The following is a 72089-nucleotide window of genomic DNA, read 5'->3' on the forward strand; positions in this document are numbered from 1 at the left end:
TGCTTAAAGAAATGGCTTGGAAAGGTTGTTACTTACCGTTTTGGCAATGACTCTCTCGACCAGGTGGTACATCAAAACTTCAGCAGAAGAAAGTCAATGGACGCAGGGAACTGGCTAACCAGATGCAGCTGATGACAGACAGTAGCGAGACAGCCAGGTCCTGAGGAGCTTAAAGGATGCGGGAGACGAGGGCAAGGTGTATGGGGGGGGCGATGGCGGTTACATGGAACTGGCTAAGGGAAAATCTTCCTTCATTGGCACCGCCGAAAATACAAGGGATCTAAATCTAGCTCAGAACGATCTCCCATGGCTCCGGACCCTGGTTTTAAAGACCTAGAAACCCGGCCCACCTCTTGCATCGCCCAATCCACAGCAAACTAACCCATCATTGGTTTACAAACTTCATGGCACGCCCTCCAATTTCGGCAAGGTTCAAACCCTCTCCCTGAAATACACAGCACATCTAAATTGCTATAAGAAAATGAAATTCCGGGAATGAACCCTCGAAATGCTTGGGCCAACAGGTTTACGTGCCACGCCCCATTCTTCCACAGTAATACTCAAACTCTCTCCCTTAAAAAGTAAAAAGAGAAACATGAAAATACATCAAAACATTCCCATGCGGCTCCCAGCTTTACGCCAATTACCGATATTCAACCGATCGCTACCGCTGCGAGTAGTAGACTACTCGTCTTCGGGACGACTGTTGACAGGCGTCCCCGCAAAATCTGGAAAGAGGCGCCAGCCTGTCGTTGCTGCCTCTGAACACGCTTCAGCGTTTCGTTAAGCAGGCCCGCTTCTCGGGACCCGTTGGTATGCCCCATCCTCTGACTTCGACGCCGTCGCGGCTTAGACGCGGCGTCTGCTTGCCGCGTCCGCGCTGACCATGCGCTATGCTACGCTATCACTGCGGTGGTTTCCTTAGACGGGCGAAGGGGGGCGGGCGGTTTCGGGAAAACGTCTTGGCTCCTTTCCTCTGGCTCGGTCTTTGCCTTCGCCGGTCTACGCCCGCTTGCCTCGCCATGCACGCTTCCTGCTGACGGGGATTAACAGGGAAATCGCCGCATCTCGGCGCCGGGCTGTCGACAAACCCTCGGATGGTTCGAACCTCGGCTTTTTAAGCCCTCGTGTTGAAGACATCCGGGTCAGTGGCTGCAAACCATGGATGTAAGAAGCGGGAAGTGTCCCCAGGGAGCGATTAATATTCTTCCCTGTCTGTTGGATGTGCCACGACTCAAGTAGAAGCCTCCTGTGCGGGTTAGCTTCGGTTTCCAGTACATTAGTGCCGTCAACGTCCATTCGGTGGTCGCATGCCTCGCAGTGTTCGGCCGCAGCGCTGCGGTCACGGTTCATTTGTCGGACGTCCGCTTTGTGTTGCCTCATTATTTCGGCGAAGTTCTTCGTTTCCCCTATGTACGATTCCGGGAAGACCGAGCAGGACATTTGGTATACAACCTCTTGGGCCCTTTCTTTTGGGTGACGGCCGTTTGGGGGGGGGGGGGGGCGACTATGTCGTGCAGCTCGTGCTTCGCACCATAGGGAACAGAAACATAGCGCATCCAAAAAGCAACCATGGACTGCGCTCCACGATTCGAGGAAAAGTAAAAGGAGAAAAAACAAGAAAGGCAGGCAAAGGCACAGCAGGAGACCCCTCCCCACTGTCCTTTTCTTCCTCCCTCTTACCACCCTGCTACCGGCTGCCCGTGTAGCTCTTGAAAAAGAATTTCTCCGTACCTATGCACCTGCTCAAATCATCCTTGGCCCTTTCCGTTACCGCCTATCCACGTTCTTCATCCGTTTGATGCTGCGTGTTGTGCGTCTTGTTCCCGTAGCCTTTTTGGGAGGAACAGTGCTGAAAATTGTGCCCTAAGGGTAGGGTGGAATTCAAGCAAGTTTTGGTTAAGACGATTCCCAATTCTTGCATATTTGTTTTAAAATCAGCGACAACACCAATGACACATCGCTTTGAGCATGCGGCTCGAGGACGGTGTGTGATTCGTTCCGCAGTGTCGCCGTGTACCCACTGATTTCCAATATGTAGAAGTTTTCTCAAAGCCTGGCGCTTGGTTTCTTTGAGTTGAAGTGCTCGGAAAATGGTCTTCCACCTAACATTGTGTTGAAGAAAACACTTCAACCCATTGCGCTTGGTGCGAGGTTGCCAGTGCGCCATTAAAACTCATCATCACCAAAAGAAAACATTTCTAGGCAATGGATACCCAAGATTCTTCACTCGATGTATCATCTAAAACTGAAAAGGATGCAACGAAAACAACTCGATATGCTTATGCTAAGGACACGCTGGTGGCAAAAACGCGTATGCAGTTAGTACGTAAAGGGTGTCTGCGAAACCTTGGCCAGTGTTCTCAGAAAGGAAGGGATGCAAACTAAACACAAGCCGGACATCATTATCGGAGGCCTCCTGTGCCACTTCAAAGACAGTCATCCCACCCCAAAAAAGGCCTAGAGGCGCCAACTCGAATGGCCCTTCCTGGGTGTACGCGCTCAGCGTCCGCGCTCTTAGCGTAAGCCGAAACCGGTCTGCGCATGCGCACTGCAGGAGACGCCAGCAAGCCTAGGTGAGGCGTCCGTGCTAGATGTCGGCATCAGCGCGTGGGCGCTCGTGTACGCGTTGGAAGGGGGGTCCGGTTTATAACAATGGAAGGATCGCCGGGCTCTCGGTGGCTCTTTTCTTCATGGCTTGAAGCTATTTCAGGTTCCCCGAACTTTTCTTCGCGGTTTAAGTTGTTCTTTCATCGCCCCCCAACCCCTTCTCTCCACGGCTTGAAATTCTCTCCGTCAGCTCGACAGGGGAAGGGAGCCAGCACCAGGAACATGGAGATGCATGGCACATTTAAAAGTCGCTGGATCGTTCCGTGGAAACGGCTCCCTCTTCTTAATCCCGCGGTTTGTGCGCTTAAAAAGCCGCGTTAACTCCCCGGGAGTCACACATCCAAGAAGTAGTAGTTTGCCAACAGCTTCAGAGGCAACAACAACTGACGAGAATACAAAAAGGAAGCTAAAAATGTTGCCGGCCCAGCGATTGCTATCTAATCACTCAAGCACTGGAACTGCAACCGGTGGAATTAAAAGCAAAGAGAGAGGATAGCGAAAAGTAGATAGGAGAGCGGCAGAAAAAAAAAACGAGGGTAGGTTGGAACTTACGCAAAAAGAAAAAATATGTTCGCGCCACTCGTGCGAAAGTGCATATGGGTATTGTTGCACATATTCGCAACACGGTAAATTCACTGCATATTCAGGGCCGCGAGCATGTAGCGTCCTGTTGCTAATGAATCGCGCTAGCGGCGCATTGCACAAACGGGTTGGGTGGAGCGCCGAGTCACCGTACTGGAGAAAACCAGTAATCTTTTAAACATCGTGTTATCCGACAATAACTTCTGTTCATTTCTTAGCAGATTTAAATTATAATCAAGAACATTTAACTAGAGTTTGACTCTTGATTGCTGCTCTGGGTAACGGCGTAGTTACTGGCTTGCCGAACTGATGGCACGCTCTCCAGAATAGTTCCCAGCATGTCACTCTATGAAGTCTTCGTTAGCGGTTCATCCTTCACGTACATCTTTGACAGAATTGCCGAAACTAGCATCGATTACAGCAATGGTAAACCCCTTCTCGACGGCGAACGATTGAATCGTGAGAAGCACTTTACCAACCTAGACAAAAATGTGAACTACCACACTACTAATTGTTACATTGGACAAATAACCTACTGGCATAAAACGCAGCATCAGGTTTGCCGCCTCTTATGTGCAACACATGCAACATTCACTTCAACGCATCCTTGCTGCACTTGCACCACATCGACAAAAGATTGGAAGAGCTTTCTGCTATTGAGGGTAATAACATGAGTGTTGAAATGTAGACATTAAGACACGATTTTACAATTTTGAATGCACAGTGCAAGAACCATATACAAGTATCGGTGAGTGAGCTCTAAGTATGAGCGTCCGGGAATTACAAATTTCACTGCTTGAACGAAAGTACCTAGAAGCTTCATTGCTTTGCACTGTTGTTGCGTACGCAATTCCACTATCACCTATGCCGGTGTGGTCACTGTACGCGCTTAATGAAAAATTTACCTGTCAAGCAAAAGAGTCTTCTTATAATTTCCTCTATATACCTCATAGAATGCACACGCTTTCTTGTAGCATTTTATGTAGCAGCCCATGGCCATAGCCTCCCTCCGATGGGGGCACTTTTGATAAAACTGCGCATTCGTACGGCAGGCTCAACCTCCCAAAGCAACCTACCAAAGCAGGGACACTGTAGCAGGGCACGGCCGGAATCGAGCCGCCTCCGCTACTCGAGCCCGGCCGCGAGCAGGGACGTGTGCCTTTCCAACGCACCGAGAGAGGGCGCCACACGTTTCATGAAAAGGCTGATGATGCATGATCAATAGTGAAATAGCGCAGGAAGACTTTTACGCCATTGAAATGTAAAATACCTTATACTTCCTTAAAGGTAGGACATTACCCTACGTGAACCTGCTAGAGCTTGTCGATATATTTTAAAATAGGGCTGTAGTGAGCGATAAATTGAAGTCAAGTGGGGTATTTTTCAGGACCTCGCCATAGGCTCCATGCTGTCATAGATCATTGCTCATGGCAAACGCAATATATAAGCTACATCGATGAAACTCGACTAAATGAAACTTTAAGATGCATTTAACATCTAGGCGGGAGAGCTAATTTCTAACTGTTATGCGCGACGAAATATCAATTTTTATTTTTCGTCACCATTGAGTTACGCGCCGCCGCGCCGCCGGCTGTCGCGAGATGGCGCGACCGGTTTTTCGAGGCGCATGGTCCAGAATCCTGGGTATGTTGTAAGAAACGTTTTCATGTAACTATGCATGCATAAGTACTGATCATATAGAAAAAAGAACCAATCGCGTCATCATACAGAACAGGGCTTTATGCACATGCTGGCATAAAAAAACTGCGCACTATCTACTCAATTATTTGAGACCTAGCTTGGGGGGGACTTGACGACGGTGTTAATTATAATTACCCAGAACTCCACCAGGTATAGCTATAAATAAAAGGAATGACTGAAACTAGCGTAGGAATTTCATATTTGCACCAAGTTTAGTTACATATCGCATGCATGAATAACGAAAACACTTTTCATGCCGCGTCCCCTCTCAATCTCGCCACGTGTCAGTAGCACGCCTGCGGCTGCTTCTTTCCAAACAAGCTTCGCGATCATGTATTACCTCATGAAACATGACACATGCATGATGCAATGAAAAAGCATATGGCGTTTAGCACACTTAAGGTACGCTATTCTAAGCACACCAACGCGACCGCGCAAGATTGACACAACTTACCAGACTACTTTCTACTCGAATGAAATAATTACGTCGTAATATCAAGAAACAGTTTCAAGTAAATATTGAATGTCACAAAACGCGCCATTTAAACATGATGTGCTATTAACAAAAAAACGCATTCCTTGGGGGCGAGTGAACCTGTCGGCGCCCCGTGCACTCCGGCTCAAGGTGATAAGTATATACGTGTGCAGCTACATAGGTCTTTTTTTTTCCTTGAGCAATTATCAGCCTACTATCCTGAAGTGCAGGTGAATGAACGCAGTAACTTGCATGCTATTAAGTGCATTGAGTGGCAGTGCCTATCGACTCCCAGACTTCGCGCTTTACTACCGTGGCCCAGTGCCTGTTAGCCAGATTCCGAATGCGGCATTTATGCGCGAGAAACCTATCGAGGCTAATTTAATATTTTTTATGCTACTACGCGGATCCAGCAGTGACGCAGCTGGTCAATATATGCTGCTTATGCAGTGCACAGGCTTGAAGCCGCCGCCGGTAACTGCGTCAGCTGCGGCAGGCACGGGAAAGCGGAACCTGTTTTGCGTACCATGCGAAAGTCGCTGCTAACATCAGCGCCACCGCATCTTCGTGACGTCGCGGGGTGAAGGAGGTCCATACCCCCGCGAGGCGACACCTCCTCTCTCTCTACCCCAGCGGAGCACATCTGGTAGAGCGAGCGGCGAAGGCAGCGGCGTAGACGGCGGCGCCATCTGTTGGAGCGCGGCTGCGCCGTTGCTAGGCAACGGCGGCTCAAGGTCGTTCGTCGGCCACTGCATACGGGATACGGCTGAAGTGCGCGACGAGCCGAATCGCTCTCTGGCTGGCGTAGTGTTGCTTTCGCAACAAAAAAGATAGAATAATTATAAAGCAAGAAACACGTGCACGAACACTCATTCACACACTTGCCTTCACCTATCTCCCCTTCACAAACCACTTACACACAAAACCCAAGTGTGGAAGCATGCCGAGCGTTTTGGAACATCACATATTTCAGAATTAGTGTAAACTTCTTGACAGTCCAGCGATGTATTCTTTGTGAAGTTAGATTTGATGATGAAGTGTAATTTTTGCGTAATTTCACATTCAGAAAATGGCTTCACTATGTGCCACGGAGTTAGAATCCATGTCATGTAACTCTACAGGCAAGTTTAGGACACTATAACATTGCTAAGCTTCTGCACATTTGTGTAAGGTATTCTCATTGAATCAGGATTTCGGGCAGAATCGTTGTCTGGACTAGATGTTTTATGTGAAATATTAGCTTTATGAAATTGTTGTCGTGAGTTCCTGCAGCGAAGACGCACTGAATAAAACTGAGGGTCATGGTGTAACGGCAAATTAACGTGCGATACTTTTTTTTGGTAACGGTAACGGAAATGCGTTACTTTTTACTGTGGCAAACTTAGGCCGGTAACACCTTCCTTTCTTTAGCGTAAAAAGTAACGTATTTAGTTACTTTTTTCGGTAACGCCCACAGCACTGTCTGCACGGAACACTGCGCCGGACACAAGCCAGCAGCTTGTCCTGCCCTCAACGCCTTGACCAATCTAAAAAAGACAATACGCGCTTGATTTTTTTTCTAAATTTGGGTTCGATAATCAAGTACGCCGCATTAAAATGCGCGTGCGTAAGAGGGGTGTGGTGAACCGGTATACGTCAGCGCTACGCTAAAAATGTCTAGTGTCCTTTTAAGCTCCGCCTGAAGGATTTGTTGCATACCGCATTGGGTTAATTCGGGTATATGCAGAAGGTAATACTCTGCGCTCTTAGATCCCTGGGAGTCTTCATACCCTCCTGGCGCTGCGCTACAGCGTTAATCGATGAGCCACTGACCAGCGAAGGCAGGTGCTACAAGTGGTGGGCCGTGTGCAGCCGAAGTTGCTCTTCCCGAGCGACCAATGATTAACTAACTGCCTCCTGCCACGGTGGGCAGTTTGCTCAATATCGGATGGCCGGGTTGTGAAGACGCTGCAAGCTCCCGCGACCTATGTTGCTCACCAGCCTCCGTGGTTGCTCTCTGGGAACTATCTACGAGAGTCATGATCATGATGTTTCGCTCACAACGCCGACAACACAGACACTGGATTTTCTGGACTACGGCGCCTATAAGGCTATCGCACTAAAATCTGTAAAAATCGTGAGTGGCATATTATACATTTGCGTATAGTTTTCTCCGTCTTCAAGGTGGCGCATCCACTTCTCGACAACAGGAACAGCCTGTAATGAAGAAATTGTGTCAAGAAGTTAAATGCTCAGGAATAGTTTACAAATGAAAATTCTCCGCTACAAAACTGCAGAAATGTTTCTGAAGTTAAATAACGTCGGCGACAATACTGATCCCTGGAGCACGCCGCAGAAAGGAACAAATGATCCGACCGCTTCGCCACTGAGGCGTATTGCAAATCTTCTGCCTTCAAAAAATGATTCGACAAAACTACGCACTCTCGGAGGGAGATGAAGCATGTCATCATCATCATCATCATCATCATCATCATCATCATCATCATTTATTATCCCTTAAGGGTCCTGGGTTGGGCATTACATAAGGGTGCGGATAACAAGTACAGTAATCATGTGGTCAAATAAAAGCAAAATAAAAACCGGAGAGGCAAGTAACGTTACACATTCTTATGAAACTATGGTTATTGAAAAAGAAAAACGGAAAAAAAGACGAAAACAACACCCATGCGATTGATTTTCGCATATCTTTATGGAGTTCAGAATGGCTGCATGACTGATGTTGTCATATGCCTTCTCAACATCCATTGCTAAAACGCTACGCGCATTGCGGCTGCGGGTAGATGAAAAAGCTGCAGATGCCAAGAAAGCCAACCCGTCCTCTGTACCAATATATGGACGAAAGCAGCTTTGTGTGGGGTGATAAAAACGGTGCTGTAAAGAAATAAGGAAACGAAGAAGCAGAAACAGCAGTTCCCCGTAAAGAAGCGCCTAGCTTGAGTAAAGTGCTACAAAGCAGAAACAGACGGCAACAGAAACCTGGGCGCCCTTGGAGACACCCGAACGGCGGCGCACCGAAGAGAGCGGACAAAAGACCACCAACAGCCCGGCGCCTTTAATGGGCAGCGAGATTAGGGAGAGCCGCGCGGTCGGCTGCAGACGGTGCTTCAGCTACACGCCCGCAAGCGGTCGCCTTCCCGAATGAACTCCAGATGTCAAACACGGTGTAAGTGTGGGGGTGTGGACGCGACCACCAAACCATGTGCACGTGCGGATGAGAGAGAAAGAGTGCCTCGTGGACATTGAGGGTGAAAAAGCGTGTGGACGGGGCCAGTGCAAAAAGAAGAGTCGTCGAAAGAAGACGTGTGTAATGCCCCTTGAATATAGCCAATGTTGTGTTATCGTTAACAGTTCTGTCCCTGTGTGATTTTTCCGCTGTTATTCGAACCCCTAAAGTCTTAAAGTTCAGAGTTGTAGCATTATCGCTAGATTTAAAAGAAGCTACTAGATATGCATTACATGGTGCCGAAACCCGGGATGAGAAGACAGCGGTGAAATCCGAACGGACCACGAGGGACTCCAAAGACTGAGCTGAAGAAACGAGAACATGGAAAAGCTTAAGGCCAAGAGAAGTCGACGAGGGCAGAACACCATCATAATCAACGAGGCCACAGCAATGCTGCCGACAGCCGACGTTCATCAACTGACAGCGCTGCTGCACAGATTACAAGTAAGCAACGATGAACTGCGGAAGTTAAACGACGACATGGAGGACCATCTACCGGAGGAAGCTTTTGAGACCGAATTCACCGAGGCCATCGAATACGACGACCGGGCCATGAACACAATCGGTCTACTCAAGGCTCGGATAGCAGCTTCGCAACCGACAACGCCTGCAGTACACAGCGCCGAATCCATGCAAGCGTCGCTGCCGACACCAAGGCACAGTGGCATAAAGCTCCCGAAGCTGCATCTAGAATCCTTCAACGGTGAGCTTGCCAACTGGCAGACCTTTTGGGAATGCTTCCGCGAGACGGTGCATGAAAATCGGAGCTTGTCGAAAGCGGAGAAGTTCCATTACTTAAAGAGCCTCCTCACCGGGCCCGCCTTGTCGGCAGTAAGAGGATTGCAGGCAACAGAGGCCTGCTATGATGACGCAGTACAGATACTGCAGCGCCGTTTCGGCGACAAGAGACGAATAGAGCAGGAACACCTTACCAAGTTACGGATGCTGCCGTCTGTATCGTCTTCAGGAGATGTGAGGGGACTCCGCCGGCTTTACGACCATGTGCAAGCACACATTTGCGGACTCGCGGGACTGGGAGTGACCACGCATGCTTACTCAGCAATGCTTTGCGACATCGTACTAGCAGCGCTGCCGCGAGACATGGTAGTAGAGTTTCATCGACTACTGACAAGCCGAGCTACAAAGACAGATGAGTTGTCGTCAGCCGGTAGCAGCCCCGCCTCGCCAGCGCAGCAGTCCGCCTCTATGCACACAGAAGACAGATCAGACGGCAGGTTAAATGAGATATTAGAGTTTCTGCTAGTGGAGACCGAGGGCCGAGAGCGGTGCAAACAAGATCATGTCACTGTGGCAGAGAAGAAGCCATATCACATAGACCGCTTCGGAAAACGACCGAATCTGCATACTGCCAGTGCCGCTGTGCTTTCTACGCAACCGGCAAAGGCTGAGAAATGTGCCTTCTGTGATTCAAGCAATCACGGCACAGAGTTTTGCACAGCTGCGCTGACAAACAAAGAAAAGACAGAGAAGTTAGCCAAGGCAAAAAGGTGCTTTCGGTGCACGAAGTGGGGGCACAGATCTAAAGATTGCAGGAGAAAAATAAGCTGCGAGCATTGCGGAAGAAGACACGCCACCTCAATGTGCAATCCAAATTGGACAATAGACAAAACCGGCGGGCCAACGGAGGTCACTGCCACGAATGTGCATGAAGCCGCTAACAGAAAAGACTCAAGAGACAGCGCTGCAGACTTTCCGCGCCTTTGCTGTGGGTGACACTAAATACGGCTACATCCGGGGCGTAATGGACGGTGGAAGCCAGAAAACGTTCATTCCAGAAGACATCTCAAAAACACTTGATTTGAAGACGTTGGGAGAGAGCCAATTCCATCTGAACACCTTCGGGAAGCCTGCCGCGCAGTTGCAGAGATGCCGACTCGTCGAACTTCGCATTCGGAGCCAGTATAGCGGCCAGGAAACCACAGTAGAGGCTATTGAGGTGCCCTTTATATGCAAGGATGTCCAGCAAGTGCCCGCAGATCACAGTTTTGTGAAAAATATGGAACTCGGAGGAGCATTAATCGCAGACAAATTTCTCTATCCCAGCATGATATCTGTCCCAGGAATTGGGTTATTAATTGGCGGCGATCACTTCTGGAAATTCCAAACTGGTGAAGTGCAGCGAAGCGACGAAAACGAAGGGTTGGCAGCCGTTAACATCAGGCTTGGTTGGACCATCCAGGGGCCGTTCAGTGTGACCCCCAACCTCATACTAGCAAACAATGTTTGCATATTACGAATAGGTTTGGAGACGGCTGAAAAAGTCCACACTACGCTGCAGAACTTCTGGGAGTTGGACGCCATTGGCATAAAAGATTCCCCAGAGACGCCGAACGCACGACCACTAGACAAAATACAATTGGAAAAGAAAGGTCAGCGTTATGAAGTTGCACTGCCATGGAAAGACTCATCGCAAGAACTCAGTGACAACAGACACATGGCGGTGCAACGGCTAAACAGCTTGACGAGGCGACTTGGGCGGAACAAAGAACTTTTGGAACAGCACGACTCGGCTACTAGAAGTTACATGGAAGCTGGACATGCAGAAAGAGTACCGAAGGGAACCATTGGTCCTGACGCCTTCCCATCTCATCACGGGCGAACGGCTGATCGCTTTGCCCGAAGCAAGGACAGCGTCCATTCATTCGGCCACTGCAACAGACAGGTCGAGATGCAAATACCGGAAAACTATAATGAATTCATTTTAGAAGCGATGATTTAAGGAGTACATCCTTCAGTTACGGTCAGCCCACTTCGCCTCTTCAAGTCCTGCGAGTGTCATAGCCGTGGACGACTTGGTGATCGTGCACAAAGAAAATGCGCCGGGGAATATGTGGCAGACCGTGCTCGCGTTGTGGAGGTGTTTAAAGGGCGAGATGGACATATCCGATCATGCACCGTCAAGATGCCGTCCGGGGTCATCATAAGACGACCGGTACAGCTCCTCTACCCCTTAGAAACAAACATAAAATGAGTATACTCATTTTGGGGGGGGGGATGTAAAGAAATAAGGAAACGAAGAAGCAGAAACAGCAGTTCCCCGTAAAGAAGCGCCTAGCTTGAGTAAAGTGCTACAAAGCAGAAACAGACGGCAACAGAATCCTGGGCGCCCTTGGAGACACCCGAACGGCGGCGCACCGAAGAGAGCGGACAAAAGACCACCAACAGCCCGGCGCCTTTAATGGGCAGCGACATTAGGGAGAGCAGCGTGGTCGGCTACAGACGGCGCTTCAGCTACACGCCCGCAAGCGGTCTCCTTCCCGAATGAACTCCAGATGTCAAACACGGCGCAAGTGTGGGGGTGGGGACGCGACCACCAAACCATGTGCACGTGCGGATGAGAGAGAAAGAGTGCCTCGTGGATTGAGGGTGAAAAAGCGTGTGGACGGGGCCAGTGCAAAAAGAAGAGTCGTCGAAAGAAGACGTGTGTAATGCCCCTTGAATATAGCCAATGTTGTGTTATCGTTAACAGTTCTGTCCCTGTGTGATTTTTCCGCTGTTATTCGAACCCCAAAAGTTTTAAAGTTCAGAGTTGGAGCATTATCGCTAGATTTAAAAGAAGCTACTAGATATAGATTACAGGTGCTGCTCTAGACACCATGACAATCGTGTGGCTAACATTTTCTCCCCTAGCTTGCACAGCGTAGGAGTTAAAGAGATAGGTGGTAAATTTGTAAGGTAAGTCGGAGGCTTTCCTGGTTTCGGTCTCGTACACCTCGTACTGAATATTGTCCGGGCCGGGCGCTATTTTCAGTTTCGTATCTCCTATTGCAGCCAGAAACTCAGCATAGAGAACAGACACGCAATTCCATCTGCGTCGACATCAGACGGCATTTGATATACATGCGCTGGGTCCTGCCATATTAAAACTAGCGACTGAAGAAGGCAGGGCATCATATTTTGGGAAAAAAGTTCGCGCTGCTTCTTTGGCGAAATCTTCTGGCGACAAGTTAGCCGCGAAGTATGCGGCTGCTGCGGCGTCAGTCGAACGGTGACCGCGTTCCATTGTACAGAATGTTCGTCAGAGAGAGGCATTCGAGTATTTTGCAGGGAGTTGTTCACACCACACATGCCACTCCAGTCGAGAGAGGTCGCGTTCATATTTGCGTGCCTTAGCGTTAAGATAGTGCAATCGCGTACGTGCCTGCGACGAAGTAGGATCTCGCGTAGCAGCCAGCTCGGCTTGACGGCATCCCGCCCAAAACTTAGGTAGGCCGAGGTCTTGTGCCGGTCGGCCCACATCAGTCCAGGTGGTAGTTGTAGCACTGTTGAGCGCTCTTTGTATGCGCTCAACAAGTATTGGCGAAGACTCTGAAGAGAGATTTTCCAGACAGGAGCGAAAACTGTCCCAGTTGATCACACAACATTTGTAGCGTAAAGGTCGAAAATGTGAGGTGTGAAGACCAATGATGATAGGGTGATGATCACTTCCCCAGCAGTCTGGCTCCATGTGCCAGGATGGAGTACCCGGACCCGACCACCACGTCACATCTGGAGCTTAGGAAGCACTGTGAGTTTGACGCACTGGCCGATGTCCCAGGATGGCTGAGCAGCACCAATTGGGCATCCGTGAAGGCGTCTCGCACACGCCTCCCACGAAGGCTCGAAGTGGGGTACCCCCAATCCTGTTGAGGAGCGTTAAAGTCACCTCCGACTAAAATCGGACACCCTAGATACTGCCGACGGACACTTATTAACCAGCCAAGATTAATACGGGAGGAAGCGCCACCGGCTTGTCTAACGCAAAATGAGACAACCACAACGATTCCCTTCTTAAATTTCGCTGCCACTGGCACTACCTATTGATATGACGGGCGCCAGTTTTCGAGAGCAAGGCGCACATGCGGAAAACATGAGCCCACATACACCACTGCCTTTCTCAGGGAAGCAGCAGTTTGTGCACGACGGTCTGTCAGGCAGGAAGGCGATGTTGCTGCGCCATTGATAGAAGAGAGATTCCGCTGCCCGTCTACGTCGAGCGAGCAGTTCACGGTGTTGCCGGAGCTTGGTGACCTCCGCTAAAAGACGTGCGATTTGTTCGTCGACTGCGGCCATATCGTCCTGCGGGAGTTCAGGCACACTCCGCTGCTTTGTTGGCTGTTTTTGGAGGCGTTTTTTTCGCACAGTATTGTTAGAAGGCTGCTTAGCTGAAGGATCATGCGGAGTGTGCACAGGAAGCTCTGGCCACTCGACGTCATCCCACTGGAGAGCTGCGAACTGATTGGATGTCTGCAATGAAGCTATACTGTCATGTAATGGATTATGCTTAGTCATTTGACAACGACCCTTCTGCGTTGCCTTTTGTTTTGTCGAACAGCTTGGAGATGTTATCTCGTGGTCGTCGGATTTATAAAGGCCGCATCGATAATCCACTTTTCCTTCCGATGTACCTTCACCGGCAGCAGTGAAGGGGAAGGATTTGCGCATATGCCCAGTACGGAAGCAGTTATACCATTATAACGCACTCGGTTTATATGGACATGGCCGTTATATACAGCCATAATAGTATAGACGGGCTGGTAGTGTCAGAGGGCCCTCAAGGTAACTATGCAGGAGTGCCCCTTTCCCATGCGTCGGGCTTGGATGACACGGTGCGTGGCACAGTACAGCGCACGCCGGAGTGCAGTTTGATCCTCAGTGATATCGACGTTGTAGACAACGCAGCGCTGCAAGTCATAGCCTTCAACTAAATACACTTGTACTGGCACTGAGCTTTCGCTTGGTAGTGAAATAGTGGTGAGCGTTTGCAGCCGTTCTACGGCAGTAAGAGTCGGAAGCCACACTGCAATGGTGTTGGACTTTGTCCTGGCTGTGAATCCCCGAAAACCTTTGGTTCCGAGGCACGCGTCCAAGATAGCTTGCAAAATCTTGTTGGATATATCCGTGAGGCTTTTGTTGGCCAGTGATTTGATGGTCACTTTGTAAGATGACGATCCGGGTGTACGCTCCACCGAGTTCTCGGTCGTAAGACAAGTGCGCTTGCTTTGGAAGCCATCACTTGCCGAAGATGGAATCGGTTGGCTGTCATTTGAGGGACGCTTGCGATTTGCACGAGGGCACTTTTGCACGGGTAGAGGTTCCAATAATTCCATTGGAATGGCAACGAGACATTATCGCGGGCGCGAGTTTTCGAGTGGTACAAGAGGTTCGTTTCGGGGAGAACGTCGGTGGAAGACGACACAAGGCAGGGGCGCCCTTCAACCTGACGGAATGAAAACAACGTGGCTCGGATCAGTGAAATCGTACAGCAAGACCGCACCATTACAGTCCGCATGCTATCAGATCTCGGTGCTATCTCGACATTTGTAAGACAACATGCCACCAAATGTTGCGTGAGAACTTGGGGAAACGAAAGAAGAATGCCAGACTTGTGCCGTAATCTCTCCCACAGGACCAGAAGGACACGAGGGCATCAGTGAGCGCTGATTTGCTCTCAGGGCCAAAGAAGTATGCTATATTCGTCGACAGGATCATGGCTGAAGACAAAACATGGTGTTTTCAATAGGATCCTCAAACAAAGAGGCAGAGATCCGAATGGCGGTCCACAAGCTCTCCGGCGTCGAGAAAGGTGCGGCGACAGAAGACGAAAGCAAAGATGATGCTGATAGTTCTTTTCGATGGCAGAGGTGCCATACACCACGAGTTCGTCCCACAAGGGCAGACGGTGAATCGGGAGTTTTATATCCGCGTGCTCCAACCCATGTGTGATGCACTGGGACGCCATCGCCCTGACTTATGGGCATCTGGACAATGGAGCCTTCTCCGGGGTAACGCAAGACCGCACACTGCTCTCAGCGTGACAAAATTTCTCGCCAAGCACAGCATTACTGTACTTCCTCATCCGCCACACTCGCGTGACCTCTCCCCTGGCGATTTTTTCCCGTTTCCGCGTGTGAAGAGAACCCTAAAAGGTCGCTGGATGGGGAGCGTTGAGGCAATTCAGGACGCCACGACAAAGGAGCTGACAACCCTGCCAAAAGAAGCGTTTTACAACTGTTTCCAAGACGTCAAGAAGTGTTGGAAGCTGTGTATAGACTGCAATGGAGACTATTTCGAATGCGTGCTGCACAAATGATTTCAATGTTAAACGCATATTTTAATGGACTCAGTTTCGGTACTTTACGGATAAAGGCTGTAGTTATTTCACTCAGTGGAGTGGATAAGGAAGAGTCTGACAGAATGCTGAAAGAATTCTCGCCGCTTTTTCAAGGTACCGGCTGGGCAGTCCGCCCATACCGGATGGTCCTGCGTCAAGACGATATACCAGTGATACAGCAGGCCCTACCCGTCCCCTTGGAACTGCAATAACCACTGCGAGAGCAGCTGCAGCGCATGGAAGAGGCCCATATCATTCAAAGGGTGAATAAACCAACAGAATGGATGAGTCCGCTGGTCATTGTCAAGAAAAAAGGATGACAAACTTCGGGTCTGCATGGATCTCAGAAACGTTAGCGAGTGCCTGAGGCGGGAGCACTCTCAGATTTCCCTAAACGTGACGATATTGAGGCAGACCTGGCAGGCGCTAAATGCTTCTCTCGCCTAGATGCAAACTCAGGATTTCATCAGATTCAATTGGATCAGGCAGCATCTACCATTTGCACGTTCGCGACATATTTTTGGCGTTATCGTTTCTTGAGACTGACGTTTGGGATTGCGTCAGCGCCGGAAGTGTTTCAAAAAACGTTGAGCTCGATTTTTATCGAGCGCCAGGCGTGGACGTATATGTCGATGACGTTCTGATATGGGGTGCTACCCGGAAAGAACACTACAAACGCCTTCGTAGTTCATTGGAACTAGCAAAGGAGGCTGGCTTGACGTTCAATGCAGCCAAATGCAAGTTCACGTGCACTGAGGTTGAGTTTTTTCGCGACATCATCAGCCACGATGGGATAAAGCCGAATCTTGCATTCAGTGCATCGATTGCTGACAAGAAGGCGGTTCAGCGAGTGCTCTGTGTGGCCAATTAATTTGGGAAGTATATTCCGCATCTTGCTGAAAAGGCCAAGTTGTTGCGAGGTGTTATCAAAAAAGAAACAATCTTCGAGTGGACAGACAAGCGTTCCGCTGAGTCATAGAGAGACATTCTTATGTAAAGAGCGGACACTTCCGTAGGGCCCGGCGGGTGAGCTCCTACACTGCCGCCCGCGCCCCGGGCGGGTGGTCAGACCACTAATTTCGTCCTCCGAGATTTTAGGACATTGCTTCAGCTCTGTTTCAATTTCGGCTTCGATAGCAATGCTTTCGAATCTGAATTACATTTGGCTGATAAAATATTCAACTACATCGTCTAAGTGGAGCAGAAGCTTGTTTCAATATTTCTTTTCTAAGCATGTCATACATATAGACGTAATTAACGCTCGGATCGCTGACTTTTACTGCAAATGCCACCAAGCTTCTCGAAGAACCTACGCAAGCTGAATTAGTTCATGCGGGTTGGAATAATGCAATCAGAGCTGTTCTTACTTTAATTTTTTTGCCGTCTTTGAGCCGCCTCTTTCAGTTTCAGACATAAAAGGAGTGGCTTCACAACAAGAGTTTATTTTTTCTTGTTTACTATTTGAACTGTACAGGAAAAAATACTGGATCTCACACATTTTGTAAAATTCATCATTATACAAAGAGCAACAAGAAAGAAGTGAAGCAAAAGGCAGTGGCACAGTGTCACGAACAAAAACATATTGCACATATGCTCTGCTGGTTTGTCATGTAAAACATCGCCCGTATGAACAAGACACCAGGAGTTGTGAACAGGTAGACACAAGTGAAGGGTTAAAAAGGCACGTATATAGCACGCTCGATTCCTGCACATCAGCAGCTTTGAGCGATACGTTCATAAGCTGTTCAGAAATACAAGCACAACATATTCAATGCATCATAGTAACACAATAGTAAGCTTGCACTCTTCGTAAAAGGCGATTATTGTGATATTTTGGTCATGGTGTACACCCCACGCAAAAAAATGCACCTTTAGCGAGCTGACAATCCTAGTATCCTGTAGGCTGAACAGTAGGAATAGCCGTCTTCTTCAGCAAAGTCATCCCGGGGTCTATGAAGTTATCTGCGGTGAAATGGTAACCACAGATGCTGTACGTGGCGTACAGCTGCGTCGGCCATTTTTTTTACAGGTCGTCCCTCTTGGCACACTCGATCCAAGCCTTCCACCTGACATAATTATGACGCAGTATAACCTGTGATTATTCGCTTCACTGGCTGACTAAAAAAAAACGCATAGTAGCGGGTTCTAACAAGAGGTTGGCAGCACTGTTTTATATTTTCATTAAAGTACACAGGAAAGGCGTCAATCACCTGCTCTCACGAGGAATTCGGAAGAACTTCGTCCCCGGCTTCCTTTGTCTTCGCCGTTGTCCCCACACCATGAAACGCAGCAGTACCTCCCGTAATTTAATCCGCTCCATGGCATATTAGTGTGGGCTTGTGCACAGATTGTAAAGATTGTTGCAGTCATCAAACGGCAAAGGGAAATATATCGCAGCAAAAAGAGATAGAAAAGAAGGAAAAGATATCGCAGCAAAAAAAGGTAGAAAAGAAAAAAAACTCGCTGATGACAGTTATTTATAACATGTTTGCAGACAAGCGTGTTAAGATATTCATGAAACATTCTGCCTAACTAGCTTCAATCCCTTGCTTAAGCGAGCTGACGTAAACTGATTTTTTTGCCTATAAAGCAGTGACTGTTGTCAATGGTTGTCTCTATGGTTTTCTTCCAGACCCTACCTATATGCGGTACGGACCAGTGATAAACTTTCACTTGACAGTGATTTGCACACTGTCGTAATTATTGCGTAGATAGCAGTATGTGCCACGATTTCCTTATACCCCTTAACGTGGGCACTTTCGATTGTGATCGAGCCCTCGACCGGGATCCGACTTTCAATCACGATGGAAAATGATCGCTGATATCGGTTCAAAATCGGGAATAAGAACAGCGTTAGCGCAATAGATGCCACAAACTAGGTCCGAAACACCCAACAAAATTTTCCAAGATAGCAGAAAAAATTCCTTGTATATTACTTATTCCACAAAAAATTTTTGAATTTGGTATTATTGCGAAAATTATACCCATCAATGCCGATCACCTGACATTCTCTGAAACACATGTCGGCGGTATTGGCACAGATAGAAGAAATTATGTGCGAATAAAACGTATTAGCATTTCTTGGCTGCAGTCTAAAACAACCTTTCTTGTTTATATTTTAGGCTTCTCTCTTTTGCTGTTCATTTCCTAGCACTCTACAACACCTAAAAAGCTCATAGTAGGTTTAGAACGCAATCGGGCAGCTCGATTTCGATGCTCCGATGGCAGTCAACTACTCTTGATCGCGGCGTAAACGCTATCAGGCAGTTTGATTCCAATGCTCCGATGGCAGTCAACTATTTCTAAACGTGGCTAAAACAAGATGGGGGTATATTGAGGCCCGATTAGGATCTGACCGATCACGATCAAAACTGCCCGCTTCCCGTGTGACAAAGGTATTTTCACGCTGTCGATATCAAATGTGCATTACACTGTTCGACCCACGCCATTTAAAAGGTTTGTCTTACGATACGGGTGAGCCATCGATAAATTCTGTGTTTTAAACCGAACGTGTCGCGAGTGACTTTTGTAAAGTTGCGCTTTCGAGAAAGAGAGAGAGAGAGAGAAAGACGGAAAGGCAGGGAGGTTAACTAGGCAGCGCCCGGTATGATACCCTACACGTGGGAATGGGAACGGAGGGAGAGATAGAAAAGGGAGAGAACAAAGGGATATGATCACTTTTGCACGTGTCCATTGGCCGTTACTTTCAGTGTACACAGGGCACACACTGATTGTTCACAATCTTGTACTCAGTCCTGAGTACTTCAAGAACTTTAAAAGTGCCTTCAAAGCTGTCCTCTGCGATGAAGGCTTACTCCAAGGACCCAGAGTCTTGGCTTCAGTAAGGGGCCGAGGATCTAAACGGCGGAATGTTGCAGCCAAGAGCGCACACTCACGCTGAAACCGAGGGCAGTTACAAAGAAGGTGTTCTTTAGTTTCGTCGCACCCACACTTCTCACACGCAGGAGAGTCTGCCGTTGCGATTAAGTGGAAGTAGGCATTTGTGAACGCCACTCCCAGCTACAGGCGACACAACAGCGTAGCATCGCAGCGGGAGAGGCCGGACGAAGGACTGAGTCGGAGTAAGGGGTCTAGGCGGTGCAGACGGCATGTGAAGTTGCTATTAGAGGAGCATGACGCTAAAAGCTCTCTTCGGCCAAGCATTTGCAGATGTCTTGCTGCGTCGGCTCTTGTCAACGGTATCTGGACAATGTTGGCACTGCCGTGAGCCGGTCGAGCTGCAGCGTCAGCTGCGTCGTTTCCAACAACGCCAGGGTGTCCCGGTATCCACTGGAAGACGATGTCATGACCATATTTCTGCGCCTGGTGTTGGAGATGTCTTAATTCATCTACGAGTTGATCGTGATCGCCATGGCGTAAAAAAGATTTAAGACACTGTAAGGCTGCTTTTGAGTCACAGAACACAGCCCACTTGTGGGGTGTTTGTGCACCGATGTACAGCACTGCCGCACGAAGAGCGGAAAATTCTGACCCGGTGGAGGTTGTCGGATGCGAAGTTTGCTGAATAATTCTGGTCTGTCCCGCAGGAATGACCACGGCGTAGGTTAAACTTGTACCTGAGACCCAACCTTCTGTATACACATGAGTGCGGTCACTATATGCGGCGTGGAGTAGGCAGAGTGTCAACGTTTTAGTGGCCGGTGTCGATAAGGTCGATTTTTTCGTTATGCCTGGAATTGTAAGGCGCACGCATGGCTCCCGCAGACACCACAGCGCAGAGGAAGGCCGTGGACGACTGGTGGGCTGCTATACCCTTTGAAAACGCTGCGTGTGGTCTTTGATTCGCCACTGACACAAGGTGGTGCTGTGGAATCCTTGTTAGATGCCGTATGTGGATCCACAGGGTTTCATGGGTTATATACATCGAGAGTGGGTAGTCCTGGGCGATTGCAATGGTAGCAACTGTTGATGCGCTGCGAGGGAGACCCAGACATGTGCGAAGTGCCCTGACCTTGTACAGCTTGCAGAGCACGCAAATTCGTCTTGCATGTGCTTGAAAGCACTGGTGCACTATACCGCAAAAAATCCCAAAAAGAGTGCTCTGTAGAGTTGCAGCATTGATAGAATCGACAATTCCCATGATTTTCCACCAAGGAATCTGAACAGGTGTGTGATAGAGAGATTAGTTTTTTTCTTTACAATGCTGCAATGCGGCTCCATGATTAATTCCGATTTATAACTATAACAATTCCTAAAAAACGATGAGATGAGCGATAGGCAATGACATGACCGTCAATAGTTAGCGGATAACGAGTCATACTTTTGCGCGTGAATGCCACTATAACGCACTTGGCTGACACGCTCAGACCTTGCTCTCGGAGATAAAAGGAAGTTATGGTTGCTGCCCTTATGAAAATGGTCTATAGACTGTCTATAGAGTTTTTATGGACTCTATAGCCATCCTATAGACATTTACTTTTGTCTATAAACTGTCTATAGACTATCTATAGACTTAAATCTTTAACGTTTTCAATTTCCTTTTTTATATAGACAATCTATAGACTATCTATAGATTGAAGTTTTTAACAGCGCAATTTCCTTTGGTCTATAGAGGGTCTATAGATGATCTATAGAATAGTCTATAACAGTCTTAATTTTCTTTGGTCTATAGACGGTCTATAGACTATTTATAGACAGAAGTCTATAACAGCCCAATTTCCTTTTGTCTATAGACAGTCTATAGACCATCTACAGATTAAAGTCTATAACATCCTGATTTCCTTTTGTCTATAGACAGTTTATAGATGATCTATAGATTAAAGTCGATAAGAACCTTAATTTTCTTTGGTCTATAGGTGGGCTATAGACTATCTATAAACTAATGTCTATAACAGCCCAATTTCCTTTTTTCTATAGACAGTCTATAGACCATCTACAATATCCCAATTTCCTTGTGTCTATAGACAGTCCAAGCACAGTCTATAGACTAATGTCTATATAACAGAATTAATTTTATTTTGTCTAAAGTCAGCCTATAGACTATATATAGACTAAAGTCTATAACATCCCAATTTTCTTTCGTATATAGAATGTCCATAGACTATCTATAGACAAACCTCTAAAACGGCCCAATTTCCTTTTGTCTATAGACAGTCTATAGAATGTCTATAGACCTAAGTTAATTCCATCTTTAATTTCCTTCTTACTATAGACAATCTACCGACTATATATAGACCAAAGTCTAAAACCCTAATTTTTATTCGTCTATCGATAGACCAAAGTCTAAGGATTTCATTTTTTTTTGTTGATTCGAGGTTTATAAATAACATGTAGAAAGTTGTTAAGGCCAGTTGGCGAGATGGCTAGTGAAGTCTCTTCCAGCTGTGTTAGGGATAATCTGCTATGGTTGCATTTTGCAGGCAGGAGGATAATTAAGTGGCTCGGGATTTGTGTCAGCATAAAGCTTCAATCGATAAGACACTCTGTCATCTTGTAGGATGCCCACGTAATGGCAATGGAACATTGCTCTCAATATGAGAGGGCTCTATGTGTGTCTGCTGGTAAAGATGTCTAGATGAGACCTGGTGAACTGGTATCAATCATATACATTTCATGATTAATTGCCCTCAAGCCGAAACCTGCATTATAGGACAAGATGGTCTCTTGTGTTGGGCACTAAGGTGTAGGCACTGGTTGCTACATTAGAGGATTCTTTACATCTTTAAGGAAACATTGCATGGCACTGTTCCAGATGAACGCATGGTCCTTACAGACTATAGGTCCCTCAATAATCCTCTCCTAATTAACAGCCAGATGCAGTATCCATGGACCTCACAATAAAAATTACCATACCATTAATCCTCTCAAATTATCGGATATTTGTTGGGGCTGTCACGTGAATGATACAGCCACAACTTTATCCCTATCTGTGATTATAGTTGGCTGCCTACATTTCACCAAACCAGAGCATTGCATAGAAGGAAGCACTATAACACACAAACACAAAATTAAAAACTTTACTTAAACAAAACAAAATTTAGTGGAAAAGAGCATAAAGTGATTTAAATTATTCTTCTCTCTCATAGCCACAACCTCAGCTATTATGTATATAATGCGATTATTTTATTTTCAGGTTTGTTGCACATTGTGAAAAAAGCGGCTATGCTTGTGCACTATAATAGTGTGGCCGCTTTACCCAAGGTTCTTACCCAAGGGGTAAGAACCGTTGTCAAGCTGCTCGAGAAGCAGCTTTTTGTTCTTATCCTTGCATTTATTTCTGTATTGAAAGAAATGCTAAATAAATTGATTGATTGATTTCATGTGAGATTGAAAAATGAAAAGAAATACACTCATGCTGGAGGCATTATCAATTCCGCCAATAGGTGAAAGCTTTAAGAGTGTTGAAATATGAAAAGTAAATACCACGACAAAATTTCAAAGCTAGTCAACCAAGCTATGACATATAAAACCTTATTTGAGTTTGTAGCAATCAAAGCACTCATATCTGCAATATTCGCTTCATAGTGACAAAGGATAAAAATCACCATACACATTTCCATCATATCCGTCTGTTTAGAGAAGCGAGGTAAGGAATCTCAACAGTGGTTCATAGCACGAAATTAGGAAAACGGGTTACAAGCTAGTACAGCTGAACTATTGAGCCCTGCTCACAACACTGCAAACGTGGTTAGTTGTTTGGATATGTTCATTGTGCACACTTCTTCATGGGTGCATTTTTTGCATTGCTTCAGACATCATTTGAGTGTGTTGTGATTTCCTTTTTCGTAGCCACAAAACCACACCCAAAAACACAGTGGAGCCCCGCATCCTCCTGAAATAAAGGACTCGGTGCATGACTGTATACAGGTTCCTACATGAACTTGATCTGGCTAGCACTTCAATATACTCTCCAGCATAATATAACATTTAATAAATTTTAATGCTGTTTATATGTTGCTGCTCCTAATAATTATAATGGGTTTGCTACTGTGGGTACTGCAAGTTATGCATACATTATGAACTTTTTGCTTTCTGTGTTGATACAACACATGGATTTGTAATATATCACACAGATCTTTCACTTCAAAGTGTGGCACCAAGTACCAATGTCTTCTGCAATTAGCTTGCTGTAAAGCAGGGCCCTAGGTTATCTCCCACATTACAGACAGCAAGAGGGAACAGCGTAGCATGGTTGCAATTTTTAGACAACTGTGACAGCTGCCACCTCTGAGATGCAACTGTAAAAGTGTGAACATGTTAACAGTTGATAATGCCATCATGCAACTTTGCCATAAATGTTTGTCCATTTAAAAACAAACCTAAGCACTTGATCATATTGTTTGCATTGATAGGAATAGTTATGCCCCTTCTCCTTACAGAAACAAACTCCCCAGGCAGCGATTACAGTACATTGCTTTTCGTCTGCATTGTTTCAGCCATGACTACGATGCTCTTGATACAGGAAGCAGTATGCTAGTGACAACGGCACCCAAATGACATGCCAACAATGCGTGCAAAGACACCATCACAAAAAACAAAAGAATTAACTCGACGAAACTTGTCTACAGATGCAGTGGTGAATGTGAAGCCCGAATGTGTGAGTTTTTTGAAAATCCCGCTGCTTGAGCTCTTGCCTGTTCCATGAACAACTACACGTGACCTCAAAGGAAGTGCATTCTTTTTCAGCTTGTAACCTTTATGAGGTTAACAATAAATTAAGTAGCGTTGTTTATAACTGCTACTTTGAGGGGTGATGGCAAGCAAAGAATAGAGGCAGCTTTCGTCAAAGAAAATTTCGATACAATTTGACTGTGAGCAAACCTTGTCCCTTTGATAAGTTTCACCAACGTTCCATTCATTGATTCAAATGGAAAAGCTGAATAACACCACAATGGTCCCCAATTTCTCACTGTGTCAGGTGTGTATTGTACTTCAGAAGGTGTGTATTGTACTTCATTTCTGTTGGGCCATAAAGTTCCTGAAACTTTCTAAGGAAGTGAATCATTCTTTGCTGTGTGTTGTCAAGTTCATCAAGAGCAATGGATGGACCTAAAAGGATATGTATTATTTCAACGAATTCTACCCAATTATCAAAATTTGGATTCGACAAGATGCCTTCAAATATAATAGGTGAATAGAAGAGAGGCCAATTAAGCCATTCGGTGGCTTTTCAGTATGCCCGCTCTGCTAGTGAACGTGGTAGCCTCGAAAACTCATTGACAGGCTGCAGGGACGTCAAATTTTGATTCAGCTGTTCAAAATGGGCTCTTAAACTAAATTTATTTTTTTTCCTTGTGCTCAGCCACATGCTGGTTGTGGAGCGTACAAATCCTAAACAGTAAGCGTGCATGTAGTCCACAACAAAGTTCATGGGAAATACAAAGTAGCTGAGTGTAAGCAGTATGCTGGCTCCCTTGATTCCTCGGCTCGGGGTGCCTTGTGACTCAGCTTTTCTGGCATGCCTTTTGAACGATTCAGGGGTCCTAGCATTTGGCTCTTTCTGGCCAAGGGGATAGACCCTTGCATGTCCTGATCCTTTTGCTATCACGGTGTCCTTGTCTTCACACCAGGCACAGCCATGGGCCCCATTAAACATGGTCATGTTCATGACCATCCCCCTGGCGACTGTGTCCACTGTGAAGGGACCAGCGAATACTTTTGTGATATGCTGATTGCCATGCATATCAGTCCAGGAAAACCCTGCATTTGCAAGGTGGTTCATCTCTTTGAAATATGGCGTCATGAAGGAGTTCATATCTGGTTTGTCGTGTCCAAACCATACAGCATCCAAGAGCATGTTCTCAGAGCGCTTATGGGCTGGCAGCTCGTTAACTGCAAGCTCCAGGGGCCACACAGAATATCAAAGAAGACTTATACAAAGGAAAACCATCACTGTTAGCTGTTAAAGTAATGTCTCCTGGGGACAGCGGCAACCTGCCATAGTTAAGGCTTTGCTCAATGCTTGAAACGTCATAACTTAATGGTTGCTCACTTTCAAATATCACATGCATCTCTGCGTAGTGGCCTTCCAAAATGCTCCGCAATTGTTGTTCAATGCTCAAGACCACAAAAAATGAAAACTTTTTTGTCAGCTCTTGTGCTGAGTACTGTGAGTTGCAACCTACACAGTTAAGACCTTCACCACTGTCCTCACCAATGTACGTTTTGCACAATGGACAATAAAAGTGATTGGATGACAGCAAATCAAAATTTCGAAAATTTTTCAGAAGTGTGAAAGTTGTCTTGGCAGTGGGTGTGTCAGCAGGCAGGTGCAGCTCAACAAGCCGAAGCAAGTCCTCAGTTGCTTCCTTAGAAAGCTTGTGAAGCAGGCTGAATGCTACAACCATTAGTAGGCTCTCCTTTTGCGTTACCTGGGATCCGGGGTACAATTGTGCGCTATGGAAATGCAAAACAAAAACGAAACTTTCAATGGATTCTTAAGCTGGGAAAACTCTCATATAAGAAGAATTTTTAACTCCATATGTTGGACAGAAATGCTGCTTAATGATGATACTCCTCTAGTTTTCTGATGTTTGATGTTTTAGTTTGAATCATTACGTCATCCATAGCCTTCACCTGCTAACTGAGTTGAGGTGACTGCAGGACAAATCTCGCCAAATAGCTTCCAATCATATTACCTTGTGCCAGCTGTGGTCATAATATCAGAAAAAAAATTCTTTTAAGCTTGTTAATCTATCTAGTCTTATACTATGGCTTTTTTTGGAAATATCTGAATTGAAATACAATTACTACACTACGACTTCCTCATAAGACTAATTCGCATGGCTGATCTAGATTGCGATGAATGCTTTCATTCCCGTGCGCTGATGATATAGTCACGGTTGATAGCTGAGTGCATTTATTTGAACCTTTAAATTACGGGTAAATTTGGATGTAGCGAACCTCTATATAGCGAATTCCTCAATATTACGAAGTTTCTCAATTTCCCAACACTGCCCCTATTTAAGCACATGTATTTGAGACCTCTAATATGTGCTATGGCATCTATCTGTTAGCTAGTGCTAAGTTACTCGAAATTTGGCAGAACCATGGTAAACTTTCATGACGATCAGCACGAACTGACATGAGAGGAACACCGATCGACATGAGAGGAACACCGAGCGACTGCAGCTGACACAACGCGCAGTGCTCCAGCGCCGTCGACGCATCTCTGGCACTTTCTGTTTTTGAACGTCATACCACATGACATTATGACAGTTCATACTCAAACACAGCGAAAAATAATAGGGCATAGCAGAAAATTACAGGAATGCACTTAAGTCTGCCTAAGAGTGGAAATGCGAAAGCCTTTAGCTTTTCTCTTTATCCCTTCATTTTTACTTTTTTAATTACTTGAAATAATGGTGTTTTTGTTTTGATTTATTTTCACTATTTTTATCTTTGCCGTTTTTTATTATATTTAAAGAAACTAATACTAGGTAAGCCTTCCAACGCATTTAGATCGTTTTCAACGAATCAGTCACACAAAGCCTGCCTGACACATTTATTTTCCTTAATTCAATTTAATTAATTAACTATTTATAATTCATCGGCCGAACTTTTTTCTAATTCAAGATCTACTCAGGAACGTGCTACCTAACATAATCAAACATTTGCACATTTATTTCCACAGAACGACATAATCGTGCGAACAAAATTTGCGGACACGTTTTGCTGACGCGAGCACGGCGTCTCGACGGGGACGCCCGCGCGCTCCCCTCGAGACCGGCCGCAGTAGGAAAGAAACGACACAGCAGTGCGCGACAACAGCCCCCTTCTTGTGGGTACGTGGGGGATGTGTGCTCGGCTTCTGCATGCCACCCTTATCGTGGGTGCACTGCTTGGAGCGGGGATGTGGGGTTGGTTGCTCGCGTGATTCTGGCGCCGATACCTCCCGCAACTCGGGAACGGGGAAGGCGGAGAGCGCCGGTTTCGCTTAATAGACACTTTTAGTTGGCCGTACGTAACGGCGTTACGTACGCAGGAACGTTGCGGGTCGCGAGAGCGCATGCGCAGAACGTTCCGTACGGCTGGGCCGCTTGCGTACGTACGCACGCATCGTGTCGTTGCGTGCGTGCGCTACGGGAACGTTACGGGTTGCGTTGACAAGATGGCGGCGCCCAGCTCGCCCGCTTCGAAATAAATGCATGTCGCCGCTGCATTCTCCGACGGGATAGCTCGCTCAAATGGTAGCGGTTCGCTTTTATTTCGGACACTCTCGCCCACACGCAGAAGTATAAGCGATAACTAGCCCCTGTTTTTCAGATAATTTGGCGATTTTCAAGCTGTAGGCCTAACCGTGTTTACCTCGTAGCAACGACACCTGGCGGAGCACTTCTCTGGCTATTAGTCAATTATTTCATTTTCTTCTGCTTGCATAATTTTTCTTGGAACAAAAAAAAGACTCTCGATGCAGCCAGCTTTGTTACCAGTAATTACGGATGAAAATTTCTGCAATTTCGGCATTTCGAAAGCTGCTGCGGTAGTCGCGGAGCACACGAGAATCACAACGTGATCACAACCACGAGTAAACAAGACAGCGAGAACGGCTGGAGGAGGATTGGCGAGAGGCTTGGCTTGGCTGATGTCAGGAACTTTTCAAACATCAGTTGTCATTTCTTGCGCCAGATGGCGCGGAGAAGCACAGCGGAGCATTTTAGGATGCGCTTGGTACGTCCACTCGGAAGGACGCTAACGTACGGCTAACTAAAAGTGTCATGGACGCGCCATTCGTACCGTACGCAACGTAGTGAGCGTTGCGTACGTAAGCCCGTTACGTACGGCCAACTAAAAGTGTCTAATGAGGAAACATGCGGGTAGGCACGTGCATCGCTGCCGCGCCCCCGAAGTTCTCTCCCTCCCCCCCCCCCCCCCCCCGCCCTGCGTCACGCAAAAGAGGCCTACCTAGAAGTTATGTGCAGCATGTTTAGAAGCTACCAGCGATGCATGCATGGGAGTTGTAAAGGAGGTATACAATGGTTAACCCCACCAATTCGGAGAAGTCCGAGTGCGGGACGCCGGCGACGACAATGCGATCGGTTCCGCAAACACGTTACATTCCTTTGTTTGCCTCGGGGCAAGCTAGTAAAGCACGTCGCGGCATGCTTCCGAGCGCACTTTTTTTTCCAAAGGGCCAACATACGTCGGAACCAGTATCCCCCCCCCCCCCCTTTCATAGCAACAACCACTACCACCACGCACTTTTTTTCTGTACGTTGACCGTGCATGCAGAGTCTACGCCTTGTGCAGCGCTTGCGGTTGTGTGTGCGTCGAAGTGATGTGCTAGTGTCTTCATTGGAGCGGAATTTGGATTAACCTCCTGCCAGGATACGCCTAACAAGTGTTGCGTGCCCAATTGCCGGATTAATTTTATATCGGAGCCCAAAAACCACGTTTTAAAGTTTCCCCGGGGTGAAGAACAGAACGCCTGGATTAGGGCTATACCACGAGCGAATTTCGTTGTGTCACCACACTCCAAGGTAAAATGTTTGGGACGTCTTCAAATAATAGTCATTTCTTAAAAACAGGATAGACTGAAGGCTGCATTATAGAAAAGTCTTTAAACCAGGAAGCTTGTTACAATTGCAGGCAGCGAATGCAGCATTGCAGGAGATGGCTCTCTTGCCAAGTTACAGCTGCTATTTAAAAAAAAAATGAACACTCCCCTCTAGGTTTGCGAACATCACTTTATTGAGGCCGACATCGTGCGAGAGGCCTCCGACATCGTCGAGCTTACAGAGAGCACCACCACTGCAACGCTTTCGCACAGGCTCAATCCCATCAAAGTTTCCAGAACGCCCGGCCGTCTGATCTTTCTAAGCCATGCATCTCAAGGAATGTCCCCAACTCGAAGCTAGTGCGTCTAGAGTGTGCTGCTTTGAAGAAAGCGCTTGAAGAGTCTGCCGAAGTATTCCGTAAAGAGCCGGAAGTGGATAAGATTCTCAACCTAAGACTTGACGGAATATGTACCAGCAAGATGTCTACATACTGGAAATGACCGATTTATTTACTGCACATATTGAAGACCAAGCTCCAGGCTTCATATTCTGTTGCAGCATAAGCTGACTTTATCATGACAGTATACTTTGCAAAGACGCCGATAACTAAAATCGGCACCAATTCCTCCAATCGATCTACAGCAAGAAATTGGTGGTGGAGTCACTTAATTGTGAGCATTGATCAGAATATATGCGTCGACCTCAGTCGAAGTCCGAAGTTCGCAAACGAAGACATCTGCTTGCTATGTTGTAATTACGTGGACGGCAGAAGTCATTTTTGTCTTGAGAGCAAAATTATGACGAATACATATGTCCCCATTAAAATTCTACATACGAAGCTGTGAAGCTAGTCGAGTGTGTTTCATTTCTCATTATAGCTGCGCTCCATAAAATTTTAGTTACAGAAATAAGAAAAATAAAGGTTTAAAACATTAGTAAACTTGTATAAAGAAACGTTTACTGAGAAATACGAGCAATGCGACAGAGTTGTTGTACAATGCTGGTTAATGACTATTCCCTCTAAATAAATCCCCCTTAAAGTGCCTGCTTTTTATTATAGCGTTTAGCTAAAGAAAAGTGTGGATTGATCAATGGAGGCTTATTGCTGCTAGGTGGTCCCAGCCGCGATTCCACCAAATTGCTCTGCCGTAAGTGGTGGCGACTGTGGGCCTTTTTTCGTGACGCCACGGGAGGAGTGCTTCTCAAATTCTTGCCTCCCCCACCCTCTCCACTTTCCCCACCCGTTGCGTGAGCCGCGGCGGCAGCTGCAGCCGCGCAGTCGCGCTATCAGCGCGATCGCGAAACGTTCGTCCGCGTTTATGACTCTGAGTAACGCTGTTTGCTGCAAACATTTTCAAGGTGATTTTGCCTACATTTATTTCTTATTTTGTTTTCCGTCCCGCAGCGTCATTTGGACTCTTCTCGCGAAAATTGCATGTTGCAAAAAATCTATACGACTTTTTTTTCTGTTTCGTTATAATTAACCAGGTTTAACTGTATTCCCGCGCCTTATTGAATAACAGTGTGAAAAAGGTAAAATCAATAATAAAAAGGAGCTACCGAGTTCTTATTTCATATTTCATCAACTCATTTAATTTATCTGGACTTATTTACAATTAAGCAAATGGAGGGGTCCAGGGTAAAACCAGCTAATTCGAATTAGCGGCTTAGGTGACTCTATAATTTTCGGTTAAATAGCAATTAGCGAAGCACTCGCTGCAGATCGAAAGGTGATTAAAGATATTTTACAATTAAGAGAGGTTAGCTATACCGACGTCTAAAGGTTTGGATAAGCCCTTTCGCAGTATGTAAGGCAGAAATATAAAATCGACAGCGCACCGCACGTAATACATGACAGCTCGCTGTTTTATCACGAATTCTATAGTTGACGCGCATATCGTACAGCGTTAGATAATTGCAAAAATCCTTAGTTAACTAATTTAAGAGACAGAGAAATTTTTGCGGGACCGCGATCATGAAATAAAGGGTAAAAAAAGTGGAATAATTAATGGATACCTTTCACGCGGCAGTCACTTCATAATCTGATCCTCTCGAACCAGACTGCCTCATCAGAAATATGCGAGAGTAAAGAAAACTAACTAAACCGGTCATACCTGTTCCTCAGTACCACTGAGAAATTCTTGTTCATCTCTTGTGGTGTCGCTTGAAGAGTCTTCGCTGTCAGTTGCACTCTTGTCTTCATCTTATTCGGAATTCATGACGATTGAGGATGGAGGACTCTTGTGCACAATACCAGGGGTTTCACCATGTACTCCAGGGTCATAATGTTCCCATCGGTGCAAACCAGAGGTGCTGGTGAGAGATTCATCTTCTGCGGCGCTTCGCTCTTGTTCAGCTGCAGCGCTGCCTTCCTGCTGAAACTGCGCGGAACGGAGTCGAAGCTCAGTACGCTCTGGCACTTTTGCATCAGCCTTGTACAGGTACTCGCAGCGGCGCTTGGACATATTTGCTTATTCAGGTGTCGTATCTCGACGAGAGTGATGAGTCGACGAAAGCTAAAACATGGCTGAGTTGCACGACAATGAACCCGCTCTTTCCAAGCGGTCACTGAGAGGAACGCCGAAGGCTGTTAATGTGGACGCACAAGAAGAATCGTGCTGCGTTGTAAGCACACAACGAGCTTTTTCCTCAGACAAGCTACGTCGTACGTCTGCGCAAACAGTAAAGCAACTAAAGTTTCGGTTTTCACGGCCGTGAGCCGCGGCGGCGCAACGTGACGTCATATAGATAACGGGCGCCCGAAAGTGAAGCCACCGGAAGTCAGCCTTTGACAGTGCACGAAATCAGACCTCAGCACGGTTTTTCAGTTTCAGTTTTCGCTTTATACTGAGCATTTCGTCTTTGTGCCGTTTTCGTCTTTCCACGACAATGTCTACTTACTTGTTGCGCCGTCAGCTGCATGAGGAGACGAGCAAAGTCTTCGGAAAAGGCGTTTCAAAAATAAGTGTCCATTGCATCGCTATGGGACGACACTAGCAGACGACAGGACGTCGCCACACACAGCGCGTACGGAGCCTCGTTTGATCAGCTCTGTGTCGTCCCGTCGCGCTAGCGTCGCCAACAGTCAACTCTGCTCTTTGTTGTGATGCACGTTGTGGAGCTCTCAGCCGAAGTCATACCATTATTGGGGGATAAATTTAAGAAAGAATAGGTGGAAACCTTCACCAGGCAGCCGACATTGCAGTGACCGTTTTACCGATATGATGATGATGAAATAACTTTATTTGCACCCGTCAAGGAATCAGAGGGCGAAAAAGACGAGTCTTGACCGCCGTCATCTTCCTCCCCTTTCAGCAGGCTGGGATCCCTTGGGATTCAGCGGTGTCCAGGGCCAGACGGATGACTTCTTTTTGTTCTTCTTCTTTCTGGCTGGCCATTAAAGCCTCCCAGGACTCTATATTCCTGTCTGGTTCGTTGTGGCTAGGGCATGTCCACACCATGTGGATCATGTCTGCTATTTCATTACACTGTTTACACCTGGGGTCTTGGATCGCCGGATGCCATCTGCTTAGTGCGAGTGGGTTCGGAAAAACTCCCGCCTGTAACTTTCTCCATATGACCTCTTCCTTTTTGCTGAGGCCCTTGCATGCTCCAGGTAATGTCTGTCTTCCTAATCTGTAATGGTTAAGAATATCTTGGTACGTGTTCAGCTCCTCGCTCGTCTGAAGGGACTCTCTACTCGACGAGACCGCATTGGGGTCCCGGTGTGTGAGTCCTCGGGCCAATGCGTGCGCTGTCTCGTTTCCCCGGAGGCCCTCGTGGGCCGGAGTCCAAACAAGGTTAATTAGTTCTGCCGATAGAATTAGTTTTACCGATAGAATTATATTTGAACCTAACCGGAGCCAGGGCGAGGCTAATATGTAGTGAGGTGCCGACGGTGTTCTGCTGGTTCACATTAGCGCCCCCAAAAGGAATGGTACTGCTTTTTCCACGAAGTGCATCATGTACTGTTTCGTATTGTTGCAAATTATGCCTGAATCCGCCTTTTTCACGGCGCGACTGCGCATGCGCCTATCCCCTGGCGGCGGTGTCGCGAAACATATTGAAAGGGTCGCGCGCCACTCGAGACCGGTCGTGGAAGTGTAAACAAACCGGCTTCCTACGCGGGGTGCGTTGCTGCAGCCGTCGGGCGTTCAGTGCGACGCATTTGGCAATGCGTACGACATGTGTTGCATACCGCTGCATTGCCCAATATGTAAAGGCAAGCAAACTCGGATTTTTTCGCTTTCCGAACGCTTCCCGGAACCGCCTTCAACGCGAAGCGTGGATAAAAGCCGTTCGCCGGCTCGACGATCGTGGCCGCCATTGGGAACCGTCAAGACTGTGCGGGAATCCCTTTGTGACAGGTGCGGACGAGGTACTGTGGTTAAATGCGCATGCAGTCCATCACGAAATGTTTCATTGATGGGCAGGAAGGCCTCGAATGTCACCGCGGCACCCAGGCTTCATTCCGATGCTTTTTGCTTTCTCAAGCAAGAAGGCCAAATGAGCAAGTGCTGTGAGCCGCTTTCAAAGCGCGGTGGAGCGGACAACGAAGAAGCTACGAGAGCATTCACGCATGATGCTACAATTTTGTCGTAATCTCCTAAGGAAATTTCCTTGTTTATGCCACTACATCTTGGCCAATACCCCCATGTGGGTATGTGCCATGTATTAAGATGCAGAACAAGCAGAATGTGCGTTATGCGTGTGTTCGCATTATATCCATGATGAAAAGTTCTGCGTGGTTTCGTCGGAATGGCTCAATGTGCGCTTCTCGCGCCCGTCTTTATGGACGCGCATGCTTGTTTAACCTATGCAGCGGTGTGCTGCGGGAAAATAAAGTAAAATGCTAGCACAGCTGCCATGTTGCGAGTACGCTTGTGCTTTTACCGCTCGTGTAGCTATTCGGAAGCGTTTGAGCACAACGATTGCTTGTGAAAACCTGGTTTGGTTTGGTTTAGTGGGGTTTAACATCCCAAAGCGACTCAGGCTATGAGGGACACCGTAGTGAAGGGCTCCGGAAATTTCGACCACCTGGAGTTCTTTAACGTGCACTGACGTCGCACAGTACACGGGCCTCTAGAATTTTGCCTCCATCGAAATTCTGCCGCCGCGGCCGGGAACGAACCCGCGTCTTTCGGGCCAGCAGCCGAGCGCCATAACCACTCAGCCACCTAGGCGGGATTGTGAAAACTGTTGTCCCCAGTCGTTTTCTGTGCTACGGCGTGCACGATGTAGTATCCACCTTTCATGGATGGCAGGCATATATAGCGGAAAACGTCATTCTCACTGATCGGGGATATTTCATTGAACATTATGTTCCGAATGTAGCCTTCATCTCTGAAGCGGCGGCCCTTGCTCAGCTGGCGATCGCATCGCATGCCGCATGATTGGAGATACTGAAGAATTTGCTCTTCGGTGGGCTCAGCAGCCTGCCTCGGACTTGTACATAGCCACCAGTCAATCCTAGAAATCCTCCAGGCACCAGGTGCTGCCCAGGACACGCAATTGTTGACAGATTCCTACAAAACGTGCTCCGCAGCGGCACTCACTCCGGCCGGGTTGGGCGCACAGTACCCTTCCAATGAGCTTCTAGCGCTGTACGCGAGGTGGCAGCACAGGAACATGAAAAAGGCGGATTGACTCTTATTCGCGATTCTTGGTGCAGTTGACTTCTAACAGCGCTTGTCACGCACGCTGCAGAATTCGTCTTTCTCGTCAGTCGTTTCTCTCGTGCTGTGCAGCTGAAACGTGGCTGCGCTATGGAGTTGGGTTAAAAGCACGCCTGGAAGGTAAATGACACCCGCCGTGGTGGCTCAGTGGTTAGGGCGCTCGGCTACTGAGCCGGGGTACCCGTGTTCAAACACGACCGCGCTGCATGGTCGCGTTTCGATGGAGGCGAAACGCAAAGGCGCCCGCCCGTGTGCTGTGCAATGTCAGTGCACGTTTAAGATCCCCAGGTGGTCAAAATTATTCTGACCTCTATCACGGCACCTTTTTGTCTTCCTTCTTTCACTCCCACCTTCCTCCCTTCCCTTACGGCGGGGTTCACGTGTCCGCCGAGATGTGAGACCACCTGCCATCGATGAGAAGAGACATCGTCCGCCACCAACTCGAAACTGAAACTGCGGCATCTGTATAATGAGTGGCTCTTCGAGTGTCAGAATTTCCGCGCCATCGCCTTTTCTTTGCTACACGAAAAATCGGTTTTAAGATGACCTAGCCACATCATCATTTTACTACCTCTAATTACGCTCGGAAGACGAGAACCAGATAAGAACATAGTGTTTGATACATGTACCCCTTTGCCGCGGCAGGGTGAGACCTTCATCTCTGTTTTCTTCGGTTTCTAAGAAAGTGCTCACATTTCTCGTGTTAAGCGTGCTCATTTCTTTGATATTGCCACCTGGTGTTCTCAGGTGGCGCTGAAGTGTCTTCGAAGACGTTGAAGTGTCTCGCGCTGGCTGGCTGGCTGCTTGCTGTATTCTGCTGGTTAGCGACCTGTCTCCCTGTTTTCCGTTACATATTTTGGTGGAGGCGCTGGGTAAAGATCCCTGTATATGTCTCATACTCCTCCGGATACCCTGGGCTCCAGTCCTTCGCTAGTGGACACCCCCGTGCACCGTGCTAGCCGGAGAAATCAAGGCCTACCTCCCGAACACGGGCTTTTGGAGTCTGCCAGAGCACCCACCCATCGACCTGTCATGCCAGCTGCTGCCTACTACACCTTGCAGAATCCGCGACTGCCCAAACCATTCCACGGCAGTCAGCTCGAAGACGTAGAGGACTGGCTTCTCGAGTTTGAACGCGTGGCCTCATTCCACCAGTGGGACGACGCCGCTAAACTTCGAAACGTCTTCTTTAGTCTCGAGGATGGTGCACGTACCTGGTACGAAAACCGAGAAGACGCCCTAACATCATGGCACGAGTTCCGCCGACGCCTGCTGGAGACCTACACCAGCACGGATCGTCGAGAACGGGCTGAACGGGCTTTGCAGTCTCGCATTCAGATGCCGAATGAGACTGTAAGCATGTACGTGGAGGATATGACTCGGCTCTTCCGGCGAGCTGACCCGGCCATGCCCGAAGATAAAAAGGTGCGCCATCTCATGCGCGGCGTTAAAGAGCAACTTTTCGCTGGCCTCGTGCGCAGTCCACCTGGGACTGTTGCTGAGTTTCTCTCGGAGGCGGTCACGATGGAGAAGATGCTCTTGCGGCGGTCTACCACCTACGACCGGCCGGTACTTGCCGCTTCACTTACAGAGCCGCTTCCTGCCTTCGGGGCTAACCCTGGTCTTCTCCGCGACCTGATCCGCTCCGTTGTGCGCGAAGAGCTCCAGGCGCTTTTCGGTGCTCCCCTGCCGACGGCCGGCTCTCTCGCTAGCCTGGTCCGCGAAGAGGTTCAAGCCTTGAGACCTTCGTTCCCGTCCGTTGACCCGCCGCCTTTACCAACGGAGTGCCGTCGTCCAACGTACGCTGAAGCCTTGCAACGTCCTGCGCCCTCTTCGGCGCAGTTTCCTCCGTCCAATCAAGGCTCGCTGTTTTCCGCACACCCTGACACGTACTACATCGACAATCGACGATCACCCCAGCGGAAGACGGACCTGTGGCGTGCTCCGGATCGGCGGCGTCTCTGCTTTCACTGCGGGGAACCCGGTCATCTGTATCGCCAGTGCCCGTATCGACAGCTTGGGCTGCAGGGGTTCCCTATCGACATGCCCCGTCCACCAAGAGGTCAACGACCCCGGGAGATCGAGGACTACGTAGCCCAGCAGCGCATGGCGACAATTCCCCAGCGGCAGTCTCGGTCTCCATCACCACGCCGACCTTCGCCACAGCCCCAAAGCTCCTCCTGGATGGCGCAGAGACGGTCGCCAAGTCCCCGCCGGGAAAACTAAAGAGAGCGACCTCAGGGGGCGAGGCCGCTGGCAATCGATACGAACAAGACCCCCCGACAACGCGAACAGCGACCGACCGCGATTTAAAGGCAACGACTGCAGTACCTGAACTCGGAGATCGATTCTCGTTGGATATACCCGTGCTTCTCGATGGCTATAAGGTTAGTGCTTTGGTGGACACTGGCGCTGATTTCTCGATTTTAAGCGGAAAGCTAGCGGCGCTTCTTAAAAAAGTAATGACACCATGGTCCGGCACGCAGATTCGCACGGCTGGCGGACATGTCGTAACTCCGCTTGGCCTATGCACAGCAAGAGTCCAAATTCGCAGCTCCACATTTGTTGTCAGCTGCCTAGTTCTACCGAACTGCTCCCGTGACTGTATCCTTGGCGTTGATTTTCTCCGAGAGTATGGAGCTATTATTGACCTCCGAAAGCGCACTGTTGACCGAGCGCACCTCCTCGTCGTTCCGGCAGATCTCCGCGCCGATATCCTTCTTGCTTGTCACGATGAGCCGACCTCCGGCCACTTGGGCTTTGCCCGCACACTTGCACGCGTGCGCCAGGCGTATTATTGGCCCAAACTTTCTCACGCCGTCCAGCGTTACGTCAGAGGCTGCCGCGATTGCCAACGTCGTAAGGCGCCTCCTCACAAGCCAGCGGGCTTGCTCCAACCTATTGAACCCCCTCGGACGCCTTTTGATCAAGTCGGCATCGATCTTCTGGGCCCATTCCCTGTGTCATCGGCCGGTCATAAATGGATCATAGTCGCGACCGACTATTTAACAAGGTATGCGGAAACTAAAGCGGTGCAGCGCGGTACGTCATCTGAGATCGCCCAGTTTTTTATGCAACAAATCGTGCTGCGTCATGGCGCACCGTCCCACGTAATCACTGATCGAGGTACGGCGTTTACGGCACAGCTCATGCGCGACGTGTTCGAGCTCAGTCACACGAACCATCGCAAAACTACTGCCTATCACCCACAGACGAACGGGCTCACAGAGAGACTCAACAGAACGATCGCCGACATGATCGCAATGTACATAGACTCGCAGCACAAAACCTGGGACGAGATTCTCCCGTACGTCACATACGCTTACAACACGGCCACCCAGGAGACGACCCGATTTACACCATTTCGTCTGGTCTACGGACGTGACGTTCAGACGATGCTGGATGCAATGCTTCCATGCAGCACTGATGACCACCCACTCACGCCAGACGCCGAGCAGTTCGCTCAGCGCGCCGAGGAAGCACGTCAACTTGCCCGTCTTCACATTCAGCGGCAGCAGGGCACGGATGCACGCCGCTACAACCTCCGTCATCGGCACGTCGAATACCATCCGGGAGACCAAGTTTGGGTGTGGACCCCGGTACGCCGCCCAGGCTTGTCTGAAAAACTGATGTGCCGTTACTTTGGACCGTACCGAGTTTTGCGCCGCGTCACCGAAGTGACCTACGAAGTTCTTCCTGACGGGACTGTGCAGCCTCAGCGTCGTCCACCCCGCTCTGAGGTTGTGCACGTTGTCCGCATGAAACCCTACTTCACGCGGTAATGGATAGTACGCTCAGTGTTCTGCTAGTTTTCGCGTGGGACACCTTCGCCCACCTCCCTTGTACATTTTTGTGTGCTTGTGCTGTTTTTTTTTCTCTTTCCACTGCCCATACTGCAACCCCGTTTTTGTTTTTCTTTTTTTTTTTGGAGGGGGAGTAATGCCACCTGGTGTTCTCAGGTGGCGCTGAAGTGTCTTCGAAGACGTTGAAGTGTCTCGCGCTGGCTGGCTGGCTGCTTGCTGTATTCTGCTGGTTAGCGACCTGTCTCCCTGTTTTCCGTTACAATATTACAGTAGACGTTACACGAAAACAACGCGAAAAACTGAGGACGGAAGGGCGAAACACTCGACTTTTAGCATTGAAATACACAGCAGACGCTACACTTCCAGGACATTCCGTCTAACTTCCGGCGACTTCACTAGCGCTCACTTCAGAAAGCGCGAATGCGGCATGCAGTTACCTATCGGAGATCAGTGCGCCATCCTTTACTCAAATACTCAAATAAAACATTTTAGCGCATTAAACTCTCAATAAATATGTAATTTCATTATTTTATTTGCGTAATATCCTAAACTTCTTAAAGTGCTTATGACAAGCACACTTTAAGGTCTGAGAATGGAGTTTTGTACAGTCCAGCCTATCCGATCCAGTTTGGGGGCTTTGCTAGGGTGTCTAGAAGAAAAGGTGTGAAAACCGATCAGGAAAAGCTGGCCCCTTCCGCGTGACTGCCGCGCGGCGGCGCTGTTGTCAGCGCGCGCAGCGCGTCTGCTTGCGCGAGCAAGGAGAAGGCTGTAGAGGAAACGAGCTTTATTGAATTTTCGAGGTTTTGACAGGCACCGCAGTTTTTCAGACATTATAAAGTTTAAACGACGCTGCTGTTGACACATAAATGTGGAGAAACAACAGTATCTTTTGGAGTCTATGCGAACTTTGCGCGAGTTTTCTGCTGCCGAAGGCGTTGGCCGAAGGCAGGTATTTTAAAAATCTGCTAAAGGCAGTGAATTTTTGTGGTGCTTATCTAGGGATGAATGTATTCTGCAAAACTGTATAAGCAAATTTTTTTTTCTCCTGGGTGAACGCAGTAGTTATCGCCAGGAACACCGGATTTTTTCGTTCGTTACCTTTTGCGGCGGTGTTATCACGTTAGAAAAAAGTTGACTGTTTCTACCTGCCAAAGCAGCACTAAACCAACGCAAGCACGCTGTTGAGAGGTTTCAGGGTCATTTAAACCACTTCTAACCCGAAAATTCGCTGCTTCTGCTGTGGGGCGCGTCAGGCTGCCTACGTAAACGAAATTAAGCGTCACCCGTACAGCTACAACGTCGGGTGCTGCGACCACGATTCGTGCACTTTTAATATGTTACAAGAACCCAGTAAACGCATGCAATATGTTCCTGGACAAGCAAGCTTTATTGGCAGCCAGCAGATTAATTTTGCTGCTTGGATCACATCACACAAGGCTTTGTCTTTTTACTTTTATTTTTTTCGCTCATTTCATGGTTGAGGCCCTTCAAAAGGAAATGAATCCTGGTGAGGCAGAAAAACCTTACTACAGATTTTGTGAGCTCAGAACAGTGCTCCACACAACCAATCTGTGGCACGTTTGTGCTCACTTTGTTAAATATGGTGAAAGCAAATCTGGAATGCAGACGGGTTCTGCAGAATTCCTTGGTTAGCCGGCATTCAGTAGTATTAATCAAATCATACAGTGAGGCCGATGGGTACAGAAGCCCACCCAAGTCCCACTCTTTGCACACTTAGAGAGCTGATCTGGGCAAGAAGGCGCACGGAAAAGAGAAACTTTTTCCGAACACGATTTGTAACCCGAATCGCACTCGGGAACAAAACACCGCCTCCGAGTTTTTTTCTTTGACGTCGGCGCCATTTCTGCCAGCACGCAGCACCGGTATTCAAACAGCACACGCTGAAGATCGCACCGAAATACGCAATGACGACTGCCCAAACCCCACCGTGACAACCACCACCCTGCAGTCTCCTCCGGAATTCTGACAGCGCCCCAGACCGCAGCGCTCGATTTGGCCCTGGCGGCCGTAACGCGCAGGGGGCCACCCCTCTCTATGGGCCGCGCACCGCGTTCTTCACATCTTTTCTTCTAGACACCCTAGCTTTGCCGGTTTCGCGCCCTTTGAATGACTCCTGCTTGGCCTCCCGTCACGCCGCTCAGTGCTCACGAGACTCGACTGCCGCTCAAACGCTTGCGCCAATTTTTTATTTTCATTTCGCCATGACGCACATACTTGTTAAATGGCTCAATGCGGATGCGTGGGACGTGTACCCCATCAGAAATTTAGTCGACGTCGAAGCTGGCCGCAAACTAGTTGAAAATCCGGCCTACGTCGACAGCATGGCAGGGAGGGTTTTCAATGTTTCCTGCGGTCTCAGCCAAGAGGACTCGTACGACGCCTTCATTCTTGCCGTAGGTAAGTACTGCGGAATACCGTATCCAGATAGGCAATCTCTACGCCGCATTTCGTAATAGGTTCTAGTGATCATTATCCTGCTGCATTTTTTTTAACATAGGGAACGAGAAAGCCCTGGAGAAACGGCGCAATGCTGTGCCACCCGACGTGGAAAGCCTGGGCGGCCAACGAGTTGGTTTAGGCTACGTAAGTTCAACTATGCACCTCATATGTTTGCTTATGCTTGCGCGTTTGGCTTTTGCGTTTTTGTTTCCAGGTTACCTTTGGTATTATACTTGATTTCATATAATTGCATTTGACAGTATACACAATGCATTATTCAACAACACGGAGTTATGAGCTTAGAAATGTTAATGGCTGTATGTTAATATTTATGGCTGTTAGTCATGTTGGGGCAATTATACTTGTAGCCTTTAAATTCTATTCAGTAAGTCCACCTGTGTACAGGTGCGGACTGAAGTAAATACAGCACAGTTCTCTGTTTGAGGTGTATTAACGCTTATTCCATCTGAAGTTGACAGACTATGTTCACATGCTACTGTACTACTGCTACTTGGATACACATATCGCACCTTCATATTTCCTCTAAGCTAGACGAATCTTCACCTTTTTAGCCTTGGTAGATCCACCAGCTATCAAAGGGAACTCATGAACCCTGCGTCTCTTGCCTTCTGTTTCTTGCCTGCCTGACATGCGTGCAAGTAAAGAATATGCAGGCACACATCTCAACAGAAAGATAGCCAAATTCAGTTCATAACGGCTCGCTGCAAATTGAAACTATTTGCTGTAAGCTATTAAAGTGTGATTAATCCTGAAATGAAGTAGCTAATGGAATGGGTGGGGATTTAGGCATGCATGGATTTAGGGACTTAGGTAGGGGTTAAACCAGAAAGCACTCCACACGGAACTCAGTTTAACAAACCCTGCTTTAAGCAAGAAAAGGCTTGTTGCAACAATTTTGTATGCTCCATTTACTTCTATGCATACTTGTACTATGTTTTATTAAGAAATGTAAACGCTGTAAGATGAAAACTTAAATTAAATTTGTAATAAGTGCGTAATCACTCATTAGCACCCACCCGAGCACTGCCATGCATCTAAAATAGAAAGTTGCAAGCCGTTATAGTAACTTCTTACCAAAGGAAAATCCATTCTGGTTCGGTGGTTGAACCTGAGACCACAGGCTGTCAAAGGGCAGTTACTCATTCCGTTTACCAGGACACTTTTAGTGCGCTAGCACTTACAGTGGCCATTCCTCGTATTTGGGCATTGTCTATCGGTCCGCCTCTCGTTTTGTCGGATGCCGGTTTTGTAGCAGACTGCTCACCTGCCCGCCATACCAGGCGGCAGCCCATTTAATCGTGAGAGGCTGTTCGGGAACAGCAACCTGGGTTGCACCCCAACCCAAGCAACTCAAGTCCCACCAATGGTGACACCTGCCATAACAGCTGCCTTGTGCCACTGCGCCATTGCTTGCCTACCCACTGGGTGGCTTACTTGGCAAACTATAGCCAATGGTAACCAGGTGAGAACCTGGTGCGCTAATTAGGCGGCACCGCCCCCTATGTGCACCGAGCTAAATGGAATAAGCAGCAGTGGTTAGGAGAACATGGTTCGAATGATGCTTGCACAGTAGCTAAACGGAAAAGACGGAGTGGTAATTAGGTGGTAGCCTGGCACCACCTAGTAGGTCGTAGCTCCAACCGACAATTGTCGTCATGCTAGTGACCTAAATCGACATGACTTTTTTTGCAACTACGACCTTTCTGTGAAATCTTTGTGGCTTTTTCATGCAGCCGTATGGCTGCACTTGGGTGGATTCTAATGAGTATTAACTCCCTTATTTCATACCTGCTTCACTTTAGAGGATTCCCTGAAAGACGTTAGATTAATTTGAGTTGAGTTTCTTGACTGGAGACAATGAACAAAGGCCGAATGTGGTGTTCACCGCGGATTTTCATTTATGGTTCATAAAACTGGCTCTACTGCCACTTTTTTTTATTCATAATTCTGGAGCAACCCCAGTAATTTTGTAGTCCCTTATGAGTAGGATATAATGGTGTATAAAAACTATGCCCCAGCGGCACTGAATTTAGAACTGAAAATACGTGGTTTCACATCCCATTGTTGCCGAGAAAAGTCCTGACGTCATGCACATTATTCTCGGTACATGGCTGTTTTTTAATTGTGCTTCTGAACATTTCATGAAAAACAACTTCCTTGCAGTACACGTTTTTGAGTGGGCGACGTGTGTAGAGAAGCGGTTTTAATGGCCCTTATATTTTTGTCTAATGTCTTCGCTTCTATCCTGCAGTGAATTTTCATGGTACAAAACTGCAGTTCTTACAGTTCATTCCATGGGTAAACCAGAGCATTTCAAAGGCAGTCGGAGAGTAATGACATCATGACTTAATTCATATTGGATAGGTATGCTGCTGTCGAAAGGTTATCTTTGTTATCCATCCTCATATGTGCTTCTTTGATGCATTTTGCCAGTATCATTTCCACATGCAAATCCAATGAAATTAGCTTCTCGGATTGCGTCACAATGTTGATACCAGTTGCTGCATGAGCCACTATCTTTGGCACCTCTGCATGACATGTGCAGGCTCCTTCACACTTGAAGGGAATCTGGGAGCGCGTGGCAGCCCTGCATCAAGTAACGCTGCGGGCTAGATGCAGTGAGAATTGGTGCTGCAATGCGCATGTGCAGAAAGAGCAGCCGGCCATGGTTGTTTTGCACGTGGGTCTTTGCAGCCGATTCTCCTCGGCTGTCAGCAGCAGCGAAGCGCGGCGGCGACACGCTTCCAGTTTCCCTCTAAGTGTGAAACAGCTTGTGCATGGATGTGAAAGGACAGAATTTCACAAAAAAAGAAACAGCTACTCATTATTGTGCTGTAGTTTGTCTTTTCAGTTATTGAATGCTGGATGCCTTTTTCGTAGCCTTCATATGTTGCAGCATGTAGGTAACACAGTAGTCCTCAACTGCTATTTATTTGAGCCTCGTGTTCTATAAGGTGTGAAAGGTTATGCGGGTGCTTGTTGCTCTGAAGTAACGATTCTCATGCTTGACACAAAGTGAACACTAACGCAGGGTACAAGTTTTGTACTTTTTTCCATAGTCATGCATGCTTTACTGTGTGCAGTGTGGTCATTAGCTTCCTTTCTTTTTTCAGTTTGGCTACCTGTTCTTGGTTTGCAATGTGAATTTGAGTGATAACACTCAAGTTTTACCGGTCTGCTTGAATGCTTGAAATGTCTGTTTGGTCATGAAGTATTGCCTTGGCTACTTAAGCATGAGCAAAATACTTGAGTAGACTTTTTTTTTGTAGCTGGCAATTTCAAACCCTTCCTATGTATTATCTTCTATATTTAGTATTTTGCTATTGCAATTTCGTTTTGTTTATATCTTCTACTCTGCCCTCACATGCGTCTTTGCACACTCCTCACAGCTTTCCATAACTGCTGAGCAGTTGAAAGAGCTGGTGTCACAACTGGAGGAGAAAAATGCCAAGCTAGAGCAAATGCTTGGTATGTACACGTCTGCGTATGTCAATTCCTTGTTTGGAAAGTCTTCTTTCAGTAGATTTCAGAAAAGTGTCATAGCTATTCAGAAATTGAGCCTTAGGGTAACACACATCAATATGAGAGGAATTGGCTAGGCCATTTGGCGCATGGCACAAAAGTTAGCAGTGCGCTAGACAGACCTTTGCTGCATCTAGTACCGTATTTACTCGAATCTAACGCGCCCTCGATTCTAACGCGCACCCGTTTTTCGTGACCCCCCCCCCCCCCCCGAAAAAAAAGCTCCTTGATTGTAACGCGCACCTGTTTTCCTTCGCAAAAAAAAGTACCACGCACCTCACGCTTTCATACACTAATACAACTTTGTCTCGTTTGGAAAAACAAAGGTTTAATCTCGATGCACTAAAGTTGCGATAATAAAACAAACACACACACAAAAGGAAACGGCTTATCTTGCCAAGATTGTTTTCACTCGTCGTCGCTGTCAGACAACTCCTTATCGCTGTCGACGGACCAAAGCATTTCATCCTCCGTGCCGTCCATGGCATTTGATATACCACATTTTTTAAAGGCCTTGCTGACCATGGCAGACGGTATCGTGCACCACGCATCTTTCGCCCATCCAGTGAAGTCTTGCAGCGGGGACGCTTAATTCTGTTGCTGGGAGTGAATTCATGGCTGCCATTCACAAGCCATTCGGTGTAGAGCGCCCGAATCCTGTCTTTAACCGGCTTGTTTAAACAAACATCGAGCGGCTGGAGCTGCGATGTCATGCCGCCGGGTATCACGACAAGGTCGGTGTTGCATGCAGCGAGCTTGTCCTTGATGCGTTCGTCGAGATGGCACCTGAACGCGTCAAGCACAAGCATCGCCAATGGCATCGCACGCAGGCCCAAACTGCCGCCGGGTCTCTTGCGCCACACGTGATCCAGTCGGCGACCAAGTCCGTCGTCATCCAACCTTTTTAATTTGTGCGCACAATCACGCCACTCGGAAACACGATTCTTTTCGGGAGCGTCTTGCGTCTGAATATAAGATACGGGGGCAGCTTGTGTCCATCCGCGGTGCAACAAAGCATTGCGGTGACGCGTGTTTTTCGTGGCCGGAAGACAACACGCGCACTTGCTTCGCCCCCTTCTTTTCAACAGTTGTGGTGGCAGGCATGTCGAAGGGGAGCGGTGTCTGATCGGCATTTCCAATCTGGCCGAGATGGTAGCCGTTCCTGCGGCGCAAATTCATAACGTACCGCTGAAAACTGTGCAGCTCTTCTTCATACTCATCGGGAAACTTCTGGCATATCCCCGTCTGCCTTCGAAGAGAAAACCCTTTTCTCTTTATAAAATTTGACAGCCAGCACCTGCTCGCTTTGAATTCGCTCCGCGTGAGCCCCGTTTGTAGGGCTAACTGCATCGTCCGGACTTTGAGCAGATCAGTCGTCACCGGCCGCTCGCTGCTCATGCACGTATTCTGCGAGCCGCTCTTCTATTTCGGGGAACCGGCCCTGCTTCGGTCCACTGAAACCCTTTCGTGTAGCCTTGCTGGCGAAAATCTTTTCCTTCTGCTTGCGCCAGTCCAGCACGCATGTTTCTGGAACTCCGAATGCGTGTGATGCGGCCCGATTTCCGTCCGTCTCTGCACGCATGATGACTTTCCTTTTAAATGCGGCATCATGAACTCGACGTATCTTCGCTGTCGGCACGTCCATGCTGGTAGATCAAATGCAGAAAACGGGTAGACTAAGCATGAGGAGGAAGCTACTGCAGCTAGGCTGGCTAGGCATAGACAGCTAGGCTCGAATACAGTGTACTAGAATAGGGGCAGTGTGTTCAGGAGCGCTTGCCGCTGAGGCGCTTCATGCAGAAAGCACGAGATGGCGCTACAGGAGCATGGGCTGTACGGAACCAACGGCGCAGCGCTGGCGCTGCGCGTTTTTAGAAGTGTTGTAATCATCCTCCGCCTCGAACAGACGTGCAAATGCTCGGAGGATGTGGAGATGCATGCTTGGAACTGACGTTCACATAAGAGATTAATTATATGTGTACTTTAGCGCATCACAACGCTCATTAGACGGATTTATTAACAAACCTGACAGCAAAGGGTTTGGAGACACCGAAATAGTGGGGTAAAGCCGTTAAATCTGTTGAGCCACGCTACAACGTAACCAGAAGTTATTCGAACGTAAAAAAAACATTGATTAATGGGTTTAATATCCGCAAGCAACACTCGCGCTTCAAGTAGCACCGTAGTAAAGGGCTTCGATTGAGTTGAAGCAACTCGGATTCCAGGTGCATTTTCTTGCGCAGTTCGCACTCATAAAAATGCAGCCGCTGTTGTAGAAAACACAAAACTGTACACGGCCCAAAGCCAAAGGCCTTCCCTGCTTGGTATTTACCTTCTTTCGCGGTAAACATGGTAAACATTTGTCCCTCGTTCTATCCTCCGGTTTCGCGAATTACCCGCAATGACTGGATTTGCACAGTTTATTCGTGACTTTTATTTACGTCATGAAGAGCTCCCCAACGTCAGGCTCATGTACGAGTCTGAGACACACCAACATCACACATTTGAATGAAAGGAATAAAACAGGTAGGAAAGAGGCCAAGTAAAAGGGATTAAACACAGAAAAAGAGCGAGTACATTCCAATCCAAACAACGGAGACCTACAGCGGAATTAATGTGCTTAAATGAATTCCTTAATTCATTTTTGAATTATATTTACAAAATTGGCTTTGGAATGCACAAAAAAAAAGCCGTGTATTTAGATAAAAAAAACGCAAAGGAGCGTCAGCATATGTGTTGCACAAGCCTGCTAAGAACAACGGCTAACTTTCAAGTGCAATTTCCTTTTTCGTCGTGCTTCTCTTGACTGATTAAGACCTTTAACGTAAAAGTGCAGCCTTGTTAAGACATAAAAGCGCACAACTGCTGATGTGAAATCATCAGCATGCAATTTGCACCCTATGGCATAGCCAAACTTGGCTTTCACTAGAATCATGACATCGACTATGCTGTCGCTGCAGAGCTCCTCTTGGCTGAAGAAGATTGTAAATATCCCCTCAAGTTTCTTTACTGCTTCAAAAAGCAACTTGGAGGGATACAGCAAGCCTCCCCTATCACAAATTTCTGTGAATTTTGAGACTCTGCTGCTGACATTTGAGTTCTGCAAAAGAAGAGAGCGCCAGTGCTCACATTTGTTGCGAGTAAGAAATTTCCGCGCAACATACCCTGCCATGTAATGAACGAGGCGGTCATCGCTCTTTTCCTCCACGTAAGCCCGGTGCTCAGCTGGAGTACTGTTTAGCCTTTGTTCTACCACCGTCAGATTTCCAGCTTCAACTAACTCATCAAGAGATGCAACGTTCCCTTCCATATCAGATTTATCAGGTGAGTGAAGTAGCGAGACCAAATCTTCATTGGCCTCAGTGTTGCCTGTTTGCATTGCTTTTGCCAAGTTATAGAAAGACAGGCAGTTGACGACAATCAAGAATTGAGATGGCGTTGGGTGGTCGTTGGATCCACACGACTGCCTCACAATACCAAAGAAGTTCTAAAGTCGAGATGTTAATAGGTATTTAAAACCCTCTCCCCCCAAATACTCTAACAAGGCCAAAGTGCTGCACAGTGTCACACGGAGCCCATCTGCCGTCGACTGGCTCAAGAAGCCGCCAACTCCTTTTGCATGTGATTCCCAGCGAGACAAAAACTCGAGGATTTCCTTCAGAGTCTTCACATTTTCGGATCCTGGACGAAGGGCTTTGGCTGGGAACCGAGAAGTCATGATCTTGATCAGCTTGTTGATAGCCCTGAAACAGTGCGAAGTTCATAAATAGGCTAAAGTTATCATTTATCTGCAACGCTTGTAAGGGAAACTAGGAACACAGTTGATATGCACGTTCCTGAAGGCGGTAATTCTGAACAGCGCTCACCCACCACAGTGGTTCATTGGCTACGGTTTTCTGTTGCTCAACATGAAGTGGTATCCAGCGGCGGTTATATTCTTATGGGGGCACATTGCAAACATCTATGTGCTTATATTGTTGTGTGCAGTTAGGAATCTCAGGTGGACTAAATTATTCCACAATTTTCGATTACGGCGCTCCTCAAAGCCCACTGTGCCACTTCGTGGTGCATAACCCCATCAATCAATCAACGACATTCACAAACACATGGGATCCTCAGTAATGGGCTGTGGTTCGACAAGCATAAGAATGTTTTGCAACGAGCACAGAATATAATTATGCATGAAGTTGAAAGGTTTTCCTATTTTAGACAGAAACATTGCGGTGAAGAAAAGTAAGGACGAGAACATGAACAGACCACATTAAAGAAGAAGCAAAGACAGAATGTCACAATGGTAAAGTGCATCTTTAAAAAATTCACTTGTACTCGCTGCTCACTTGTCCTGAAACGTTAATAGTTATTTCTCCTTACGTGAAAAATGATAACGTTGCATCAATCTTCCCCCACGACGATTCCAACGTGTCTTTGTAGAAATTCAGACCATTCAAAACACGGTCCCCAAACAGCTGAAATGCAAGGGTCACTCGCATTTTCTCAAAGCCATTCGGCTGCAGATGTACCAGCGTGAGGCCGGGCATCGCCTTGAGAGTGATGTTCCCGCTGTCAATTCTGAACGCTTGCCTCAAAGGTTGGATGGAAACCTGAAATTATAGTTGTAAGTAGTAAGAGTTTAATGTATACTCACTCGCTCAGTGCAACTCAACAACATTAATCTGCAGGTTATTATAAGCCATCGACATGAAATCGAATAGCAATTAATAAGGCAATAGTCAGGAACAAACCGAATTTAAGTGACACTTCTTATGAAGACAAAATACTTACCATCCCATTCGGAGTGTTCAGTGGGTGGCTGAGCAATGTATTCCTGACACACTTGATTAAGTGGGGAAAGTCAGACAGAAAATGCAGGTGACGAGCAGGATCTACAGGGTGCTCAGACTTGCAAGTCACCTTTCCTGACTCCACACCAATTCCTAAGATCTTCCACATGCGACGGTTCCATGAGGCTTCATCAGATGTAATAAAATCAACAAGAAGTCCACTGGCTTCAGCAAGTACTGTTGCTTCTATTATTATTTTAGCAAGGAGTTCCGCTTTCGCATTTCCTCGAGTGGCAAAGCAACCAATTATTTGCGTCCACTTCCCAGTAAAGGGGATGAACATTACCACCATCCCGTGGTCGCAGGGAACGCTCTCTCCTCCTTCGGTAAAAGAGCCCATGTCGACAAATCCCTCAATATGCCCGGACGACGTCACGTTCAGGTGCTCCGACAGTTTGAGTTCATCGACCAAGAGCCCTCCACGCCTGCTAAATGTGCTCATGTGTCTTGTTTTCTGCTTCAGTTGTCTCAGTATTTTAGTGCTGAAGCCAAAGCCACTCTTGTACAGCTTCAAGTAACACTTCAGTGTGCTCTTGCTCGGAAGTGAGAGAATATTGTGCTTACGCAAATGCTCGTAGAGTTTGGCACTCTTCATCTTCATAAGGATACATTCTAAGATCCAATCTTTTGAGTACACATTACCCTTCGCACTTTTCTTCTTGGCAGCTGAAAAGCACTGTCGGACACAATCTTGCTGTTTCAAAGGCAGGGATGCAATCTGTTCCTGTAAAACTTCTTCAGGCTTTAGGGAGTTCTCCTCCTGCATTTGCTTCAACCGGTCTTTTAACCGCGCACAGCGAGAAAACAGTCTCCTATTTTTTTGTGCTGCTGCTCGGAGTCTAGCAGCAGTGGTCCGGGTGCGCTTTCTTATCAATCCCTTCAGCCTTGATTTTCGTGACTGAAGTGCCTTTCTGGTGTACCGGCCGGAGATGCATGCTTGTCCTGCAAAGAGCAAGTGAAACAAAACTTTATTCCGGGAATTGAAATTAGTCTGACTTTATAAAAAGTATGGCACACACCATAGTAAATGACTTTGTAAATTATCATGTGCTTGCGTGCATTTATATTCTTTACGCACAGAACACAAAAAATCATACCTTCAGATTGTTCCTTTCCTGCGCATTTTTTGCTGTAGTATGCCCCATTACGGATGGTGACCTGCTGCTCTAAGCCTTCTGTTAAGTTGGACTTGGGCATCTGGCTCGTTGGCAAGGCACCAAGGCAGACACGATGCGAATCAGTTCTAAAAAGAACGTCCGCTGCTTGTTCACGACTCAGAATGGTTCCCTTTTCGACGATGCTGCCGTAGAGATGCGCCGTGTACTTGACTTCAGGCCCGTCGTGCTCTGTAAATATAACCGCCCTTTCACAGACAACTTCTTCGGACTTGCACATTATGAGCTTGCAGTATACAAATCCATTATGGCCCGGCACGTTGTGTGAACTCCAGTACACCGAAGGCACATCGAGAGAGCGAAGGCCTAACACAGAGGTTGCCTCAAACAGCTGCGGTTCAAGTGCGTCGCCTTGCAAATATGGCGTGTCAAGTGAAACGAGTTCCTTTACAGCGTCATTGTGACTGTTTTGTTCAGTACAAGGCCTCTTGGGATCAGCAGAACACACCGTAGGGCTCTTCCGCTTTCTTGGCGCCCGAGGCGTCGGCGTCTTCTTCGATAAATAGCCCGGCGTGTTTGGTAGGAGCGTAGGTACGGCATCCGGCAGCAACTCTGGCTTTCCTCGCGGAATGCGTACCTCTTTCCCCTCTATAATGTGGACGTAATCCCGTAGGATACAAGAAGGATCGAAATGACGCTCGCAGACCGAGCAACTTTCATCAAGGACCTTATCTTTTCGATGCAGGTTTCGTTCCCAAACCTTTCTTTTTCCTTCATCTTTCGGTACGGCGAAGAGGGAAGGCTGCTCGCCTTGGGCCCACTTGTAGCCGGTGTCGCACCCCGGCGCAAAGCAATGACGTTGCCGTCGGCGATTAGGCATTGGCTCTCACTCGCGAACACCGCAGCAAAACATCACACTGCTAGCACTGCCCGTGCGGCCGAAACACCCCGTTTCTTCACAAGCAAGGTGGAGCTCAAGAAGCACGCTGCAACCCGCCGCAACACACGGAGAACGCGTCCGTACAGCCGGTGCGACTGCAGCGCCACCAAATACATCCGGGACCTGTCTACGCTGCCGGCTTCACGACGGTGCGTGGCGCGCTCCGCCGCCTGAACACACTGCCCCTATTCTAGTACACTGTAGCTCGAAGTGCGTATGAGGCGGCCATTTTGAAATGCCGATGGCGATATGATATCGGAGATTTAGTGCCGTTCTCGATTCTAACGCGCACCCAATTTTTGGACCCGATATATCGGAAAAAAGGTGCGCGTTAGATTCGAGTAAATACGGTACACTGCTAGCTGTGGTATGCCTTAACAACTAATCTATTAAGATTAGTTGTTTTGCTGCTGCCTCAGTGATCCTGAGGTCACCTTAAAGCATGTGCGCAAGAATTGTTTGGAGTGCTTAATTAAGAAGGATGTAGGATATAATGGCATATTAAAACTATGCCTAAGTGTTTTATAAGTAGGGCCTCTTGTTTTCAGATACAACCCGATTTTACAGAATTCTTGCACCCCGAACGTATCTCTTAAGAACTGAGTTAAAGACATTTTTTTTTCGAAAATGAGCCTTCTAGACTATGTCAGTTTTCCACCTTACAAAGCTGGACACAGCAAGAAAAATTTTGTGGACGTTTAATGCTTATTCCAGAGAGGTGTCTTTGTTCAACTGGGGATCTTAAAAATTTTTTAACGCTTTTCATGAGGTGGATGAATTCAAAGATAACTCCGAAAAGGGCGATTTAGAAGCGAAAAGCAAAAACATGGCTACCGACCAGCTGTCTTAACAGATTCACTATATTAAGCGCTACCCATGCTAATAACACCCTGGTCTAAGGACCAGGGTGTTAGATTTAGATGGAGGCAACATGCTAGGTACCCGTGTACTGCGGAATGTCAGTGCGCATTCAACAACTCCAGGTTGTCGAAACTATCCCGAGCCCTCCACTATGGCATCCCTCATAGCCCGAATTGCTTTGGAGGGACGAATTAGACTCCATAAAACCATAAACCATGTCCTTGTTTGCTACAGGTTGCCTATACTTTCTGAATAAATCTTAGGTGACTCTGCACACATCCAATCCTCATCTGTGTCCTGCATTTGTTAGCACAGTATCAGGGTAATGTATTCTGATAGCACTTATTGGTTAATGTTTGTTTGAGAGAGATGGCCAGTATAAAGTACAAATGCCTGGTTGTGTATTTTTGCTGAAGTTAGAAGGAAACACGCATGTGTCACATGGGTCAGTAGTCTAATGGTGCATCTTGTAGATGGAGGAATTATGCTTTAAAAGGGGCTGTCATAAACATGTGCAGTACCGTGTATTTGGAACCTGAAATGGGTAGGCACCTTTTTGAGGACCTAAAATTTCTTAAAAATATGCATAGTTCGAGTTAAGGGAGTCTGTTCAACCCTTTAAGGTTTACACATTGAACTCATAGCTTTGATGACCCTTGCAGTGATTTTATTGATTAGGTGAATTAGCACCATCCTTGTCATGATAACTGAGGTGTTGCAGTACTTATGTACAACTGCATGCAGAACAGTCCTGGTCAAAGGAAGCCACAAAACTGTGCTTGTACTGGCTTTCTAATTAGACGCAGCAAAGATGGTGAAACGTCTAAAAAAAACGGTGGACACTATGGAAGAAACGCCAGCACGGACTGCGGAATCTCCCTCTGAGGTTTGTTACTTTTAATTTTGGATTTCACTTTGCATGTTTGTTTTTTCATGTGTGTCGTGATGTACAACCATCACCTTTCAGGTGTTCAATTATTCATTGTGTTCTTATTGGTACATGTAGCATTTGACTGAAAACTTTTCGTTTTGGTTTATTCTGTGAACAGGAAAACTTGTGAACCAGGCACCAACAAGATATCCCAGCAGGTCCACCGTGTTTATTCATTGAAGTTTTTCACTCATTAGCTGTTGGGAGAAGTTTGGCAGCATAATGGAATTTGCTTTATTATAAATTATAACTGGAAACTATAGGTGCTCTCTGGCACTTCCGGTGCCATGCGACAGTATTATTCATTTGCGTGCTTAATTAGCTTGCCTTATTTTTTCTTGAAAGCAAAAACTATATCCTGTGCAAGTTTCATGAGTATTGACGAAAATGATTTCCCCTCTGCAATTTATATAAGTAGTTTTGGTCATTATTCAGGAGCTGTCAAAATAGGTGGTATTGCTATGGCAGCAAGGAAGGGCTGTAAGCAGTTTTGCATGATTGTATACTCAAAGTAAAACTGTTGATGTGCGTTGCAAGTGACGAAAGTAGAAATAAGCTGCATGCATCGCTTAGATTAGCTGTATGATATAGTAAATGCTTGCATACCATATTTACTTGTGTATAGGTTGACCTGTGCCAAACTCAGTGTTTGATCAATATACTGTAGTCAGCGAGAACTTATTTGTCAGCAATTAATGTGAAAATGGTAGTAATAATTATGAGCTCTGCTTGTAGAAGAATTTGCTGTCATCATTTATCATTAAAAGAGGAACTCAAGCTAAATGAGATAGCCAGCAGACAAAAATGAAAGTGGAAGTTTACTTCTAAGAACTGGGTTGAGCGCGAAGGTGTAGCATCACATGGCCTGCGCATTGATGGCAGTGATGGAACTACCACTCAATACTCGCGGTAGCCAGAACATACTTTTTCGTTATGCCCACGCCTGGTTTCGTGTGAGTGTCCTACAATTAACCTAGTTAACCGACTAACTGTTTAAACATGTGATGATAGTGAACAAACAGTGCTTAGCTAGAAGGCACTGGGGAGTTGGTGGTTCTGGTCTGCAGAGGCATGTAAGCTAGCGGAGCAATAACTAAAATCACATAACTGCGATGCTTATCCTTATCCAACAGTACCATTGTTGCAGTATCGTGCTCCTGGCTTCCCTACTTAGTTTAAATATTGAGTGTAACTCGCATTTAACAGCCAGCTGGCTTCTTTTGCATGCAAAGAATACTGACTTTCATCAGTTAAAATTGAATTTCAAAAACTGAATTTTGCATACTTTTTTTTATTGGTTTCAACTGAAATATCCAACCTCTAGATGTAACCTTCATTCGCTGGTGTAATGACATACCTGAAGCTTTAAGACTTCCATAACTGGCTGTCATTTCACTAGATTCCTGATGGCTCTCCATGCAGGGTTAGCTTGATTTTGTTCTCGGGAACACTGATATGTTACCCTTGCTGACGTGAAGCCAGTTTATAATTAAGCTCTTTAGTAATTAGATGATGCAGACGACTTGAAATAAATTAACAATATTATTTCTACACAGTTATCACTTCACTCCTGTAACAGCAAGATTACTGAAGCATGAGGTGGAAGGTCTGTATTTTTTGATTTTGGCTGTTTGAATTTCTTGACTAAAGAAATGTCAAGGGGAGTACAGGTAATGTAAAGCTTAAATTATTCAGTGATGAAATCATAGCTTGTTCAGCTAAATTATAAGCGCCATGAGTAAAAACCTCCGTTTACATGCCGTGCTGCACTGTTATTAATATAAAGTTGCAGTTGCAACTTATATACCGCTGTATACTAAGTGGTATATAAGTGGTCGTTTTACTATGAAATGTGCTTGAAGATTATGTAGACAAAAATGTGAAGGCAAGATGCAAGCTGAAAATTTCAGGTTTTCACTCTCAGCTGCACATTTTGCAGTGGTTTATCAAGCACCACATCTGTATCTGTGAATATAGTTGTCACTATAACTGTGTTTTCTGAACTGTTTGAAGACGTGATTTTCATGGATTGACGCAGTATCAAATGTCTTCATGCCAGTAAAAAAATAACGCCGTCATTGGGCTACACTAATGGCAACGGTTTGCAAATGGTGCAGAGGCCATTAAAAGACTAAATTCTTGCTGATGGCTAGTATTGACAATAAAACTGCCAGGAGTTACAAGCCTTTGCTTTCTTCTTAAATGTAGGTCAACATTGGAAATGGCGTCACCATTCCAAAAGTGCTGCTGGACAAATGGAAGGCTATGTGCCCCACCCCTCCGAGATTTGCGTGGGCTATTCTCAGAAGCGTATTCACTTCAGAGGAGCTTCAAGGATGCTCCTTATTTGGACAGCAGAGCAACTTGTGGCCAGGAGCTCCAGTAAAACCAGTGCTGAACAAAAACAAAGTGGATGCCATAATAGGTATGTTGTCCTGCATGCAACAAATTAAACTATAGCCACCACAGTGGCAGGGTGGTTACGGCGCTCGGCTGCTGGCCCAAAAGACGCGGGTTCGATCCCGGCCGCGGCGGTCTAAATTCGATGGATGCGAAATCCTGGAGGCCCGTGTACTGTGCGATGTCAGTGCACGTTAAAGAACCCCAGATGGTCAAAATTTCTGGAGCCCTTCACTACGGCGTCTCTCGTAGTCTGAGTCGCTTTGGGACGTTAAACCCCTATAAACCAAACCAACTTAAACTGTTGGTTTGTTGCTGTTGTAAAAAGCATATAAACCTGCCTAAGTAAAGAGGGGTGGCACATGACAAGGTACGGAGTGGTTGCATGCATCCTCACTTGATGCAGTCATCATTGAACTTACATGTCCAATATGTTGTAGTTTAAGAACAGGACTCAAATTGCGACGTCTTAATTTTGAAGGAAGCAGCTGGTCGTATAGAGATCTTATCTCAACGGCAACCTTCCTCCTAGCACCCTCAATAAGTCACCGATACCATGCATGGGATGGAATTCTTTGTGGTCAGAAATAATCACCTTTGCATTCCTTAAAAGTAATCAGTCTGTCGTTACATTTTTAACCTCATTTGGAGAACAGTCAAGCTACTACTGACAACATTCTTTGCTGTTGGTCACCCTTCAAACATTTCCCTTTTGGCACCTGCTGAATGAGTCAGTTGTGGGAGGGACAGTTGCTTCTGAAACGCCTCTGTACTCCCTTTGGGATGAGAACCTGCTTATCGGGAATGCCACTGAATCTTCAACTTCCAATTGCCGATAAGTACAGTAAACTGACCTCAGATACATTCTGCATAATTTTGCTTAGAATGTTTACTTTCGTTTTGTGGAGTCAGCATTTTTCCCAAATTATTTGCGGGACCAATTTTTTTTTAGTTGAGTATGACTTGCTAAAATTGAGCAATTTATACTAATTTATGAACATGTGGAGTTTTCATGTCATGTCTGCAAAATGTAAGTGCAAAATACTTGTCACATTTTTATGAATACAGTCGAGCCTACTTACAATGACCAGAGTTATAACTACGGGTTGGACATTTTGGTTTAAACAAAAAAAACTGGAAAAAGTACGCCGAATTCACTTTGAAATTTGGTTTTAAGCGAAAAAGTTGTTTTTGGCTTGCAAGGCATAGCTAACTGGCGGCTTAATGCGAATTACATAGCATTTTTGGCTTGCAAGGCATAGCTAATTGGTTTCTGATTGGGAGTTACACTCACAAATTTTAAAATGAACTAAGTAGGCAAGCCAGGGGCATAATGTGTGTTTGAGGCATTGCTCTCCTAGCTTACGCGCTGCTGCAGGCAGGGAAGCATAATTTCCTCGCTGTCTTCTAGCTAGGCACCGTTTCTTCACAATCATTACCTGCTTAGAACAGATAGTTCGTTAAATAGGTTAATGAAATATATGTAGGACGTTGACATGAAACTGAATAGGCGTCACAAAAAAGTATCTTGGCTAACACGACAACTGAGCGGCAGTTCCATCACTGCCATCAACATGCAAAACCACGTGATGCTCCGCCCGAACACTCAACGCAGCACAACAACCCAACAATAACGCGTCAGCCTAGTTCTTAAAAGTAAACTTCCACTTCCTTTTTTGTCTGCTGGCTATCTCTTATAACTTGAGTTATTCTTTTATGAAGTTAGCAATTTTTTCTACTAGCACAGCTCCAGGTACTCCCATCTGCACATTACTGGTAAATGAATTGTTCAGAATAACAAAAATACCGAGATAGACTATTAATAACTTGACCACTCATAATTGATATAGACTATTAATTTAACCGCACATAATTGCTATATTAAGTCACTGAAAAAAGTCAGTAATTCATTCGTCAAAAATATTATTTGGAGAAAAAAACCGAAAGTGGCGTCCTGAAATAAGAAGCGAAAAACATCCGCCAAATTGTCGAGAAGTAAAAGCGGAAAAGTCCAACCCATAGTTATACGAACACTTGCTTATTACGAACAAAGAGGGAGCTACCGTCAAAATATGTATTACTTTTATTTTGGGGAGTCAACATTTTGCCCAAAATAATTTCCATCTTAGATAAATGAACAGCTGTGGCAGCACTGCTTGGTTATAACGAACTAAGAGGCACTGTAAACTCCCTTGCATTGTAAAAAAATACGTCTGTTTCTCGTCTGTGCAGAGACTGAAGAGTGCCTCCCAGCTTCCATGGTTGCCCCTAAAAATGTGCCCACCCCCAAAAAACAACAAGAACGGTGACATTGAAATTGCCGTTAACCGCCAGCCAAATGCACCCCTACAAGCTAAAAGGTCGATTGGTTTATGTGCATGTGCTGGTTGGGTAAAACATCTAAACTGGAAGCGGAAGCCCGGAAAACGTGACACGGGGCAGCATGGAAATTGAAATTACTGCACACAGCCAGAGGTCAACCAAAGGCAGCGATTTGAAACGTTTGAGCACCAGTCGAGAAAAGCACTCCTGGCCCAACCGGTCACGTGGTGTACGTTGCCTGTGCAATTCAAGCTCTGCCTTCAGTGCTGTGCCGATGCATGCAGGTAGCGCACAGACAGCAGACCCACATGCGTAACGGTAGCTTCGTTTCTGTATCCTTACACCTTTATTGAGGAATGAAGATGAGGATGCCGACCTTCTGTAATCAATTACCATGAACACTTAAGTCGCTCTCGTATGCTGCAAAGGTCTCGGCCAGCAGCACATGATAGCGTTTGAGAGCTTAATAAAGCGTCTTGATATAGTCTGTTTTGAAGAGACAAATTTAGCTCAATGGTACGTTTAAAGAAATAAATGGCAGTTTTGTTGGAGCGTTTTCTGGCCGTACTAGTGCAAGTCCACTTACTACGAACTTTGGATACAACAAACGCAATCTGCGTGATTTTCAGGTTCGTTATAAGGGTGTCTGACTGTATTAAGCTGTGCTTCCACATGTGCTTGTGGAGGCAAGATAGTTATGTACCATTTGACATGCCCAAATATCTTGCCTCTGTCCAATTTTCAAGTGTTTGTAAGTTTTATAACAAATCAAATTTCAGAAACCGAAGGCATTGATCAGTGTGGATGGTGTTTTGTGGCTCACTGCGAGTGTACTGAATTAAACTAGGATGATTATGTACGATCTTCTGCAAATAGTAGAATGCCTGCATAAGGTGCAAGTTAACATTCTCAATGAATTCTTAGGGCCAAATATTAGAATGCTCCTGAGGTTATGAAGTTGCAATTTCAAGGCTTTAGATGGCTTGAAAGGAAGAGATGGTTTGTCTGTCACTATCAGATTGTGACATTCCGTGTGTGATACGAGGATCCACGTTCGACGGCGCGGCGTAGACGGGGAACCGTGACAGCGGCATCATCAATTGCCCAGCCATGCTCTTTGAGTGACGACCGGAAAAACCGGTCCCGCCGCCGCCCCGGGGAAACAGGCTTTGTCCTCCCCAATTTCCGGTTGCATTCCAGGACAGGGGAGCTGTCAGCGGGCCAGAGCGCGCCGTACCACAGCCGACGCTATGCGAAACCGCGAAGACGACATTCTTTCCCTCCCCCCCCCCCCTTTGTCGTGGGCTATCGCCGGGAAGGCACCCACAGCTTCCCAGAAGGGCCGCGACGGACACCTGTCATGGCGGACAGGCAGTACTCGCCAAGAATGTGGAAAGACAGGCGCTAGTGAATTAGCTCCGAAGAGAGAGCCTGTGTATACTCTCACTTGAGAGAGAGTGGTGGCGTTTTTGTTGTTTATTTAGTTTGTATTGTTAACAGACTCTGGGGTCGAGGCTAAGCCCAGCCCAAGGGGTGGTCCCCATCTCGCATGTTATTTTGGATTGGAGAATTGATGCTTTGGGCGGGCCACTGGAAATGACCGCCCTTAGTCCTTTGTTAATCAAGTGCTTAAAAGCGCATGTAAACGGATGCAGTTCAGTCTGAGCTGGGGCTCCATGCTTGGCATGTGATGTGATGCTGCTTAGGCACTGGCCTGCCCGGTCGATGAGTGAAGTGGTGCAAAGTTTGTTCTTTTGTAGATTCAGTTCTGCTTTTTCCAGTTTGGCTCTCTGTATATGTATGGTGTAAAATTGTGCTCTGCTGTCATCATCTACAAGCTCGCCTCCTGTTCATCTTCCGGGCCGGGCGACACTGGAGGAAGGGTTTGTGAACCATCCTCGAAGAAACGGACGACTATTGAAATTCTACTGCAAGCACGCTCAGGACGACATCGTTCGCCAAGAGGGCCTTCAGCGCCGAAGCCCGTCGGCGTGCAGCTTCTGCCAGCAACCGCTCGAGCCCAACTCCGGAGCCACTCCATCGCCCCCATGAAGTCGTCGGCACGTAAGCTCGGACGCCCCAGCCTCTGATGTATAATCTTCATCTTGTGTAATTATTGAATATACCTGTTTGTTTAAACTGAGCCATACGGTGTCTCTTTGCCTCTCCGTCCCGTGTGGACCTGCGCATTATGGGGGTCATCACACTGGTGCCAGAAGTGGGGTCTCAAAAGCAAATGTCCTCTGAATGCTGTGACATTCATGACTTCAAAATTGTAATCAAAAGGGAATCACGGGACTGATTGTGGGACTTTTACCCCCATTTGAGAGGCTTGAGGCACTGGAGGGCTTAAAAAAAAAATGACTGTATCTGAGGGAGCTCCCACTCCACAGCCGTCGCTCGGAGAAAGCATGCTGGCATTAGGAAGCGTCATTCCGACGTTTACGGGAGATAAGACAGGGGTTCCAATCTGCGATTTGTTTTCCATGCTAGAAGAGATTGGGAAAATGGGGGGATGGTCCGATGCTCAAATGCTGGGAATGGCGAGGTGTAAGATGGCAGGAGCTGCTCATGATTTTGCATGGCGAGACGAAAAAGTAAAATCCACAAAATCATTTGCGGAATTTAAGAAGCTCGCGTTTGAGCATTTTGACACTGAACCACGTCACGTGCGAGTACAAAGGTTCCGTGACGCCGGACAGATGGTAGGGGAGGACGTGCGAACGTTTGCGTCGCGGCTTCAGCGATTAGCGCGCGATACGTTAAGCAGGGAGGAGGAAGGAGACCAGCTTAAGAAGAAATACGCGGAGGATATACTTAAAGAGGAAATGACCGCTTTGTTCGTGGCTGGTCTGCAAGACCCCGTGCGCCGGTTCGTGCTCTCGCGCAAGCCGAGCAATTTCGACCAAGCCGTGGAGGCCGCATTGGATGAGGAACAAAATGAGGCGTTAACGACAGCCGCAGCGAGAGTACGCGTCATAGAGAGAGCGGTGCTCAACCCTGAGGTTGCTCTCTTGACAGAGCGGTTAGATCGCTTAGAACAGCTGCTATCTCAGCAGGTAGAATGCCAGGTTGAAGCGCGCGCTCAACAGCGCCCATTCGCTGGAAACCGGAGACCGCCACAAAGCTACAGGCGCGGTATGCGAGATTTTGAAGAAATCGTATGCTTCGCTTGCCAGGGTCGCGGACACATCGCCAGGTTCTGCCAAAACGTGCGCCGTGGGGAGCCACAAAGAGAAGCAGGCGAGACACGCCCTAAGCAAGCCTACAGCGGGGCTCCAGATACCGAGTCAAAAAACTAGTTAGTCCTCCCCAGCCTGAGGAGCGTGGGGAGGGAGCAGTAGATGATGAGGTGGTGGTAGTTTGTGTGGCCGACGAGGCATGCCCTGTTGTGCGTTGCAAGTTAAATGGTTGTTGTATGGAATTGTTGATAGATACGGGGTCAAAGGTGACATTGCTTAAGGAGAGCAGTTTTAACACGCTTCGAAGGAAGGGGGACCGCGAGGTGTTGGAAGCGTCTGGTGGTATGGCAACCAAATTTGTAGGCATAACGGGGGATCCTCTTGGCATAAGTGGACTCTACCGGTTACACTTCTCTCTCGGCGGAATTGCATTGGAGCACCCCTGCTACGTATGCCCGGACACGGTGTCTCTGCCAAACGGAGTGTCAGGTATATTAGGGCAGGATTTTTTGAGAAAAGGGAAGGTAGTAGTCTCATTCTCTGAGGAAGAGGTTAATGCGGGCGGCTCAAAAGTTCCGTTTTTGAACAGGAGAGGGGCTGAGATTCGCATTACCGATATTGACACCCGTCAAACAGTGGGATCATTGGAGAAGGTATATTCGCGGGTTGCCGTCCGGCTGGTCGAGGAGGCGGTCGTCCTTCCTTGGTCGGAGCACATTTTGTACGCGTTTGTGCCTTCAGATGTAGAGAGCGGCGCCGTGGGAGTGCTTGAGCCGGTCGACTCTCTCAGCAATGGCCTGAAGGCAGCCGCGTGCCTCGTGACAGTTAATGACGCCCACAGAGTGCCCCTACGGGTGGTTAACTGTAGCCAGCAGCCACTGAGCCTTCCCAAGAACAAAACATTGGCTTTCTTCACCTCTGCGATAGAGCAACGTGAGCCCACCGATACGGTACTCGCAACTGTAGAGCATGCTAGTCCTTCGGCTGCTCCAAAGGTGTCGTTCGATCTTTCTCACGTAAAATCCAGGGAGAGGGAGGCTCTGGTTGGTTTGCTGAACGACTACTCGGAGGTATTCGCCGCGTCCAACCTGGATTTGGGCTGCTGTGGCGTTATAAAGCACAGGATAGAAACCGGCCCTTCATCGCCCGTTTACCAGCGTGCGTACAGGATTCCTTACTCCCAACGTGAGGAGATGGAGCGGCAGGTGCAGGACCTGATTGATCGCGGCATTGTCGAACACTCAAAGTCACCCTGGGGAGCACCAGCACTATTGGTGGAAAAGCCAGATGGCTCGTATCGATTGGTAGTGGACTACCGCAAACTAAATGCCGTAACTCGCATCGATCCATACCCCATCCCCAATATACAGGAGACGCTTTCTCAGCTGGGCTCTGCCAGGTACTTCACGGTAGTGGACATGGCGGCGGGATTCTGGCAGATAGCAATGGATCCGGCAGATGCCGAGAAAACGGCATTCAACACGCCCTCAGGGCACTATGAATGGAAAAGAATGCCGATGGGTCTGGCCAACAGCCCTGCTGTCTGGCAGAGAACCGCTGATGTTATCCTGGCAGGTCTTCTGGGGAGGCTGTGCTTCGTGTATATGGATGACATTATCATATACAGTGGCAGTTTTGATAACCATTTGCGCGATATTGAGCAGGTTTTGGTGCGACTAAGAGCAGCGGGTCTCAAACTGAAGCCCTCTAAGTGCCAATTCCTCAAAAACGAGGTGAAATACCTCGGGCACGTTGTTTCAGCTGACGGCGTGCGACCGGACCCTGAGAAACTAAGGTGTGTCTCGGATTTTCCATCCCCGACTAGCGTCCGCCAGGTCCGGCAGTTTCTCGGCCTGATCGGTTACTACCGAAGGCACATAGAGGAGTTCGCCAAGCTCGCTAAGCCGCTCACCGCCTTAACAGCCAAAAATGTCGCCTTTCGTTGGGACGAAAACGCGGAGAATGCTTTTGGGGCCCTGAAAAGGAAGCTAATGAGTGCACCGCTGTTACGCCACCCGGATTTTAGTTTGCCCTTCGTTATGGCCACAGATGCGTCAAAGTTCGCAGTTGGTGCCGTGCTATCTCAGGTTATCGAGGGCAAAGAACATCCCGTTGCTTTTGCTAGCCGACAGTTGAGCCCCACAGAGCAAAAGTACGGAGCTACGGAAAGGGAGTGCCTCGCCGTTGTCTGGGCAGTAAAGCACTTCAGATGCTACCTTTACGGCCGCAAATTCAAGCTAGTCACAGACTGCCATCCTCTGAAATGGGTGATGAGTGTCAGGGACCCTAGCTCGCGACTCGCTAGATGGAATCTACACCTGCAGGAATACTGCTTTGAAGTTGAGCACAAGTCAGGAAAGACACATCTGAACGCTGATGCACTCAGCCGCACAGCTGCCGTGGCAGCTATAGAAGAGTTTGTCCCCGTAGTCGACCCCGCCGAATTACGCACAGAGCAGTGCAAAGATCCTGACCTGAAGCGAATAATCGAAAGCTTAGAGGGCGCACCGTCTCATCCCGAACAGCTAGGTTATTTCATTGACAAAGACGGCACCCTGTGTCGGCGCACGAGGCCAACCAGGAAAGGGAGACCAGAGAAAACCGCTTGGGAGAGAGTCGTCATACCTCGGTCGTGGACAGAAAGGGTTCTTCGCGCGTTTCACGATGCGCCATGCGCCGGTCATTTTGGCGTAGCGAAGACACGCAGGCGTGTGGAGCGTTTGTACTTTTGGAGTGGCATGCGACAGGATGTTAGAGACTACTGTGCGAAGTGTCATTCCTGTCTCGAAAGAAAAACACCCAAGGGACGAAGACCAGCTCCAATTCAGCCGTTCCCTGAGGTTTCGGCTGCCTTCGAGCGGACAGGTATGGACATAATGGGCCCATTGCCCACGACCACTTCCGGAAACAAGTACATTTTAGTATTTGTCGACCACCTTTCAAAATACGCGGAAGCGGTAGCACTCCCAGATCAGAAGGCAGACACGGTTGCAAGAGCATTTGTCGAACAGATCGTGCTCCGACATGGACCCCCGAGGCAACTCTTGACAGATCGGGGAACGAACTTCGTGTCGCAGCTAATCAGGAGAGTTTGCGAGCTGCTTAAGATCGCTAAGAAGCAGACAACACCGTACCATCCGGCTTGCAACGGCGCGGTGGAGCGACTGAACCAAACCGTGGCCGGGTTCCTGTCGCATTTTGTTTCGCGCGACCAGCGGGACTGGGACTTGTGGCTCCCGTATGCAATGTTTGCCTACAATTCCGCAGCACACGAGAGCACGGGCGAATCGCCATTCTTTCTTCTCTACGGCCGAGACCCGGATCAGCCTAGTGAAGTGCCAGAGGGCCCCCGTCGTGTCCCATACGCTTCACTGGACGACTATAAGGTTGAGCTAGAATCGCGCTTGCAAGTGGCGAGGGACATCGCAAAGGAGTCCTTAAAGAAAGCGGCGAAGCGCAGGAAGGAGGTGCACGATCGCAGTGCTAGAGACGCGCCGTTTGATGTGGGGGACAGCGTGTACATTGAAAACTGCCAAAGGCAGATTGGGCTAGCTCGTAAGTTCCAGACGAAGTGGAGAGGACCGTGCGAGGTTGTCGAGAAGCTTTCTCCGGTAAACTTCAGAGTCCGAGACGTGAACCGGCGTTTGATAAGGATACACGCAAATCGCCTCAAGTCGGCACCGGTTCAGTATTCACGAAATGAGGAAAGGGAAAGCGCGGATTTTGATGGGGACAGAAGTGAAGCGGAGCGCGCAGATAGTTCGCAAGAAACGCCCTCTCCTGCATTTGTTCGGCAGGCGCCCGAGGTGACGGCCGGAATGCCACCGGATTTACTTCATGCATTGCTAGAAGAAGAAGCGCGCGAGGTTGCCGCGCAGATAACGCCAGGAGAGGCTCCTGCCACGAGCCCTCGCAAGTCCCAAAGTAGACAAAGGGGCACAGACTTATTTAGTATGACTCATGAAGGCCGATATCCGCTGCGAAATCGGAAAGCTAAGTCGGACTAATGGCGTAAACAGAGCGGAGTTGTGAACTGGTTAGAATTGTGTAATGCCGCAGCTCATAACATTGCTATGTGCTTATGTGTTAAGTTATCGGAGTTGGTAGTTAAACCTTTCTGTCATTAAGTAACACCTGCACAGGAGAGCATGCGGAGCGCATGCAGAACCTGCCCTACTTCCTTTCGTTATCTATATTTTTGTCTGTGCCGTGATCGTGCTAGAAGTGGGAGCTCCTTTGTAACTGTGGTAAATTTATTTTCGTCCAGTTTGGACTAGAAAGGAGAGGCTTGGGTGCTGAGTTTCATGTTTATCTGTAAAAGAAGATCAGTGCTGCCCCTGGAGACGCCAGTATTGACAGCGGAGGCATATGGTGTTGTGCAGTGGTGTTGAGTGCAGCGAAAAGTGTTTTGTCGGACGCACTGTGCGAGGCGATTCAGAAAGACAAGGGGAGCTGCGTGGACTCAAATGTTCGGAGAACATTCTTCTGGAGGGTGAGCGAGTGTGACATTCCGTGTGTGATACGAGGATCCACGTTCGACGGCGCGGCGTAGACGGGGAACCGTGACAGCGGCATCATCAATTGCCCAGCCATGCTCTTTGAGTGACGACCGGAAAAACCGGTCCCGCCGCCGCCCCGGGGAAACAGGCTTTGTCCTCCCCAATTTCCGGTTGCATTCCAGGACAGGGGAGCTGTCAGCGGGCCAGAGCGCGCCGTACCACAGCCGACGCTATGCGAAACCGCGAAGACGACATTCTTTCCCTCCCCCCTCCCTTTGTCGTGGGCTATCGCCGGGAAGGCACCCACAGCTTCCCAGAAGGGCCGCGACGGACACCTGTCATGGCGGACAGGCAGTACTCGCCAAGAATGTGGAAAGACAGGCGCTAGTGAATTAGCTCCGAAGAGAGAGCCTGTGTATACTCTCACTTGAGAGAGAGTGGTGGCGTTTTTGTTGTTTATTTAGTTTGTATTGTTAACAGACTCTGGGGTCGAGGCTAAGCCCAGCCCAAGGGGTGGTCCCCATCTCGCATGTTATTTTGGATTGGAGAATTGATGCTTTGGGCGGGCCACTGGAAATGACCGCCCTTAGTCCTTTGTTAATCAAGTGCTTAAAAGCGCATGTAAACGGATGCAGTTCAGTCTGAGCTGGGGCTCCATGCTTGGCATGTGATGTGATGCTGCTTAGGCACTGGCCTGCCCGGTCGATGAGTGAAGTGGTGCAAAGTTTGTTCTTTTGTAGATTCAGTTCTGCTTTTTCCAGTTTGGCTCTCTGTATATGTATGTTGTAAAATTGTGCTCTGCTGTCATCATCTACAAGCTCGCCTCCTGTTCATCTTCCGGGCCGGGCGACACTGGAGGAAGGGTTTGTGAACCATCCTCGAAGAAACGGACGACTATTGAAATTCTACTGCAAGCACGCTCAGGACGACATCGTTCGCCAAGAGGGCCTTCAGCGCCGAAGCCCGTCGGCGTGCAGCTTCTGCCAGCAACCGCTCGAGCCCAACTCCGGAGCCACTCCATCGCCCCCATGAAGTCGTCGGCACGTAAGCTCGGACGCCCCAGCCGCTGATGTATAATCTTCATCTTGTGTAATTATTGAATATACCTGTTTGTTTAAACTGAGCCATACGGTGTCTCTTTGCCTCTCCGTCCCGTGTGGACCTGCGCATTATGGGGGTCATCACAAGATTCTTTATATGCAGGGCAGCATTTATTGTTCATACATCACTCTGGGACCAGTATGCGTATGCATGCACATCACGGCCGCCACGCTGGCTGAGTAGTTATGTTATGGCACTCGGCTGCTGACCCAAAAGACGCGGGTTCAATCCCGGCCATGGTGGTCGAATTTCGATGGAGCCGAAATTCTAGAGTCCCATGTACTGTGTGATGTCAGTGCACGCTAAAGAACCCCAAGTGGTTGAAATTTCCAGAGCCCTTCACTATGGCATCCCTCATAGCCTGAGTTGCTTTGGGACATTAAACCCCTATAAACCTTATATACCGTGCACATCACTATATGCAAACTCAGCTGCACAAAAATAAACCTGCCGAAGTTGCCGAATTTGCAGGCTGTAGGTACAATCTTTAGCATGGACAGAGCCACTATTTTGAACGCAGAGTTACCCTACTGCGCAATTGCAGAGCGAGTGTTTGTACAGTGAAGCCATCAGTCAGGTCAAGAAGTGAAGTAAGGAAGCATGAAGGTAGCAATGTGCCTAAGTTAAGAACACTCAAAGAGAGAGCTCACTAAGAGGTCCTGAATGAAGGTAAACCACTCTTAAACTGAGACAAGGAGTGTTCTAAAATGTGGTCCTTAGTTGTGCAATACCTTATATTACAGCATCCCCTTTGTGGAAAGAAGCTGAACATTCCTTTTTCAAAGAGCGTTTTTTTGTAATTTGTGTTGCTGGTGTATAAAGTGCAGTCCACTTATAACGATACCACATATAACGATATATCGGTTATAACGATGGGTCGACATGAGAGTGTCATTTTATACATTAGGTCTATGGGGAAAAAAAACATTTATAACGATAGGTTATTCACCGCATATCGGATATAACGATCAAAATATTGCCGTCCAGATGGCTTTTTCCGTGCCAAATAATCGTAACATTTGCGTTGCTTAGTTCCCTGAAACGAACGATGTCGAGACGAGGCGATGTTTACCTCCGTAAGTTCATATCTGCCGCTATTACCACGCTGCGTGTCCCGCGCCGCCCGCGCACCGGAGAGTACTTGAGTAGGCGCAGCGCGCCACAAGATGGCGCTAGCTGCTTCATGCGCGTCGGTCACAGTCGCTCCGAAAGAGAGAAAGAATAAAAAAGCGACAAGCAAAGCGGTGCGGTGGCGCCCGTGCCGCACTGAGTCTCTCTCGCGATAGCAGGCTGACGCCACCGAAGCAGCGTGCAACCAACGGTACAACCCAGTTCAAAGATGGCGCCGACAAAGCGTAAAGCTGTGTCGCTTGACACGAAGATGGATATTTTGCAGGACTCTCGACGCGGCTTCAAGGTGAGCGCCCTCGTGAAGGAGTATGAGCTTGCGCAGTCGACGATATCAACCATCTTGAAAACCGGGAGCACCGCGATTGTGAAAACAGGAGCTATCAGCGGCCATGCCGATCAGCGGAAAAGGGTTAGAGACCTTTTGTACGCCGATGTTGAAGAGGCGCTTTACCAGTGGTTCATCACAACCCGCGCGCATAATGTGCCTATTAGTGGGCCAATACTTGCCACCAAAGCGAAAAACTTCGCTTTTCTTCTGGGACGGCCAAATTTTGAGCCTAGGGGAGGCTGGATTCAGCGCTTTAAAGAGCGGCACGGAATCGTTTTCAAAAACGTGGTATTGGGAAGCGGCGTCTTTGGACACAGAGGCAAAGCAGCAGTGGCTGCAGACAAAGCTGCCCGGTGTGCTGGAGCGCTACGCGGAGAAGGACATATATAATTGCGACGAAACTGCTCTGTTTTTTCAAATGTTGCCGTCAAAGACTCACGCTCTTAAAGGAGATCGATGCCCCGGCGGGAAGCACTCGAAACTTAGGGTGACCGTGTTGCTGTGCGTTAGCATGGACGGGAGCCATCGTCTCAAGCCTTTCATGATCGGGCGATCAAAGAAGCCAACGTGCTTTAAGTATCGGCACATCCCGTTCAGCTGTCGCAGCAACAAGAAGGCGTGGATGACCCGCGACCTGTTCGAAGAATGGCTGCTCGAGTTCGACAGTTTAGTTGAACGCCAAGGAAGAAAAGTAGTGTTGCTACTTGACAACTGTACCGCACACAGCTTTAACCCAAAGCTAACATCTGTCGAATTGATGTTTCTGCCTTCGAATACTACGGCAGGCCTTCAGCCGTTGGACGCTGGCGTGATCGCCAACTTTAAAGTCCTGTATCGGCGGCGCATGCTGGAGGGGCTAATTTTAGCCATTGACCGCGCAGCTCCTGGCACGTCGGGTCATGCAGACGGGCCCCCTGACCAGAAGATCAGCCTTTTGAAAGCCGTGCGCTTCGTTTACGGTGCATGGTATGAAGTAAAGCAGTCAACCATATACAACTGCTTCAAAAAGGCGGGCTTTGTGCGTCAGGACGAACTTCCCCAACCCACTGAGATCAACACGGTGGAAACCCCTGACATAACCGAGCTCTGGGAGCTCGTTCCTACTGGTGACACAGGTGGTGCGTCGATGGAGGAGTTTTTGACGGCAGACAGTGCTGCCTCGTTCTGCAATGAGGTCACCGACGAGGCGATCGCCGAAGATGTGCTGTCTCCACAGACGGCAAAGTTGTGCGACGGTGACGACGGCAGCAGCGACAGTGACGAGATTGACAGTGGCACCTTGACCCCGACCACGATGTCCTCGCAAAGTGCACTGTCGTCGATCGACTCCTTAATTGATTTTATGCATGCGAAAGGATTGCCGCCAGTGTTCGCGCAGCAGCTGGAATCCATGCACACCGCGGTTGTGAAGCTGAAGCTGCCACAAAAGCAAGTGCAGATTTCGGACTATTTTGGCGCGCCTAACCCTTGACACGGTTACTGGAGCTAGAAATAAAGTTTTTTTTCACAGCCTACTTTCTACATCATCTATTCTTTAGAGCAAGTAGCGAATTCAAGTTCGGAGCTGCAAAGGTATGTTCCGCGTTTATTTTTTTTTTATTTTTCATAACCAGTCTTGATATAGCGATCATCGGTTATAACGACCATATTTTTCGTCTTTCTCGATATCGTTATAAGTGGGCTGCACTGTATATATATTTCTGCACAATTCATTTAATTCTTTTTTTTTGCAGGTTACACACGCAGCCTATTCAATACCACTGACACCAAAGTCAAGGCAAGCTTGGCCACAATGCTCGCTAAAGGGAAATAATCTGTATGTTGCTGTTACTTTTCTAGTCATCTGCTAGTCATTTTTGTTCTATGTATACTGTATTTACTTGCATAATCCTCGCACTTTTTTTTCCTGAAAATCAACGCAAAGTTTGGGGGTGCAATAATTATGCGGGGAAAATTTTCACGCAAATGCTTCAAAGTGTTAAATGCAAAGTTGAATGGGTGTGAGTACAGGGTCAACATAACCTCAAGGTACTAAAGCACTTCCTTTGCCGCACGCAACCTCACCATCACTACTCGCGTTGTGTCGTATAGCGTTCTGCAGGCAATTGCACTCATGATCAGAGTCGTGATTAGAGTTCATGTTCACACCACTGGAATTGGTGGTCGCTGCGGCATCGATTTCTTCAGCTTTCGATTCTTCGTCGTCGTCCCACACAAGGTGGTCATCAGTCGCATCTAGGGCGTTCGAAATTCCCGTTTTTTTAAAGCTTCTGACCACCATGTCTGCGGCAATCATGTTCCATGCCTCTGATACCCAGCTGCACAGCAGCTCCACGGACGGTCTTCTGATCTTGCTGCTCGGCGTCAGAGGATGTTGACTTTTAGCCATCCATGCTGCGTACAGCCTCCGGACGTTATCTTTGAATGGCTTGTTGAAAGATGCGTCAAGAGGCTGTAGCATTGATGTGAGGCCGCCGGGTATAACAGCCAGGTCCGCGCACAGTTCCCTCAACTTCGCCCCAACCGACTTTTGAAGATGGCCCCGAAAGCTATCAACCACGAGGAGCGACGGAGAAAGATGCGCTCCGGGTCACCGCCCCCACGCAGTCTTAATCCAGTCTATCATAAGGTGCGCAGTCATCCACCCTTTTTTTGGACGCGCACGTGTATACCAGGGGGAGCTTTCTTTTCTGCAGGGTCTTCCGCTTGAAAATGACGTACGGTGGGAGCTTCCGCCCGTCTGCTGTCACGCCTAGCATGACCGTGCACCTGTTTTTCGGCACCTGTAGTACTGATATGCACATTCCACGCGCCTGTCTGTCCTACTGTCCTGCTGCTGGGCATGTCGAAATTCAGCGGAGCTTGGTCCGTGTTCCCTATCTGGGAGAGCAAGAAGTTTTTCTCATGCCGAATCCTGATGATGAATCAATGAAGTCGACGATTTTTTCTTCATAGGCTGCGGGCAGGTGCTGGCAAAGCGTCGTTCGCCTCCTGAGCGAGAGTCCATTGTGCCGCATAAATCGTGTGGCTCACCCGGAAGTCTTGCACCGGGATGCCCTCCTTTCTTGTGATTACGAGCGCGTGGTTCCGTATCAATTAAATTGACGCAGCGCACCCATCCGCTCGTCGAGCCTTGATATATTCCAACAAAGATGTTTTACGGCAGGAAATTTCCCACCCTTCCGTCCACGGAAGGCCCGGCGCGTCTTACTGGTCTTGAGTTGATCGTGCTGCAGTCTCCTATACCGGACGCAAAACTCGTTGACGCCGAAGTGTCTGCTGGCCGCGCGGTTGCCATGTTCTAACACAGGCTTAGTAGCATTTAGCTTAGAAGCAGCTGTGTAGCCTGCGTAGGGCCGCATGGCGAAGCGGCACAAAGAGCATGGTGTCACACGGAAACAAGGCCTACGAGACACCTTCACAAAATGGCATAGCGGTGGTGTGTGGTGGCGGTTTCACTTTCCCCCTCTGCTTCACTTTCCCCCTCCGCGGTACCGCCGCCTAGTAGCGCGCGTGCCCAACCATGGTAATTAGTTGTGGCCGTGGTGAATAGATGGCACTTGCTACGACAAGCAGACTTGCAGCAGTAATTTTGGGGGTGCATGCATTATGCGAGTAAATACGGTATATACAATAAATAGCTGAGCTTACACAAATTCAAGCCAAGCTTGGCCACAACGCTGCAGCTAAAGAAAAATAATCTGTTTTGTTACTTTTCTAGTCATGTACAGCAAAAGTCCTGCTAGTCATTTTTGTTTAATGTGTATAGAATAAATAGTTGAACCTATCTTGTGT

The sequence above is a fragment of the Amblyomma americanum genome, chromosome 1 (genome assembly GCF_052857255.1).
Source record: "Amblyomma americanum isolate KBUSLIRL-KWMA chromosome 1, ASM5285725v1, whole genome shotgun sequence".
Lineage (NCBI taxonomy): Eukaryota > Metazoa > Arthropoda > Arachnida > Ixodida > Ixodidae > Amblyomma > Amblyomma americanum.